This window comes from Capricornis sumatraensis, chromosome 19 (genome assembly GCF_032405125.1).
Source record: "Capricornis sumatraensis isolate serow.1 chromosome 19, serow.2, whole genome shotgun sequence".
In the NCBI taxonomy this organism is placed as follows: domain Eukaryota; kingdom Metazoa; phylum Chordata; class Mammalia; order Artiodactyla; family Bovidae; genus Capricornis; species Capricornis sumatraensis.
The window spans coordinates 51,569,074-51,641,162 of NC_091087.1; the positions used below are offsets into that span (position 1 = coordinate 51,569,074).

General features: G+C 42.2%; 1 protein-coding gene across 2 annotated transcripts; it reads right to left on the reverse strand.

The window, feature by feature from the left end:
* Nucleotides 1-11,722: 11,722 nt before the first annotated feature.
* Nucleotides 11,723-41,196, reverse strand: EGLN3 (egl-9 family hypoxia inducible factor 3). Of its 2 annotated transcripts, none has more exons than XM_068991018.1 (5): nucleotides 40,827-41,196; nucleotides 18,840-18,959; nucleotides 16,814-16,950; nucleotides 14,307-14,380; nucleotides 11,723-13,390 (listed from the first exon to the last, which is right to left on the reverse strand). In XM_068991018.1, exons 1-5 carry the CDS (start codon nucleotides 40,899-40,901, stop codon nucleotides 13,359-13,361), a joined length of 438 nt encoding a protein of 145 aa, XP_068847119.1. In that variant the 5' UTR covers nucleotides 40,902-41,196; the 3' UTR covers nucleotides 11,723-13,358. The 2 variants fall into 2 exon arrangements, with proteins under 2 accessions (XP_068847119.1, XP_068847118.1); XM_068991017.1 differs by having other exon boundaries at nucleotides 40,545-41,196.
* Nucleotides 41,197-72,089: the final 30,893 nt, after the last annotated feature.

A 72,089-nucleotide genomic window follows, 5' to 3' on the forward strand; every position in this document is an offset into this window, starting at 1 on the left:
TCCAACTAGATATGCAGTGCATAAAAGCTACATTTAAACCTAAGGATATTAAAAGATTGAAAATAAAGAAGATTAAAAAAAGAAAGCTCAGATGGCTCCATCAGACAAGACCAATTTTAAACAAGAAGCATTAGCAGAAAGAAGAGTTGTCTCAATAATTTTTCAAAAAGTTCAATTTACAAAGATGAGATTAAATAATACTCAAAATGTTTATGTCAAATAAGAGGGCTTCAATATATAATCCAAAACTGATACAACTACAAGAAGAAATAGAAAAATCTACATTCATAGTGAAAGATTTTAACCTATATCTCTGTTATCGATACACCAAGCAGCCAAAATAGTATTCAAATGAGAGGAGGAAGAAATTGAGACATTCAAGGACCCAAAGTTTAGCAGCCACAAACATCTCCTGAAATACTAAAGGATAACTCTTACTAAAGAAAAAAAAAAAAAAAAGAGTCCAAAAGAGAGACAGAATACAAAAAAACAATGGCAATCAAGAAAGCAATTAAAGAACAAAAAAGAAAAAAATCTCTAAAAGCTCTTTATTCCAGGGAAAAACAATAATTCTAGAAATAATACCTGAGATTAGGAAGGAGGGAGTGAAAGCAAGCAAACATTATTTTGTACAAGAGGAAGTGACAGATTCTGGCTAGAGCATAGAATATTTAGATACACATCAAAAATTTAAGGTTATCTAGTAGAAAAACAGTTTGTTTCTGAACCACTAGGGTAAAAACAAGAACAAAAGCAAACATGCAAGAAATTGATCAAAAATAGGAAAGGAACAAACAAGAAAACAAGAAGCATGGTAAAACATAACATGTCAATCAAACACGTGACAGTAACAGATGGCTTGTGTGAGGGGAAGCAAAGCTATGAGCTACTTACAAGAGACACTCCTAGAATAACAGCAAAAAAAAAAATAATTTGGACATAAAGGGATGGAAAAAACATTAGAAAATGCTAACTAAAAGAAAATGGGTAGGATAATATTAATCTATGGCAAAATAGTGTACAATCACTAAGAGAAAACAATGAGGGATGTTTTTATTTTTTAAAAAATTACAATCCACAGAAATCCCAAGAGTCACAGTTGTCCATTATCCCCAGAATTTCAAAGTACATAAAGCAAAAAATCCTTGTAAAATATTAGAGGAAAATCTATAACCATATTATGTTTAACACCCTTAAAATCCACTCCTATATATTCTGCAGGTTTCTCTTGATAGATTAGCAAAGACTTACAGTCTTTTTAGTGTGTAAGTTGGGTTTTCCCAGATGTTAGTATATCCTGTCCCTGGAACAGAGAATTGACCCTAGTTACAGGCTAATAGTGGGCTCCCCAGGAGGTGTTAGTGGTAAAGAATCTGCCTGCCAATGCAGGAGATGCAGGTTCAGTCCCTGGGTTGGGAAGATCCCCTGGAGGAGGGCATGGCAACCCACTCCAATATTCTTGCCTGGAGAATCTCATGGACAGAGGAGCCTGGCAGCCTGCAGTCCTGGGATTGCAAAGAGTCGAACACGACTGAAGCAACTTGGCAACACGCACAGGCAATAGTAACAAGGGCTGGTTGTGGTGGGTCTTGAGAAGGAACATCCTCTTTCAAGGCATCTGCCCCAGATGAGGTGAGCATGGAGTTTACCAGCAAAGGAAAGCTCGTTTCTTCAGATATCAGAGGACAATATACTTCTACTAGCAAAGGAATCAGGGTGACTTGCAGTTTCAAGAGTGTTAGTTTTATCGGAATATAACCAGCTGTTCCTGTTCCAAGTTCCAGAATCCCGTTCTTTCCCAGTCAATGCCCTAATCTGTAACATAAGATACTTGGCATCACTGTGAATTTAGCAATCATAATTCAACCACCCACACAATTAAATTTTGTATAATCTTTCAGTGATATCAGCCCTCTGGCAACAAGAAAAAATTCTTGTAAGGGCTTAATAGAAGCTCTGTGACATTCTGTAGTCAGACCGTGACTTAAGAGTTGAAGGACCTGAGTGTGTCATTTTCTCTCTAAACGCTCTAGTACCCTCAGCGCAATCCACCCCAAGTCACAATCCTCATCGTCATCATGACCGCCATTAACAGTCCAGCAGTTGTTTGAGATTCCAAGGCATTTGCTTCCATTGACATTGCATCACAGTTAACCACCGGTGAGAGCTTAATTAACTGTGATGCCACTGCATCACCAGCATCCCATTTCCCATGGGCAAGCCGCTGAGCACTGCACTCAAGCCCAGACAAATCCCCAAATACCCTTTGTGTGTATGGCTGGAGAGGGGAGGGGGACATCTATCTACTGGGACCGCTCCTGGTATCAATTCTATCATAGTCAGACTCCAGGCAGAGACAGAAACTACACGGGAATTTGAACATTTGAAACCATATATGTATGCTGAACACGAAGAATTATTTACAGGGAGTACACACTAAAAAAGAAAGAATACCCTAAGGCTGAGGAAGAATAGCCAAGCAAAAAACAAACTTTCCCAGGCTGAGATTCAGATCTCCTTCCACAGGACGAGACTGCAGCCCCACTGGGTGGCAGAGAAACTCGAGATGGCCAGGGCCAGAGCTGGTCCACGGTGGGTGAGCTGAGGCTGGTGGTCAGATATCGCAGGCAGAGCACACGGGCCGGGCGACAGCGATGCAACTGGCTGGAGTGCAAGGACCCCTGAGTGTCCTCCACTTAACGCTGGCAACCCATGGGGCACCCTGCAAACTTCAGGCAACCCTTTCCTCCTGCAGTATCCCTCCAGCACCTCTACTGACAAATTTAGCATTGTTCCAGACAGCAAGGAGTCTGGCTCCATCATCAAGGCAATGAAGGGCAGGATGGAACACAGAGGCAGTTAACAGGTCGCTGTCTAACTTACTCGCTGTCCACCGCAACCCCTTTCCCTTCAGCCAGTGCTACAGCTGCAGAGGCCCTTTACCTGGCCCTCAACCCTCATTCTCAATGGGGCTGAGTCCCGGTAGTGCTGCCTGGGATCTGCTGCGGGAGTTGCCTGTCCATCCTCATGCGCACAGGAAACCAAGGACGCAGCCCAGGGGAAGGCCCAGACATCCGCCATGCACATGCCTCTGAAACCTCCTCCGGCAGGGTTGACCCTAATCCTTCCTTGAGAGTGTGTCAACCACTCGAGTCCACTCTGGGTTGTGCTGTGGTTCGTTTTTGTGGCCCATTTCCCTGGTAGTTACTCCTGAAGGAGTGCCTCCGGCTGGCTCTCTCAAATTCCAAATTCATCAGAAATTTCCCTGTGCCTCCTGAAGGAAGCATTTGTCCTCTGGGCACAGAAACCTCTCTGACAGGAAGAGCCCAGCTCCGCGGGGACAGGAAGCACTGTGGAAGTGGGTTAGAGGGAGTGGAGGTGGGGGTGCAGAGGAGGAAACTGAGGCACACAGAGAGTAGATAACTTACAGAGGCTGTACAGGTAGAAACAGCCGAACTGGGACTCCAAACCAGGCCTGACTCCAAAGTCCATGCTATTTTCACCACACCATATTGCCCCCAGCTGTCTGCCAGGCCGCGGTGAAATACTGGGGATGAATACATGGGCAGACCCCAACCCACCGGTGCTCTCGGCTCCTGAGTCACCTTCAGCTCACAGACACACAAGGCCCGTGGTTAAGCTGGGCTGCTTATAGTACTTGCTGGCCATTTGTGCTGTTTTTTCACCCAAAAAGTAGCACCATTTCCCCAAGAATGTCAAAACCAAGAGGCTCACCTTCGAGCTAGACTCTCCTCTGATCTCAGAGCAGTGTGTTTCCGAGAATGGAAAACACTACAGCAAGGACTAGAAATGGGTCCTGACCTTGGGCAGTTAGACAACCACACGTCCTATCCTGTGGGTAGCAGACACTGCTGAGCCTGGCTCAATTGTGGTGATGGTGGTTTTGCAGGGGGGAAAAAGGCTAAACTGGTGATGAGTGGGGAGAAACCTGAGCTTCTCAGAGAGGATCCACTGACCTTTCAGCATGCCTCCAAGCCCGAATTCTGCTGTTTGTTCAGAAAAGGAGCAACAGCTGTGAAGGACTCAGGGCTTACAGGTGGTTAGGGGTTATTAATGCCACTCCTTCTAGAGGTGGTGGGCGTGGCTAACACAGCCTCCGAAGACCTGTTGATGATGCCCTCCTGGCAGTGCAAGCTAATGGGAGCAGGAGAAACACGTGGCTGGGACCACGGTAAAGGCGAAGTGGCTTGTTTGTTTTAAGTAGAATCTAATAGGAAAAGAAATGGTCGTGCTGTGGCTCTTCTCCTTGAGGATGAAACTTTGTAATAATATGACTTTCCTTTGCCCAGGTCACCTCCAAGACCAGGCTCCTTTGTGAGTTTAGAGACGTGATCTGATTGTCCAGCTCTGTGGGCTAGGACAGGGTCAGCCCTTACTCAACCACGGCTTCCCTCTTACCGATGAGTCAAGTGAGCTGGGAACTTGGCCCACCTCCGGGAACGTGGTAAAATGAGAAGTACCTTCAGCTGTCCACTGAGCAGGATGCTGCTTCTACGCGCCTCCTCCAAGCTCCTGGAGCCTGGCCTCGCCTCCTTCTCCTGTGGTTTCCCCCCAGCTGGTCCTAGTTCTTCCAGCCCCTGCTTTCAGAGCCTGATGAATCTGATTCACAAGTCGGGGCACACGGAAGAGGCCAGTCAACAGCCTACCACAATTGTGGTATATTTTTTTAAAGAATAGAGCTTTCACCTTTCAGTGTCAATTGGAATTACTTCACTTGTCTTTCACAGAACCCGAAAAAGCCCATATGATTGCTATATAATCTGGAGGGGCCTGCCCAGTCTACATGCCCTTCTGAGAAGAACAGCTGGAAGCAGTCTATAGGAACCGAAGGATTCTACCCTGGCTCCCCCAACCATCAACAACGCTAGTGAACACCTGCCCCCAGAGCAATCAATCCAGATTGCTGGTCTGGCCCCACAAGATGAGCTTTGCAAATCATATTCCCTCCTTGGGAACCGGAAAACTGAAAGCAGCTGGAAGGTTCCATAGGTGGGAAGTCATATAGCAGGAAAGCTGTATAGCTAGGGCGTCAAGGAGCTCTTTAGCTGAAAGAGCAGGAGAGAGAAAGAGTTTCCTCACTCCTGGCTGCTCTCATGGCTGCTATGCTAGTCCAGTGAGCCTGCACCGTTCGTGGCCTGCTCTTGGATGCCCATGACATTTCCTCTGGAATTCAGACCCCACCAGAGCGCTACCTGGAGGATGAGCATGGGGGCCCTCAATCAGCAGCAGAGCTTGGAACAAAATCCCGGCCTCCAGACCAAAACTGACAGATCTATCCTCAAAAGCACGGGTGGTCCTGAAAATTCTTGACAGTTATGTGGCTGAGGCCCCACTCGTCAGAAGGAAGGTCTGCCCCATCAGACGCCAGCAGGCGTGGGCTGGTTACCGACTTAAGTCAGGGCAATTGTGGCAGTCGGAGGAAAGCCATGGAGAATGGCTTCATGCCCTTCCCTAAATGAAATGATGCCTTAAAAGCTCACTATAAATTATCAGGCTGGCATAGTTTTCAAATTGCTCCCATCCAGACTTGGTTCTGCAAGCCTCACTCCCTGCTCAATGGGGCCAAAAAAGAGTGGGGTGTGGCCCTTCACAAAGACAAGGGAATTGCCTCTGGTCTGGCACGCAAACCAAGTCCGTAGGTGGAGCTAAAGTAGTCTCCTCAAGTTTGGGTTGCTCTGCATCAACTTGAGTTAGCATGAGTCAGGATGCAGCCAGCAGAGAAAGAAGAAAATCTCTCTCTGAAGCTCTTGGGGGAGATTCTGTAGGTCCCTGTAAATAAAGAAATACGGTTCTGGTGGCTACCTCCTAACTTGTGCTAACTCATGTTCTCTCCATGGTGACTCAGAGGTAGAGTCTGCTTGTAATGCAGGATACTGGAATTCAAGCCCTGCTTCAGGAAGATTCCCCTGGAGCAGGGAATGGCAACCCACCCCAGTATTCTTGCCTGGAGAATCCCATGTACAGAGGAGCCTGGCAAGCTACAGTCCACAGGGTCGAAGAGAGTCAGATTCAACTTAGCAACTCACACACACTGTGTGGTAGCTGGGGTAAGAAGCATAGGCACACAGCCTTCAGTAGAGGAAGAGAACTGCTCCCTGCTTCAGCATTCAGGCTCTCTCAGTGATATCCAAACGTGTTTCCACACCTTCCGGCAACTTTTGTAAAAATAAGTACCCCCTGCATATTTGAAAGTTGATATCTGGTTTTCATCTTAAGCTTAAATCATTGCAAAGAATAAAACTTCCAGTAAATATTGACATTTTAAGTTAAAACTGTCCCATTACTCTCTTCAATGTAAAAATAAAACTAGACTGTGGAACAGCATGACTGGAAGGTGAGATGGGGGAACACTGGGAGTGGAGATCCTCTTTAGGGAGCCAGGATCTGAATGACCCATCATTATAGTGGAGAAGACCACTCTAGGCCGAAGGATCAAGCGCAAAGGCCCTGAGGCAGAGGCAGACTGGACTTGTTTGACAAACAGAAAGTCCTGGTGTAGTGAGAGATAGGCTACGAGGGGGAGATGGCCTGGACCGTGGAGATCTCTTTGTTTTACCCCTCCACACTCTCTAGGTTATGCCCCTCTTTTGAGCCACAGAAGCCTGACCAGACCTGTGGCCTTCTCTCAGTGGGCAGTTGACTGGTGACTTACAGATGTGCGTAGCCCAGGGTGCATTTCAGCAACTCTGATGAGGGAAAAGCCAGAGGTGGGGTGTTAACTACCCAGCTCCCTTCTTGCAGGGTCCCATGGGCTGGCTGGGTTCCTTCAGCGAAGGCCCTAGCTCCCGTCAGGAAGCCGCCCTCTTCTGGTCACTCTTTCCCCCACTTTCCCGCCTGCAAATCTGGAGTCTGGAGCGGCACCACCTGCTTTGGAAGGCTGGGTACTGCGCTCTCTCTTATGGTTTCCCTACTTGCTCCCCACCTTGGTGAAAAGTCTTTTTGTTTAACTCTCCTACAATTATCCTAATTTGTAAGTGTCATCCATTTCCTCCTGGGACCCTGGTTGGTACTCCGTGATTAAGTGGTAGTATTTTATTCGTTGTTTCTTAAATCCTCTGATAAGTCTTCTATCCTGTGAAGCTACATCACAAACCTTTTTTTTTTTTTTTAAGATTTGTTTCTAAGAGCCTATTACAGGGTTATAAGAAAGGCATAGGGACTGTATACACAATGCACGGCAGAGCCAAGAGATGCTTGAGAGACAACCGGTCCATGGAGAACAAACTGCAGTTGGAGGCCATGAAGTTCAAGTCTGGGACAGCATTCCCATGCACAACCCTCTCTGGGGAACACAAACTCCATCGCCCTCCCCAGGTTCAAAACTTCCACTTCCCCCTAGCGTTAGTTGGAAAACTTTTAGCCATAACCATATTTAGTCATATCTGGGGAGGGGTCAGGTCAAAAGTCAAAAAAGAAAAAGAATGTATATATGCTTACGTGGCTAAGGTCACAGTTACAGCTAACATACTTGTCTGGGAAAGCCTGGGCCAGAGGGCTCAGGACAGAAAAACAAACCAAGCCAAATAAAACCTTTCCCTTTGGTTGGGTGGATCCTGGCTGCTTTCATTCATCTCAATCCAAGAATCATCCTGTCAAGTCATGACTTTGTCACACTGTGGGAGCCTTAAGTGGCCGCAAGGCCACCTCGGATTGGCAACTCAGTCCATGTTAATCCCTGCAAGTCACAGCTGTCTAGTTTTCTAAAGCGTGTTTCCTTCCTCAAGATCACATTAATTTACTGACAGAAGGAAATCTACAGACAGCCCAGAAGGAGATAAGAGTGAGAATAGGACCTGGTGCAGAGAGAAGTCTCCCTGCTATTAGAAAATGAGCCAGGTGCCCAGCCCCGAGTGGCAGCTCCAGGATGGGATGGGAGAAACCCTGGTGCCCTACACAGTACCCCAATGTTCTGCTCTTCCCTTCTGAGAAAGCCAGAAAAGGCCAAGAAGTACAGGGGGCCCATGAAAATAAGAAGAAAGGATGTAGAAGTTGGTTAAAAATAAAACTTATCAGATGAGAATTAGGTCCTGAGAATGTTATCTCTTCTCCCGGGAGGATGGAGAAAAAAACTGCAGGAGAACACAGGCCACAGAATGAATAAGCATAAAAATATGAGGAAATGACCCAGCAAACGTGCCAGTCCTGCGGAGGAGGGCTCTCCAGGAGGTGCTGACCTTCCAGGAGAGGTGGTCACCCTCCAGGGATACAGAAGAAACTGGCCAAAGGCCTGATTCTGGTGGCGAGAGACTTTTTAAAAACTGATTGCTTCCTTTCCCCATCCATGCCCCTGCCCCACATGCATCTGTTACCTTTTCAGAAAAATATCGGTGTTTGGAAAACACTCTAGGGCAATTTCTACTTCTCAGCATTTTTATGGCTGGTAACCCTGTCCTCAGTGAATTTTTCAAAATCCAGGTAGTAAATGCTTAAACTGGGTGAGGATGAAGGAAGCTGGCAGCAAGCAGCCAGGCCTTGGCTGCTAGGAACTCACCCCCCCATGCCACCCCCAACCCTTCACCCCCCACCCTACCCCCCATCTTCAACAGCTTTTCTGAGATTTGCCATGAAATTGGGCTGCTCCACAGCTCTTTTCAAAACTGGCCTACCACACACCCACTGAAGTCCCACTACAAATGATACATGAAGTCCCGAATCTTCTTCCTCTACATCCGCCAGGCATTCATCATAAGGGATGTGCCGTTTTTGCTCAAGAAATAGGCACAAAACAAAGACTACCTGTGAAATTAATTTTTAATAACCTAGTGCAAATAATGAATTTCATTCCACAGCTGCTCTTAAAATCTCTATGCAAAACTGTGACAATAAAGTGCAACAGCCATTCCCTATCTGAGATGTGCCTCTAACTTAAAAAAAAGAATCACAAAATGGTCTTTATAAAATTTCTGAAAAATCTCAACACTCAGGAGCACAAGCAGCAACTGCTTCAAGGAAAGCTTTTCTAAGTACAATACTAAGTTTACCAAAGGTCAAACAGACAGGATTCAAGAAAGAAATCTGGAGCTTTTTTCAACCCTCATAGTCTTTCAGGGTATTTAAATAGGCAAAAGAGCTGTGTTTTAAAGAAATGAAAATGACATCCTTCTACAAGCACCTCAAAAAGATTAGCTAAGAGACTATCCAAGAGCTTCGGAGAATTAAAAATGTTTCTGAATTTCCACTCAATGTCACTTAGAGGGAATGTTGAGAATTCCCTACGATGACAGAACCTAGCTTAGCTTCTTCTCTTGATTTCCACATATCAGATAGAGAACTGCCAGTAATAGAACCATGCTGACATCTCAGTCTTACGCCTAAACTGGAAAGTTAGGTGTATTTTTTAAAAAAAGGTTTATTTTCCTCCCCTCAGAGGGTATCAACCTAGGGACATTTGGACGGCAGCCTGGACACTGTCCAAATGTCCCCATGCCCTGCGTGCCCTGTGGTCTGCTGGGAGGCTTCCAAATTGTACCTGGGAAGTTCCAGGCTGTTTTCTCTTCTAGAGGGTCCACACTGCTGAACTCTGCTCTGTGGGGGATGGTATGCCCCACACAGCTCATACCCAGGGTTAGCCTGAGAGACCAATGTTGCCCATACTCCCAACTTCCTCCATGATCCTGGGAGGCGTGCAGTGAAGATTCCATTGCAAAGACAAGGGAGAATTCATCTATGCCGTTGATGTTTTCTGCTCATGTGGTTTCTTCTGAGTAACTGACATTCCTTTAGGATACTGGGCATGAGAACCTTGTTGACAACGTGAGCCTCATGTGAAGCTAGCAAGCAGCAAACATTTAAAGCTTCCTCTCTCCCGACTCCACTCATTCCTGCTCTTTTGTCTGGCATCTCCTCAGCAGGAAGGAGACACCAAAGACAGCAGATCCTGGGAGCTGGAAGCTTTGGGTGCAGTACTCCTTCACCCCATGTTGCGTCATGTCATGTCTTAGTCGCTCGGTCATGTCCTACTCTTTGCAACCCCTGGACTGCAGCCCCTGACAAACCACCCAAATGCTCTGAGACCATTTCCTCATCTGAAAAGGGGAAGAGTTGACAGAGGCTGCAGAGAATAAACGTGTGAGAGCACGGAGCACAGGCCTGGAACCGAGCTACTGGCATACATAGAGTCATCTTACCAGCTGCAGAACATCGTGACTTGGACCTCTCCGATGCTGGCCTTGCAAACGTAAGAAAGATAAGCCATAGTAAGTCCAGCATCTCAAAGGCCCTAACCTATCAACACAGAGAGAGCAATATATTGAAAATCACTTTTGGGCAGGAATAGACTGATCTGAAAGCAGATAGGGCCTTAAATATACACTAGCATATATCATTCAAGAGTTCAACTAGAACCAGCTTCATCGTGAAAAGAGCTGTTTCCACTGTTTTGACAATAGTTTCCAACCACCTCACTGCTAATGCTACTGCTGCCAAGTCACTTCAGTTAACTGGAGTGGGTTGCCATTTCCTTCTCCACCTCACTAACCAGTACTATTTTCATGCCATTCAAAAGATTCAAGACTGAAGCTAAGTCAATTTTGTATTATTTTTATTTAAAATAACTTTACCAAGAACATTCCTTGGGCTTGTCCTCACAGTTAATCAAATATAAAAGTATCTGTCATGTCCCAACCTCTATTTTATACAAACTGCTGACTCAGCATGGCACCTCCCATCACTGCTCCCTAAATCACAGGAAATTTCAAGACCGAGGGACCCAAAGAAATTAGGATGACCCAGCCTCTAAAAATCCTGAGTCATGTAAAGAAGAAAAACAAAATCATATCTGAGTAGGTAATTCATGATTCAGATAGCCCAACAGCTAATTGGTATTAACTACTCTACTGAAGATCTATTTAATGCACTTAGGTAAGACTTTTTATTTCCATGAAATTGGATCTTTGGTCCAAAATTTAATCTCCTGCCAAGGACTCTGCACTATGTAGGTGACGTAACATGTCATTGCCAGGAATATAAAGAAATTGATCTGATTATTTGCTAAATAATGTTTCTTCATCAGGGCTAAGTCCTCCTCTAAGTGTGCTGTCAAAGAGAGGAGCAAAAAGCAGTCACTATTAGTTGTATCTTCCAGGACTCCAATTCAGCCATGAAAAAAATCAGTGCACTAAAAATTGATTTGATATATATATTATTAGGTTATAGGACCTTTGTCCGGAAGGAATAAGCAAGGCCTACGAGGTCTGATCTTTTGTAAGTAAAAATATTAACTAAAATGAAAGATATAAGACATAGCATTGGAATGATATGGTATTCCTTCAAAATATCATCATTATCATTCTCATGACATTAATAATCATGGAAGAAAACTTATCTACCATTACAGGGAACATAAAATTCCTAATAAACAGCTTTGTTTCTTTTTCTCTTGCTTAAGTTTTTCAAAACTGTTCTGAAGGAGGAATGTAGTCTGTCCTGTCTAAAGCTATTCTTACATTACTCCCATGGTCCCTGGACCCAGAAGGACAGAATCCTCCTCAGTCTTCAGATGCACTGTGGTCAATGACCTCTTCAAACAGGTAAACAGATAAGAGAGGACACTATGACCAAAGCTTTCTATAACCTTTAGCCTAAATTTACACATCAACAACAAGAGAAAGGTGTGTGTGCACAAAAATGCTAGTGAGCCCTTCCTGCCCAAGATGGAGGAAATGAATCAAACCATTAAAAGGCTAAGGCAGGAGAATGAGTTTATTCAACAAGTATTTACTGAGCCCTTACTATATGCCAAGCACTATTTTATGTGCTAGGAATACATTCCATTGATTAAAAAATACAAAATCCCTGTCTTCATTGTGCTTACACTCTAGAGGAAGGATACCAGACAATGAACATAATAAATAATTTACATAGTAAGTTAGAAGGTAATGAGTACTACAGGGGAAAAAAAAATAGAGCAATTGTGAGAATGAAGACAATTCTTATTTGGAAAATTTCCCAAACTGGACACGCACAAAAATATGCTTTTTCCTTGGAAAGTCTATGTACCTGTCAGTGAGAAAAGAAAATATTTCTGGCCCCTTAATGTTCATGGGATTTTCAAGCAAGAAATTACAGGGGTTTTAAAAATATGAAAGTGGAATTGAAAATTAAGCAGAGTAACTTTCATAAAAGAGGAGCTCCATACAGAATTTGTGAGGCATTGGAATCTGTGTTTACTGCTGGAGAATTTCCCACAATTCTAGCAAATTCTATGATTCTGGCCACACTGCCAACCACAGAAGATCTGGAGAGTCAAGTGTCGAAGAGGCTTACCAGGGTCAGAAAATGTGGAAGAACTCAAGTAGCTTTCCAGGATTTTTTGTTTTATTTTCCATTACCTTTTTTAGAATACAGCCTAGTTTTTGTGATTTTCTTGTTTCATTAGAGAAGAGTGAGGTCACTAAAAATGAAAAGTGAAAAACAGGAATGCCTACATTTCCAACTCCATCTCCAATCTCAAATTGTTTAAAATGCACACGTTTATTGTATATCAGCAGACCCAGGTTTTTTGACACCATTATCAGAGGTTGTTGGCTCTGAACTACCAGGAAGATTTTTTTCCCCCTTTGATTTAAATTCAAATTGTATTTCAACAAAGCAACCAAAATAATTAGTGAATTAGGTTCTCTATGTAAGAAGTGAAAATAGAAAATAAATGGTGTCATCTTTGATCAGAAAGTTGTATTTCAGCAAGATGGGGCAGAGGCAGCAAGTCCAGGTTACAGGACCAGGAAAAGGGAGTGTCCACCCACAGGATACTTAGAAATTGATTACTAAAACAGCAGCCTGTTCTAGAGGTAATAATGTCATTAGGTTGTGATAATTCTCCAGAAACCCCAATAGCCCAGGATCAGGAACATCTGGAAATTGTTCAGATGACACACATTTGTTTCCTGTGTTAAGGCTTCAGTGATGCCTCTCCGTGGCACCGGTCACCATTTTCTTTCTTTGCAAACCTCCTCCTTTCAAATTAGAAAGTGTACATAAAGTGCAAGTAAGACTCAGTCCCTCGCCCGTGCTTTCAGGTTCTTGCTTTGATAGCCAGGATTACCAAATCTAACAATTAAACCGCTGGCCAACTAGGTTGTCTGCAGGTATTTCTGGAGTTAGCAAATGAGTTCATCTGGCAAAAAGTGTCTGAAGGTAGGTGCAGTCTTGGCAAGAAAACACAAAGTACCATACACGAGACAGGGATCTGAGTGATGCAAGCAGTGGGGGGCGGGGGGGGGGGAGGGTTCCTTGTCACCGAGTCACTGAAGAAGAGGCCTTCTTTGGATCTCAACTCTTAAAGCAAATTCAGAAACTGTTACTAAAAGTGAATGAGGCCAGCGGATTTCAGAGCAGGGTCAGTCCTCAGTAAGGGCAGGTTCAGTCTTCCCTGGGTTAGGAACAGAAAAGAAAACAGAGGTTAAGGAGCCAGATCTGATGAACCTCATGTCACAAACGTCACCCCTAAAACCTCTAGCAAATGCTTCCCATCTCATAGAACAAAGCTGAACAAAGGACCTCCTGATGTATTTTCTTTGGTATTTGCTAGGGAGACTGTTCAAATAGGTCATGATGTTACATGACCTATTACATGATGTTACATTCAATAGGTCATGTAACATTACATGATGTTACATACATGTTTACTGTAGGATTTCTTAGGTTAATTTTTCTTGATTAATATGCCCATAAACACAGTTACTCTTCAAGAAAGAGATATTGTACGTAACAATTCCCACACTTGGGGACCAGGAATTTACCTTCTCACAAACTATTCATAACATGTCTTTCAATATAATGTATTTTGGGAAAATATGCCTTATAATACTGGTTGGAGGGGACAGGAAAGACATTAAGTCATATTCAGTTTATATTACATGAGCCTGGTTTTTATACTGAAAGTCACATTCCTATACCAATATAATAAATGAACCATGGTGGTTGGGTTCCATTGCATTTCCTTTGTTATTACAAAGCCAAAACCATGGGCAAAATTTAATGTTATATTTGATGGGTGAATATTAATGATCAAAAGTTAACCATATCCCATCTATTACAAACTGTCCCACAGTCAGTGGGCATTCACCAGGGACGTTCTTTGCATTTTTTTTTCTGTTTTTTTCAGCAGAGCTAAGGCCAGGGTTTCAGAACTAAGTCCGTCATGATGTCATTTATATGTATGTGTGTGTGTGTGTATAGATAGATGGCTGAGACTGAACAGAGTACATTAGCATATACATAAAAAACTTAAATAAAAATAATGGATTGACTTGAGCAAAAGTCACAGAAAATTATCAAACACATACTAGTTAAATTCCTGAATTTCTTTTTGGCTTCTGCCCTTTCTTCAGCATCAAAGTACCAAACAGTCATGGCGTATCTGTGAAAGGTAAGAAGATATTAGAAAAGAGGTTTAAAAATATGACCAAAAATAAAAATACTATAAATTTCACATAACAGACATTTGTAAAGCCAACATTTAAAAATTTTCCTACTATCAGAAGTCCATCCCAATTTTAATTTAAAATAAACGTCTCTGGTTTCAAGTCTATTTAAATGTAATAAAACATGTAAGGAATTCCAAGTATGCACCACCCATTATCCTGGGCGCTGGGAATTGAAACTGTCCTGTGAATACAGCAGCCTCTTTCTCAAGGAGCTCAGGCTCTAGCAGGGAGGGGAAAGGCAATTGAACAAATAATACAACAGGTCCAGATGAACTACACAAGAAAGGGCTGGAAGCGAATCATTCAGCGAATCATTCAGCTAAAGCCTGAGGGACCTAAGCTGGTGGGGAGAACACAGAGATGAGGAGTGAAGCTTTTGAAGAATAACTTATCGAATGACAGGACGTTAAAATTCTTGACTTTTGTCTTTAGTTTTGGATGCTGAGGCAAAGAAGCAATGGGATATTGGTACCGACACGTTTTCTACTATGTCCCATTTATGGGCTAGACTATACAGGAGTAATTTTATGTATGAGTTTCCAAAAAGTTTTGTTTCATTTTTAGTAGTAGTTACTGGAATTTCTATAGGACTTGGATTTTTCCAAAGGCTTTCCGTCAACATGTGGTGTTAAGGTTTCCCCTGTGACCCTAGTCATAGAGGAACTGGGGAGGAGCAAGGAAATTCTGCACAAATGACAAGGACCGATTACTGTACCCCATTAATAAGCCACAAACAGGCTTTGGTGGGAGAAGTAGTTATCTGTTCTCCTAGGGCACATCCCAGTTTGACATTTCATAGGCAACTCTGTGTGGGGCTAAAATCTGTCACTTCTGGAGGGGGACACATAAACCTTGAACACTTAACACCTGTGACTTTAATTTAATTAGTCTTGTTAAGGTTTAGTCATTATCTTTTCCACCCAACCTCTCTCCTCCCTGCCCCCAACTGTTATTCCCAATTTAAGCTGCACCCCACAGCGCTCCAGTACCACATGGTTTACAGCTTTGGCCATAAAACAGATGCAAATGAGATAGAATCTGAAATTAAGATATATCAAGAGTTTCTGGGCATCCCGGGTGGCACAGCAGTAAAGAATCCACCTGCCAGTGCAGAAGATGTAAGAGATGCAGGTTCAATCCCTGGAGGATCTCCTGGAGAAGGAAATGGCAACCTACTCCAGTACTCTTGCCTGGAAAATTCCACGGACAGAGGATCCTGGAGGGCTACAGTTCATGAGGTGGCATGCTGCTGCTGCTGCTAAGTCGCTTCAGTCATGTCCGACTCTGTGCGACCCCAAAGACGGCAGCCCACCAGGCTCCCCCGTCCCTGGGATTCTCCAGGCAAGAACACTGGAGTAGGTTGCCATTTCCTTCTCCAATGCATGATAGTGAAAAGTGAAAGTGAAGTTGCTCAGTCATGTCCGACTCTTAGTGACCCCATGGACTGTAGCCTACCAGGCTCCTCTGTCCATGGGAGTTTCCAGGCAAGAGTACTGGAGTGGGGTGCCATTGCTTGGACATAAATGAGTTGGACATAGTTGGACATAAATGACTAAGCACACACACACAAGAATTTCTATATTAATAGTAAACAATACTAAATTGTTCTGTTACTCTGAAAAATCTTCCTGTGCGTGATCTAAAGAAAGGAGTCTGAAAAATCCAATTGTTGGGACATGTTGGGTACAGTAAACCCAATCCAATTTTAAGCTAAGAAAAGGGGGAAAAGGAAAAGAAGTCAGAACAAATTCCTCTTTCTTCTTTTAAAAATTAATTTATTTTTTAATTGAAGGATAATTGCTTTACAGAATTTTGTTGTTTTCTATCAAACCTCAACATGAATCAGCCATAGGGATAAATATATCCCCTCCCTTTTGAACCTCCTTTTAAATTTTATTAGAGCATAGCTGATTTACAATGCTGTGTTACAAATTCTTCTTTCTATTCTCAAGGTTTTTTCTCTGCTTGTAACTGGCAGCTTGTAAACTCATCCAGAGTTAACCAGATAGGATTTCTGACATGTGGCAGCCAACATTCTCTAGGCATAGTTCAACATTAGGCTTTTTTTTTAAGGGAGGGTGGTGAGCAAGAAAGAAGAGAAGAGAAAAAAGGGCTCTGGGAAATTTGGAATCTGAGACTCTCACTTAATGGAAAACGACTTGTTAATAGTTGAAACCAACGTTAGACTTTATACGTTAAAGAAGCCACAGTTTCTCCTTTAATTTTTATTGACTTCGAACAGGTTTGCTCTCTGCTTAGGGGGATGGTTGGTCTTTTGTCTGTAAACAACACACATTTGAGAATTTTCTGGGAACTGGGGTTGGTCCAAGAAGCTTCTCAAGAGCAGTCGTGGCCCTGGCTGTTACCTGGTCGCATAGGAGGGCTGGACTTCATGTGGGTTCCTGCGGTCTGACCAGAAGAACAACAGTCTGTCAAAAATGGGCTCCACGTCCGCTATGAATGATTTCCCTTCTGGAAATATTCGCAGGACCCCACCATGTCGCTGAGGGCCACAAAGAAGATAGATTACTTCCTAGCCTCACACACAGTTCATTAACAATGATACTTCAGTCTCATCTAGAAACAAAGCTATCTTCCAACTGCCACTGCTAGCATATATTATTCCCAAATTTTAACTCCAGTGCCATCCTGTGTATTAAATGTTATCTTAAACTTGACTAGACATACTGAAGTCATACTGAACGAAGTCTTCTCACCCCCACAATCTCAAAGCCCATGGACACAAAGTAGAGTTCTACTAGGTCAGTTATACAGACTTGCCAATATCTGACTGTTTGACCCATAACCTCCTCCCCGCCCTAGCCATTTCATGTAATTCAATCTAATATTAACAGCTCCAGAGGGCAGTGACCACATATAACCTCCCCTTCAATTAGAATTTACAGTTTTCTTTTGAGTTCCCCATCTCCTATCTGATTTCATCAGTTGGAAGTTACACGCTCTTTTTTTTCTGAATGCTCAGACCACCTTATCTGTATCTCTCATGACATATACCACTCACTCTACCCCTCGAATTATATTTTTTTACATGTACATCCAATCTGTCCTACTAGAATAATCCTGTCAAGGTAGAATTCTGGTCTTATATGTTGATGGTTCCCCACAGCATGATGCCTGGCACTAGCAGGCACTCAAAAAATTTTTGAATGATTTCAAACTTTGTGATTTATCATCACTGATCTGACAACTTGACTCTCTTGCCTATAACACTACCTTTCAAGATTTTAAAGGATAACTAAGGAATATATTTCAGTCATGTTATCAAATAGGGAACTGACACAAACCTTGTCACTAATTCACTGGTTTCCCAGGTTTACTTTTTCTGACCCCAGATAAAATATCCTTGCTTTATGACAGCTAGTATCTGGCCTAATGAATAGGAAATGGAGATGCAGAAGGTTCAAAAGCCAGATAAGCTTGAAAAGTTCTCCAACTTCTCAGACTCCTAAATCATCCTTAACTTTTAAAAAACATACAAATTCCAGACAAATGTCTGTGAGCATGGCACCAGACTTTATATCTCTATCTATATATATGTTCAAAAATATGAAAATAAGCTACAAAACCTTTGGCATTCACAATCACAGTAAACCATGGCAAGAGGCCACCAAGGAGACATTTCACCCAGAGAGAAGACTGTGTGGGAAACGTCACTTGGGGATGTTTTAACATCCTACGGTTCTATTTTTGTGAAATTCTCTCAGCGTTGCTCCTGGCAGGGAAAAGTATATATCTTATTCCACAATGAGAATCAAGAATCCTATCTGCTCTGGATTAGACTAAAAACACTGATCCCAATTTTTTAAAAAATAAAGTACCTTCTCCTCATCAATCATCAAATTATAACCTATAACCTAATAAAAGCTCTACTCACCCACCTCCATCAAATTAACTTTACATCTATTATTTTCATCTCATCAACTTTAATACTAAAACCATAGCAGGAAAAAAGGATAATACGAAATAGAAAAGATTCTTCAGTGGGAATTATGAACTCCAAACTCTCCTCTGCTGCTGCTGCTGCTGCTGCTAAGTCGCTTCAGTCGTGTCCGACTCTGTGCGACCCCATAGACGGCAGCCCACCAGGCTCCCCCATCCCTGGGATTCTCCAGGCAAGAACACTGCAGTGGGTTACTCGCATTTCCTTCTCCAATGCATGAAAGTGAAAAGTGAAAGGGAAGTCGCTCAGTCATGTCCGACTCCTAGCGACCCCAGGGACTGCAGCCCACCAGGCTCCTCCACCCATGGGATTTTCCAGGCAAGAGTACTGGAGTGGGGTGCCACTGCCTTCTCCAAAACTCTCCTCTAAGTCATCTGAATTCTTTTCCTGTGGTTTCTCAGCCCTCCCTCTACTCGCATTATTCCAAGTACCTTGGCATCCCAGTTCTTATTCAGATAGTAGATGCAGGTGATACAGCGGCCGTCACCGTTGGGGTTGTCCACATGTCGAACATAGCCTGTTCCATTTCCTGGGTAGCAAGCCACCATTGCCTACAGAGAAATCCAAAGGAAGCTGGTTACCAAAGCTGAGCCAAGCATCTCCCACCAGTGAAGACCTGAATAACATAGCCTCCTCAGCCGCTATGGGACACAGGTATCTGCTGGCCTCTTCAGTTTGTGTACAGTGCATAAATTTGGACTCTTCAGCATATGACATTAACAACCAAGTTATATCTTACTGTTCAGCCCAGTGGAAAGCAGTTCAACAATAATCGCACAATTCTAGAACATTTTAGACAGCATCTATGCTGTCATTAGAATGTCCTGCCCCTCTTAAATCTTTCTTTTTGAAAAGGCAGGTTCTGGGTTCCACCCTAGACCCAGAAGATCAGAATCACTAGGTTTAGAGATTATGCCTTACTAGCAAATGCCCCAGAATCACTGAATCAATCACTATCTTAGATCAATGGCTAAGATACTTGCATTTACAAAGACACAGGAACCAATCACGAAGGAGGAAAAGGTTAGGCCTGCTCAATAAAATGCTCAGGACAAGAAAAAATAGGGAAGGGCCAATGGAAACCGTGGCCCAACTTGCCAGCATGTGACGCTCAGTCGTGTCCGATTCTTTGCGACCCCATGGACTGTAGCCTACCAGGCTCCTCAGTCCATAGAATTTTTCAGGCAAGAGTACTGGAGTGGGTTGCCATTTCCTTCTCCAGGGGATCTTCCCGAACCAGGGAACGAACCTGGGTCTCCCGCATGGCAGGCAGACGCTTTACCATCTGAGCCACCAGGGAAGCATAAATGACAGTCAAATCCAGTTCAGAGAAGAAAACCCACAGACATCTTAATGCATTTTTCAAAGCTTGTCTTTTTCCTATTGAGAATTATCAAATTAAATGATTCTCTTCCTTTTGCCCAAACACTACCTGTATCATTCAAGTGGAGAAATAGAGAAAGAAGCCAAACTAAAAATCCTACTAAAAATTAGTATTAGGGAATTACTATGAAGAAAGTAACAAACCTCTAAATGTTCCCTGGAAAATTTATAGGAAGGGATAGAAAAAATTAGACAAAGTGTAAAAAGCCAGTTATTTTCACAGGAGACTGCCTTGTTTCTAAAATATCTTCATAGGGATGAGATACTCGCAGGGAAGATATTGGTAACATAAGATGAGAAAAGGGGTATGTTTCCTTTTTGTTTGCTGATGTATTCTTAAGTGCCTAGAACAGTTCCTAAAACATGGAACCTATCTGTTTAAATTTTACTTTGGAGGGGTGGACACACACCACAGTGCTTGTAGGATCTTAGTTCCCTGACCAGGGGTTAAACCTGTACCCTTGGCAGTGAGAGCTCAGAATGCTAACCACTGGACCATCAGAGAATTCCCTTTTTCTGATTTGCTTTTGTTTTAAAATTTGATAAGTAAATGAATGATTAGTAGGCAGGTCTTCCCGCTAAAGAGTAAGTTTATTTTCTACCTAGATCAGTAGGGATTTTGTCATTTTAAAAGCACATCTTCAAACATACATGTAGCAATTCAGTTCACAATTTCCTTCACAAATGGAAAGACTGTTTCATTGGTGAAATACCAGTCAAGTAGAGCCCACACTAAGGCACTAGTGGCTCAAGAATTAGCTTCAGTGCCGTGAGTGCCAAGTCACTCCCAGTGGTAACATGAACACACGAACGAGGCATGTACCTAAAAGGCCTCACACACACTGCATACTAGAACAAAAATAAGGCTGAAGAGTAACTCAGTTTTACAGTGATCTTAAGACTTAAATTACCATATCTCTCCAACTCTGTATCCCCATGCAGCTAGCAATCCCCATATCCTATCTTTGAATGTCAATGCAATGCCATCTTAAAGCTAAAGTTAGACTGTTAGCTTGAACATCTTTCAGAGATGGAATTCTGAGGTTACTGCAATTGAGATTTAACAAATGATACCACCAAGCAAAGGATGGCTTGGGGAAAAGTGATTGGTAGCAGATAGAAATGATGGGCCTAGCTAGGGAAGAGATGAATGAAGTCGACTATAATGACTAGGGAATTACCCATCCCTGGAAGCAGCTATTAGGATTATAAGAGCCACCACTGAGCCAATAATGAACGTCACTTAAGCCACAAATAATTAGAGGCTAGATTCCCTACCAACTCAGCCTCTCCCCACTGTGAAGCTCTGAAAAGAAGAAAAAGTACTCCATCAATGCTACATAATCTTATGTTCTTAAACAGCTCTACTCTAAGGAAAAGGTCAGTGGTCTGGATGCCTGCCATCTAATTCACCCTGCAACTAATTATGTGATTCCAGGCTTGGTGTCTTTCCTTTAAAGGGCTTAGGTTACCTGGCCTCTGATGGTCCAAGAAGGTCTTGCACTCTATCTAGGCATCACCCCTACAAGCAGCAACAGAGTTCTTTGGGGCATTAGGAAGCGCTTATCTGCCTCAGGACTCAGCTTAGATTAAAAACTGAAAAAAAAAAAAAAAAGATACAAACTCACAAAAGTACCTCCTTTATGAATTGCTGCATCTATAAAACATACCCAGAGTGAAGGAGCTGGCACATTCCAGGGGATTTATTTTTAGAACAAAACTCCTAATGTCAGCAAAGTATCTGATTGATTAAGGGAGAGAAACAGAATTTTTCTGGCCAGAGTGAATCTTCACCTTCTCTTTTGGTTCCTGAAACCATAGCATCAACTTCAAAACAATGGAAGGAAATCACTGTGAGCCTCAGTGGCCCTGTTGAAACCACACAGGCCAGTTTTATCAGTGTTTTCTGGACAAGAGCCACACGAGATGGGTCTTGGCTTGGGCACATTCCCAATATTTGTTGGGTTCTGACATAGTCCAAAACCACAGAGGCTAAGGATGCACTGAGAAGCAAGGCTCACTTCAATAACAAGCCACACGTTTCTGTGCCAAATCGTGCACGGGGCAGAAACAAACCCCGGAAACTGATCAGGTCAACGGAGCTGCTATCCAAACCTCATCAAGCAGGGAAGGGCTTTAGACTGGACAGAGGAGAACGCTCCAGAACAATAAGAACATCACCAGAGTATTTCAGGATCAAGTGACGAATGTGCTGCGCAGTTAACACTGAAACCCATCAGCAGGAAGTTTCACTTATCACTGACTTTTTACTCATCAAAACTTCTGGACTAGATTAATACTTGAAATTTATAAAAGTTTAATAAGGTGTTAGTGTGACCAGCACTACACATACAATTTAGTCCTATAGTTCTAGCCTTGGATGTGCTGATAAGTCCACATCCCTTTATGCATTCACCATCCCTTCCTCTGGCCCCACTGCGCACTCCTCCACCCACTCCCTATCCCCACTTCATCCCCAGAAGCCTCTCTACAACTTTTAACAGAAGAAAATGAGTGGAGAGGGGTGAACCCCTCCCAGGCTTCCAGACTGGCTCCAGACCAGAGACAGGCGCTCTGGATACCTAGGCGGCCACATTCCAGCAGGAAATGTGTAACGATGCTTTGAAAATGTACACAGATGTAGAACTTTAACAGCCAAACCCAAGTAACAAAATATGCTCCCCAAATGCTGCAGGTGGAAGAGAAAACAGGGTTTCTGTTAAGAGCGCTTACTAAGTCGGCTTTGTGAAAAGCCATATCTCATCCATCCCAAAGGTAAAGTTGAAAAAGGAAAGTGCAGGATTTCCATCCCAGCGCCTAAACAGAATGCTCTTAATTGAAACCAACCACAGCTCCGTATACACCACTTCAAAAAACTGGTGTTGGCAACCTCCACTGTCCATTTAGCAATGAGGATCATTTTAGATCCACAGGTCGGAAAGGGACACATCTGTCCCATCCTCTCTTCCACTCAGACTCACCACTTCATTAAAAACAGTCAGCAACATAGATTTTCTACAGAAATGTACTATATATATATATATATATATATATGTATATATATCATGACTTCAGCATCAGTCACTAGTATGACTTGATCTTAAGGTAGAGAGTGAAGTTTTATAGAAATTTTAACTTAGCACATTAAAACAGTAATCATCTCATTTTACTTGCCAAGTTGATAATAAATATGAATCCATTTTGAAAAATTTGCTAAAAAGAGCATAACTTTGAAGCTGCCAGGTTGAATAACTTTAAACTGGTATTTTGGTCTACTGCCAAATACTAAGCCCCTCCAACTGTGAAACAGAAATGCCAGCCAATCTTGGTAAAGATTTGTTTTGAATTATGGAAGGTCCCTAAGCAGAACATACCTTTAATAAAATGCAACCTAAATACAGAATAACCTGTATCTAACCTGTTCACATCTCAGTTTTCTCATCTGTAGAATGGGTTTATGAGGACTGAAGGTGTAAAACACTCAGTGTAAGGCCTGGCACATACCAAACACTGCCTTGTTGGTATTGTGTCCAACTCTTTCCGATCCCATTAACTGCAGCATGCCAGGCTTCCCTGTCCTTCACATTTCCTGGAGTTTGCTCATACTCATGTCCATTGAGTCGGTGATACCATCCACCCATCTCATCCTCTGTCATCGCCTTATCCTTCTGCCTTCATCTTTTCCAACATCAGGGTCTTTTCCAATGAGTCATATCAGGTGGCCAAAGTAATGCAGCTTCAGCTTCAGCATCAGTCCTTCCAATGAAGGATCAGCTTCAGCATCAGTCCAACCAATATTCAGGGTTGATTTCCTTTAGGATTGACTGGCTTGATCTCCTTACTGTCCAGGGGACTCTCAAGAGCCTCCTTCAGCACCACAGTTCAAAAGCATCAGTTCTTTGGCACTCAGCCTTTTTTTTTTTTTTACTGTCCAGCTCTCACATCCATATGTGACTACTGGAAAAACCATAACTTTGACTATATGGACCTTTGTAGGCAAAGAAATGTCTCTGTTTTTTTAACAGTCTGTCTAAGTGTGTCATTGCTTTTCTTCCAAGGAGCAGGCATCTTTTAATTTCATGGCTGCAGTCACCATCCACGTGATTGTGAAGACCAAGAAAATAAAGTCTGTCACAGCTTAATGTCAGCTATTTTTAAAATATGCACTGATGATGTGCACGTTTGTGTTCCCCTCAACTGGGGCTTCAGAATGTCTCCGCTCAGGGAATCTGATCCTACCTAAGTGTTTTGCAGCTTCAAAAGCAGGGCTGAGAAACTCACATAGCCTGTGGGATTTGCAAGTAACAAAATATTGAAGGGTTCCCTGGTAGCTCAGCTGGTAAAGAGTTTGACTGCAATGCAGGAGACCCCAGTTTGACTCCTGAGTCAGGAAGATACCCTGGAGAAGGGATAGGTTACCCACTCCAGTATTCTTGGGCTTCCCTGGTGGCTTAGATGGTAAAGAATCTGCCTGCAACGCGAGAGACTTGGGTTTGATCCCTGGGATGGGAAGATCCGCTGTAGGAGAGCATGGCAACCCACTCCAATGTTCTTGCCTGGAGAATCCCATGGACATAGGAGCCTGGCAGGCTATATTTATGGGGTCACAAAGAGTCAAGACACCACTGAGCGACTTTAACTTACTTAAGATATTGAAGCCAATCAGGTATATATGTGTCAGAACTCTGAAATGTGAGCTATGCTACCTACAACTAGGGAATTTTCTATCCTTGGCAATGAGAGGCAGACATTAAAAATCTTCAGGTTTTAGGAGGGTAGCAGGTAACTGAACCAGATTTGTATATAAACTGTCCTGAATATTTTTAACCCTAATTGTTAAATCAGAGCCACAAAAAAACAAAAAACAAACAAAAAAAAACAGGCTGGATTTTGAGATCACTGTCTATGGCCCAGGAACTGTCTGTGACACTTCCTTAGCTACACAGGGGAGCTTTCCCTGTCTCTCTTTACCAGGCTCAGCTATATCCTTCACTGCCATCCACACTGCACAGGCCTTCACCAAACCTCTCTCCCCTCAAGTCCTTCCACCACATCTGCTCCAGACACAGCAAAGGGGACCCAGGATCCTTCCTCACTATACCATAAGACACCGACCACACAGAATGTTAGATGAGTAAAGACTTGAGAAAAAATACACAAGACCATGCGCCTTGTTTAGCTTGGAAAAACAGCCAAGCAATCAGAGTGGAGAATGTAATAGATGAAGTTTACTGGCTAGAAATGGGTCCAATTTATATTACATAATCAAATATCATATGATATCACTTATACATGGAATCTTAAAAATGAATGATACAAATGAATTTATCTACTAAACAGAACTCACAGACCCAGAAAACAAAACTTATCGTTACCAAAGGGGAAGGGAGGGGGATAAATTAACAGTTTGGGATTAAAATATACACAGTACTACATATAAAATAGATAACCAACAAGGACCTACTTCATAGCACAGGAAACTGTACTCAATATCTTGTAATAAACTATAATAGAAAAGAATCTTAAAAATAATATATGTGTGTGTGTAGATATGTATGTATAACTGGATCATGCTGCTGCACACCCAAAATTCATGATATTATGAACTAACTATATTTAAAGAACAGTAAACAATATATATTACCTAAATCACTTAAATTCATACAATATTCACAAGGCATGTTTACAAAATAATTGCAACTACACAAAGCCTTCTCCAAGAGTTTCAAGAAAATGTCACTAAACAGTTCACATTGCTGCCAGTTTTAGAAAAAAGTCAGCTCTCAATGTGTTGCTGAACAGAAGCAGAAAAAGTGCTTTAGAGTCTTTATATTCATTCTAGCTTCAGAAAAAAGTATACAAACTGTCACTAGATATCTTGGCATCTTGCTTGTTAGCTATCTGGTTAGTTAAGAGCAAGTCTAGCTATTTCCTTTCTCCTACTGCCCAAGTTAAAGACTGATGTAAGGGAATGAAGAAGAAATAATGGGGAAAATGCTCTTGGTGGGCAACAACAAGAGCTGGATCCAGCTACCACGTTCCCCTTCCCAGAATTTCAGCATCTGACCATGCTGACCATGTTCAGAAAATTCAGAACATCAGGCAGTCAATATCCAAGAGGCAAGTAATCCTCCCAACAAACCCCAAGTTATTCTCACAAATATCTTCTACTAATTCTGTTTCTACACTGAGAACGTCTGCCTTCCTCACGCGCCTTATATCTGCACTAAAAATTCTTCTCCCTGAACCCACATGCCCAGAACTGTGCTACATATAACCTTACCCCCAATTTAGAACAATTGTTATGCCCCATACCTAAATTTTGTTGAAATGCAGGAGCTCCAGTAATTCTGAAAATGAAAAATCAGAAGTTATAAGCCATTCTCTGTGGCTCTGGTGAACTGGGCCTGCTGGTTCCTTCCTATCAGGCAAGAGCAGCCTGCCTAGAAAGGCAGGGAATTTACCATATTCACTTGAAAACCTGTCCTCAGGTAGACCTTTTTCATCAGCGTCCCTCTTTATTACGAACTTGGTCCTAACTTTGGGATCATTCGACAAACCATCAGCAACTTCAACAAACCATCAGCAACTATCAAGACTCTGAAACCTTCTCAGTTCTCTTAGCTCAGTGATAATAGCTCCTTCAGATTCTTACATTCAAGAGCTGGCTCCCACCCCACCCTCAGAAATATGCATATATATACACACACAGAAGCATGCCTAAGATTACAGAGGAGTCACAGGCCTGTAAGGTCTGACTGAACTAGATCAAAATTCTCTTGAGGGGATCCTGCACTTCGTGCATGAACCTGAGTGAATCACCCTGAACTTGAGGGAATCACCCTTCCCCCAGGAGCCACTGAAACTCTCAGAGACCAGGAATTTAAGAGACTATTGTCACTCCGTTTTGAATTGTGCTTAATTCCTCTCCTTGGAGGGGATTCAAGCAGAGCCCTGCAATTAAGCACAGTAAACAGGCCCGGGAACATCGGCACAGCAATACAGGCTGTTTGGGTTTGGGAAGGCAGCCCTTCCCGCGGAGGCCTGGCTCCGGGCCAGCAGGGTGACGGCTGAGTGACAGGGCTACGTGCGCTGCGTGAGGGTGGCAGCCAGCCCACACCCGAGCACAGAACCGGCACGGGAGCGCCCTCCCCCATCCCCACCCGAGTCACCAGAGAAATGTTCTCAGTAAGGGCTTCCTTGCAATTATGAAATCCCCGAAAGTCAGCCAGGCCCTGGGTTAAGGCCATTTAACCCTCTCCATTCCGAGACCTTTCCCCAAAATCCTAACAACTGTTATTTCCTGAAGACCCATGTAGCCAAGGAGCACTTGAGGGTGGCAATTTACACAGATTCTCTCATTTAATCTCCAGGTTAAGGGGAAGGTGAACTAGTGGCCATCTGTCCTGAGTCACCCTGCCCACAAGTTTTCAGTAGAAGTCGTTAACCCTGGAAGCTATCATAGGGATCTAGAAGTTATCCCAGTCCTACAGAAAAACAAATTCATGAGTAATCCTTAAGGCAGTATGGGTGTAGGAACTCCCCCATTTAACTTCCTTTGATGTGAGAAACAGACTTATCAGTAAATAAAACTTTACATGTGGCTTTCTAAAGGCTTTGAGCTGAAGAGGAAAAAAAAAAAAAGATTATGACCACAGGAATGTCAGAGAATTAAGTATGGTTGGCTTTAAATTTTCATCTGGAATGAATCCTAAAACACTTGAGGGAATCCATGATAACTTAAATACAGTTGGTAAGACAAGATTTTATTGAGTAATATACAAAAATATATAGTTACCAATCAAAACATGTCAAGAAAAATGCCTTGAAGCAATGTTCTTAAGAGAAACAGGAAACACTTTATTTGCAATTCCCAGTGAATTTGAAGAGACTTGGGATAGTCTAACTATGTTGGAAAAAGTCAAGTTAAAGAACTTTCTAGGAAACCAGATCTTATATTCACATTTGAATTTCAGCACTTGGAAATAGATCTGCTGAATGAAAGGAATGACACACAGCAAGTCCGAACCAGAATTCATGTAACTCAGGAGGCGCTTTTATTTACTGAACAAACATTTGTACGTGCCTGACACTGTTCTATGTGCTTCACAAATACTACCTCATTTGCTATTCATAGTAACTGCATAAGGTGGGGACCATTATCACCTCCGTTTTACAGATGAGGAACTGAGGCACAAGGAGTTTAAGTAACTGGCTTTTCGGAACCCAGTTAGAGAATGACGTCATGCTTTACCAGCGCAGCTTATCTAATGTCTAATATTAACCGATTCACCTCATTTTTGAGAGAACTAAGATCTTCAGTTCTTCTTGAGGTATCTACTTACTCTCACCCTTGCCTGTCACCCTTTGCTTAATGACAGAAAATCATAAAATGCAAAAGAAAGAAAAATGAGTGTGCTCAGTGTTAAGTCTGTGAACCAAAATCTCCAGGGCAAAGGTGAGAAAGCGGGGACTCGGGATTTGGTCGGGGGGGCGGGGGGGGGGGCTGTATTTCAACAAAAGCAAAGAGCAAAGGAAACACTCAATCCTGCAGCAAAACATTAGTGGTCTTTGATGGGTTATTCACACTGCAGAGCTCAATCCCGCTTAAACTGTAGCCCTATATCTGCTTGGGATGCAGGTGGTCAACAACCATCAGTCTCAGTCCCTAGTCCCACCCCAAGGTCTGCGGGAGGAAGTCAGTCTCTCCAGGATCTTGCTTTTTAGCTCAGGTCAACACCAGCAGTCCATGGGGTCGCAAAGAGTCGGACACAACTGAGCGACTTCCCTTCCCATTCCCTTCCCAACACCAGCTAAGGTCTTCAGACTATTTCAAAGTCAGAAAGTAAACGATCAATCAAGAAAAAACTTTAAAGGAAATACAAAGTGTATTTTCCCTTGGGAAGACAAAGGGCAACACTTAGTAAACTCTCAGGAAACCAAGGGATGAGACAAAATTTCCTTCCTGGGGTGTAAAGCTTATTCAGGAGAGGCTTGACTACCACTACACAATTAATCAGAATTCACCGTACAGAATTTTCTAATATCATATTAATTAGAACACACTGGATATAGACCCTCTGTGGCTTTCAACAGGGGTGAGATCCAGAGGACCACTCAGATGGGTGGAAAATAAAAGGCTCTTCTGAGTGAAATGTATAAAGTACTCTGGTGAGCAGCAAGGGGGCTAGAAATAAAGGAGTGCCTGACTCTGAGTCTAGGGGGCAGTGATGGTTAATTTAATCGTCCCCAAGTCCCTTCACATGCTGTAGTCTATGGGGTCGCAAAGAGTTGGACATGACTTAGCAACTGAACAACAACAGCAATGTCCCTTCAAGATGGGGCTCCAAAAAAAGCTCCATTTTACAAATGTGGAAACTGAGAGAGACAAAAAGTAACTTGCAGGATGTTATAGAACTAAACATGGTCTTCCCACCACTAAACCGTGCTTCAGAAATATCAGGAAAAGGCTGATCACTGAAAACATGTGCCATTATTTCCAGAGTGACCACGAGTGAAATTGTCTTCCTTCAATTCCAAGATAACACAACAAAGGATTCTCAGAGGATACTCGTTACTTACCAAATATGGGCTCACACTGCATTACTGAGAACTCAAAGCCCTGCATGCAGAAAAGGCAAGTGCCAGCTACTCTCAGATTTCTAATGAGTCAGACCTTTGATTCCAATCAAGTTGGATTCCTTTCCAGGTTTCCCCTCCCTTAGAATCCCATGCCTCCTCAGCCATCTTACCCCAGAGGGTCAGACGACATAACCTTAGGCTTCTGTGTGGTGTTCAGTTAGCGCATGATAGATGCTCAATACAGAGAGAATGAGAATGAGACTGCTCTTTTCCAGTTTGTTCCCAAATTATTATGATTCTTTCTTGCTCTCCTTCATGCCTTCAGCTCGCACTCCTTGCTGGTCTGGAGGATACAGATAGGGGAGCAGTACTGTGCACATACTGATATTAACGAAGATGCTCCCCTTCATTCAACATAACAGGAGAGACTCAGCTCCAAATTCCACCCCAATCCTCATTCTGAAAGCTTAACTTTATTGGAACAAATAACAGATAAATCATAGGTGTGGGGTGTGTGTGTACTTAACATGTTAAAGTGCTTTTCTCAAAAATTTCCCAAATGAACCAAAAACACTTGTACTTTTTTAGTTTTCACTGTGAATAAGTTCAGATTGAATCAACTGATGGAACTGATTTTCTCACCAATGGAGAAATACAGAAAAATAGAACAACATCCCCATTTAGCCTCCTCATATTTATTTCACTCAGTGGTTCTCCAGCTTCAGCCTGTATGAGAAATGCCTGGAGGATTGTGAGTTTCTGTTTCACTAGGTTTGGGGAGAAGCTCAAGACTACGCATTTCCAATAGGTTTCTGGGTGAGGCTGCTGCTGCTGCTCCAACAACCACACTTTGAGAAATCATGGCTATTTTGTGACAAACCAAGAGTTTCTGTGCAGTGATTCAGCCTAAATGATAAAAAGTCAAGGGGAATTAGAATTAGTCAACTGCACTAGTTAACTCACAAGCTGGAATCAAGATTGTTGGGAGAAATATGAACAACCTCAGATATGCTGATGATACCGCTCTATGGGCAGAAAGTGAAGAGGAACTAAAAAGACTCTTGATGAAGGTAAAAGAGGAGAGTGGAAAAGCTGGCTTAAAACTTAACATTCAAAAAACTAATATTATGGTATCCAGTCGCATCACTTCACAGCAAATAGATGGGGGAAAAGTAGAAACTGTGTCGGATTTCATTTTCTTGGGCTCCAAAATCACCATGGACAGTGATTAAAAGACGCTTGCTCCTTGGATGAAAAGCTATGACAAATCTACACAGTGTATTAAAAAGCAGAGACATCATTTTGCCAAAAAAAGGTCTATATAGTCAAAGCTATGGTTTTTCCAGTAGTCACATATGGATATGGGAGTTGGACTATAAAGAAAGCTGAGCGCCGAAAAATTGATGCTTTTGAACTGTGGTTTTGGAGAAGATTCTTGAGAGTCCCTTGGACTGCAAGGATATCAAACCAGTCAATCCTAAACGACATCAGCCCCGAATATTCATTAGAAGGACTGATGCTGAAGCTGAAACTCCAATACTTTGGCCACCTGATGTGAAGAGCTGACTCATTGGAAAAGACCCCGATGCTGGGAGAGGAGAAGGGAGTGACAGAGAATGAGATGGTTGGATGGCTTCATTGACTCAGCGGACATGAGTGTGAGCAAACTCAGGGAGATAGTAAAGGACAGGGAAGCCAGGCGTGCTGCAGTTCATGGGGTCGCAAAGAGTGGGACGCGACTTAGCTGAACAACAAACAACAACTAGTTAACTCAGACAACAGGAGGTGATGGGTAGAGCAGGAAGTAAGAGGAATTCCTACAGGGCAGCTTCCGGCACAGGCTTTGCAGCATGATTCTTGAAATTAGCAGGAAACATTCCAACTGCAACTCTGTAGCATTGCTGAGGATTACTGTCATGTCAGCATTGAGGTGTGACTGCTGATAGAGTCAGATCTCTTCTTCAGGAATGCAATCAGAGGCACTGAAAATACTTACCTGCTCTCTCAAATGAAATCTTAGTCTCAGTTTTCATTTAATGCCTTATCATCTGGATGTAGATATTTATTATTGTACCCATGTTATAGATGAGGAAAGTGAGGCTCAGAGAACTGAACATGGTGAAACAATATAAAATGTCCATTCCAGTGCCTAGTAAGGTGCTGACTAAAATTAAGTTCAAATATAAAAATAAAAATTGACTTCCTTCCTAGAGAAGTGGAAATTGAGGTCCTGAGAGGCTAATTGTAAGGGACTGAGTGAGGACCAGAAGCTGGGGTTCTAGTCTCGTGGTCCCAGGCTTCTCTGAGTCTGACCACTAAGTACAAGCTGCCAGAATCTGAGTGCGACTTGGTACTTTCTAGGGCAAAGCATAGACTTTCAGAACTGAGAAAAAAAAACTTGCAAAGCCAAAGTCTCTCCTGTTAGCTGGTCCCTCACAGCCTGTTAATGTAATAAAATAGTTAAACCCTTTAGCATCAGATTAGGAACCAAGTTGAAAATCTTTCCTTTTGCCTAACAAAATATTTATTAACTTTTCTTTTTGATACTCTGACATCCTTAAAATCGAAGTTCCTTTTAAAGACGAAATTAAGTCAACAGTAAAGGACTGTGGGGAGGCACTAAAAGTATATATCAAGCTTAAAAGTCTCTGCCGTCAAAGAATTTATAAGTAAATGAGGGGCAGGGTAAGCAGCCAAAGAAATAAGCCTACTGGGGCGGCCCAGGTTGAGCCACCCACAGAGTTCTAGGGGGCAGGAGGGAACTTCGTGGAAAGGCACTAAGATGGATTTTGAGGACAAGACAATGGGGATGCCTGGTTTGCCTGGCAAATCAGTTTCTAGCACTTCAGGGATCCGGAGGGAAGGAAGGCTGTCAGTGGGAGATTAAATGCAGAAAGGTCAGATGGGGTCAGAAGCGGAGAAACTTAAATAGCATGCTAAGTTCACAGCGTAAATGGTGGACAATGAGGAGAAAGCACTCTTGGGTTTTTTAAATTTTTTTTTTGTTGAGCATGGAGACTGCATGATTAGTGTTTGGTTGTACATTACTTAACACTCTAGCAAAACACTTAAAAATAGCTTACAAGAAGGACAAGAACCAAAGGTAGGGGATTTCTGGTTAAAGTAGGTGTCTTTAAAAGACTTCCCTCCTCAAGGATTTCTACAATACTATGAAAGACAAACTTTAGTTTTGTTTTTTTTTTAAAGACAAAACTTAAGTATCTACAGTGAGCCTTCAAAAGCTAAAACAGCACAAAATAGCCAGATTTTAACCAAAACTACTACATGTTCCTGACTGAACCTTCAGTGTTTAAAACAGTTTTGTTTATCTACTCCAAAACAATCCAATTAACTAGCAAAACAATATCAGTAGGAAAGTCATCCAAAAAAAAAAGATTGCCAACTTTGTGTTGGGTATTGAGATTTCTGAGTAATAGTCCCTCAGGTTTGACTAGACAGATGAGTAGAACTGGGAGGGGATGTGGAGGGAACGTGGAGGGAGGGGCATGGGAAGAATGTTCTCTGTGTCTTGAGAACACAAGCAAACTCCCCGCAAGTGTCCAGACTGTTTCAAGCAGTATAGTACATCTTTACTATTCCCAAGCAATGCTCAAAAAGAAGAGTATTAAGTTGAATACTTCAAAACAATTTCAACCTGCCCTAAGAAAACCAAAAATAGATGTCACTGACACCTGGAATCAAATTTTTCAATTTGTCTTCTTCCCACTGGCAAATAATCAAGACTGCTCTCATATTCTTTGAATCTTTGTATTTGGGGATTATTTCTATATGGTAATAGCATTTGAATTTCATTTGGAAACAAAAATAAGAGTTGAAATGAGATAGGTACATTTACTCCAGAATTTGAGAAACTGTGATCATTGCATCCCCTAAAGAATGAAAAATTGATTTGACTAAAAATAAAACTACCGTATGACCCGGCAATTCCCATCCTGGGTATATGTCCAAAGAAAATGAAAACACTAATTTAAAAAGATACATTAACCTCAATGTGTATAGCAGCATTATTTACAACAGCCAAAATATGGAAGCAACCCAAGGGTCTATCGACAGATGAATGGATACAGACGATGTGGTACACATACACAATGGAATACCACTCAGCAATAAAACACGGTGAAGTTCTGCCATTTGCAGCAACATGGATGGAATTGGAGGGCATTGTGCTAAGTGAGATAAATCAGATGGAAAAAGACAAATACCGTATGATATCACTTGTATGTGGGATCTGAAAAGTACAACAAATGAAGAAATATAACTAAAAAGAAGTAGATTTATGAGCCCAAACTGCTCGTGAGATCAAACTCACTAGTGGTCACTAGTGAGGAGGAGGGGGAGACCATACAGGTGAGAGAGTGGCAGGTACAAGCTCTGGTTGTAAGACAGGCTCAAGGATGTATTGTACAACAAAGGGAATGTAGCCAATATTTTATAGTAACTGTAAATGGAAAGTAACCTTTAAAAATCTTATAAAGATAAAACGTTAAAATTAAATTGGTTTGACTTAAGGAGGTATTAACATTGTACTGAACCTGGAGGACACTCAGTAAGTTGGAACAAAATGAATCCAGAACAAGATCTGAAAGCTTGCAGTCAACAACTGCAAACTCATGTATCGGTAAGGCTGGGGTTGGGTGGGGCAGGGGGTAAAAAATATGACACTCTGTCACTACCAGCTCACCGAAAACAAGAATAGGAACTTGCCCACAAATCAATACCAAAAGATGATACAAAATTAAGGTAAGAGCCACATTAGTTTAAGATGAAAATAATCAAGGGAAAGACGGTACAAATCCTATGTAAAATGAACCAAGCTAACTAATCTTGCTTGGCAAACAGACACACAGCTCTGAATCTGAGCCAAAATAACGGCTCCTGGCAATCTACCAAAGTCGAATTCATTAGTCTGGCATCATAAAATGATTTGTCTGTCGAATTTACAATTCTAGTGTCTCTGGATTCAGCTACCCACTGGGCACCCCCTGCAGTTGCCCAGCAGAATACATCTGAACTATCATTACTGTCAGAACATGCACATTTGACAAACACTAGAGAAAAATGGCACTCGTTTCTTAGAGCAATATTAGTTAACGGCCACAAAGTACTGCTATAAAGGACCTAGCAAGTCTAGACCTATAATAATTAATGAAGAATTAATAACCTTCTCTGTTGTGTTAACCTGCAAGCTGCTCCTTGGTGTTCAACAGACACAGGTCAAATTGTCATTTAATTTACTGGAGGCCACAAAGGTGAGTCAAAAGCAGAGGTCTTGCCAAACTGAGCAAACATGGGCCGCAGGTGAGGTGTTCTCTGAACTTTAACCTCCAATGCCAGGATGCTGGGGTGCTCGGAGATGCCTCTCCAATGTGCTCTGCTCCTTATGGGTTAAACTCCATCCCCAATTTTAAGCTCATCAGAGAGGTCTCCCAGACACGGAGCATTTTCAGGATAGAGTTGTAATAATATGCATCTGAATAATACCCGAAATTTTTCTAGCCAGAGTCTAGAATCAGGAAGGAAGTGAAGTCGCTCAGTCGTGTCCTATTCTTTGTGACCCCATGGACTGTAGTTTGTCAGCTTCCTCTGTCCATGGGATTTTGCAGGCAAGAATCCTAGAGTGGGTTGCCATTTCCTTCACCAGGGGATGTTCCCGACCTAAGGATTCAACCTGGGTCTCCCGTACTGCAGGCAGATTCTTTACCGTCTGAGCTACCAGGGAAGCCCAGAATCAGGAAAGAATTTACAAATTTTGCTTGAGCTGAGTAAGGTCAGAAAGGGAAATAGTTCATGACATCCAAAAGTTGAATGCACAGACAGGCTACATAATTCCCACCTAAGTGTTATTCACTCAGTCGTGTCCAACTCTTTGCAACCCCATGGACTGTAGCCCGCCAGGCTCCTCTGTGTATGGAATTTCCCAGGCAAGAATACTGGAGTGGGTTGCCATTTCCTCCTCCAGGGGATCTTCCCAGATCAGGAATAAAACCCATATCTTCTGCATTGGCAGGTTGGTTCTTTACCACTGAGCCAGCTAGTCTCCTTCTGATACCTCCCTAGGTGCAAAAAACTTTATCATTAAAATCCTAATAGTTTTGGTCACTTCATGTTTAGTAAATAGAGAAACTGGAGAAAGCTCAAAGAAGAGAAACAAAAATGACCCATCAGTATAAAAGTGGCCTGTTAAAACAGAAAAAGAGACCGCAAAGTTGGTAACAACTATTTTACGCCACTCATCTTTCAGCGTACTTCTTTAGGTGCTTTTATCATCCTTTTCCATCTCCTTTCTCCCATCCACATACAGATGGAATGCAGTGTAAGACATTTAATGATTTGTGAATGAATAAATTAAACTGATACCTCCTGATTTCCCGCTTCACTGCAAGCACACAAGGGTGTGGTGGCCAGTGGCCCAAAACTGAACAATAGAAATAATAAAGGAAACACACACACACACCTTCTTTTCTGTGTCCCCAAGTGTCATTCAATGAAATACACAAAGAACTCTATGAAAACTCACCCTGTGGAGAAACTTGCTTCACTAAGGTTGTATTCAGTAAATTATTTTCTTCCTCCAAGAGCTAAGTGACTTTCAAATACAAAACCTTTTATAAGAATCCTCACATCCTTATAGAAAGATGTTCCCATGCTTTACAATTTCCTGCCTCCTTCCCCTGAAATACCTCATTGACAGATAAATTTTTAAGATTTTAGTTGCAGAGACACCACATATTATGTCTAGGCCCCAAACCCTGTACTCTAAGAACTGCACCTCTTACAGGCCCTGGTAACCTGTATTTGTTATGTATGATTCCACATGCCCCCCACCCCCAACCATCCCCACCCAAGGCTGATGGATACTCTGAGCCACAATGAGACCATAGTATTTTTTCTCAGGAAATGAAAAGGGTTCCTAGAATGTTAGTCATGTCTCTGTTGAAATCAAACTGAGGCTGAAATGAGCATTATGAGGCAGCCATCTTGAGCCAACTGCATAGGAAATCAGTAAAAGCTGGATGGAAGGTAGAGACGGCAAGAAATAGCATGCAAGCAGAGAAGCAAATGCGAAGGCCATAGAGCGCCAGAAACAAGAACTAACACACCTGCTTTCAGGCATGTTAAGGACTTTCTGGTTCTCAGTTCATGGCTCCAGGCTTCTGTGAACCCCAACCGCATTTCCTGCACTTGGGTCCTGAGAGAGATTCTATTCTTTGAAATTCATTATCCCAGGTTTGCTTAAGGCAATTTGCAACCATGATGAGCTCCATTGAGTCATGAATATTCCTGACATCACAGAAGGAAGGGCCAAAACTGTCACTGCTCTAGCAGTGAAGGAACAAACCCACCATTTGTTATATATTTTTTGTTATCCACAACTTATGGTTGTTTCATCATTTCTCTGTACAGTTTCCAGGGGAGGACTAACCTGTTGATTCATAATACAAATCCCATAACCCCATCATCCAGAGCTACTCCAGTCGGGGACCCTAACAACCAACTTTGTTAATAAATGCGTTTCCTGCAAATAACAGTAGGAAAACATTAGCACGGCATTCCATTCTCTTCTTCAAATGTACTTAACAGACCCACTTCAATATTTGAGTTTTTTTTCTTTTTTAAGCTGGAGAATTGATCAAGTGTAAGCCAGAGGGTCTTACAACTCAAAAGTACAAGTGAATGTAAGCTCTAGTGGGGCAGGCATGATGCCTGTCCACTTTTGTCTCCCTATCCCAGCAAAATTCCCCATGCTGAGGGAAAGAAAGGAGGGCATGTAGCCTCTTAGGAGCCTAAGAGTCAAAAGTAAACTCTAGGCTCAAACAGAACTGGGTCAGAATCCCAAATCTCCTCTTTTAACATTTATGAAGGCTCAGAATTGTGCTAAGAATTTTATGTTCATTATCTTATTTCATGCTTCTTCACCAATCTCCCCACCCCTCAAGCTGTAAGGTAGTATCTTTCACTTTACACTTGGTGAAAACTGAAACTTACCTACGGCTACAAGGTTAGTCAAGGTTAAGTTCAAATCCCTAACCCCTGTGACAAACCGCATTCACTGCTGACTTCATCACCTTGGGTAGATGATTTAATCACTCAGTTTGCCAAAGATTATGGTTCTGAAGACTAAGTCAGACAGATAGTGTCTGAAGAGTGCTTAGCACAGTGCCAGATGGAACCAACTGCTCATTAAAAGGTAGCTATTATTATTAGAGTTATTAACTAGTGAGTCTACAGTGAGATACTTCAAACGGAAGGACTCTGGGTTCTATAAACTACAGGCCATCTGGAAAACAGCCACATCCAACATCTAGGCAGCTAAAGCAAGAGAAGCAAATTAGAACCAATATTTATCTTGGATATGGTCAAAATTATCCAAAAGGGAGTAACAGATAAGAAATCTTTTCATAGCCTGAAAGCAATGATAGTACTTGAAGTTAGGGGGCACCATACTGCTGTGTATCGTGGAATCGTCTTCCCTGGAGAGTCTTCAGCACCCCTGGGTTTTTTTCTAACAAAGCAGAGGTAGATAAATTTTGATCAGTAACAACTTTTGTGGCAGGGAGGGGAAAGAACCCTTTAATATTTCTTTCCATACGCTTCCACAATTTCAATTTTAGGACTAGCATATATTCCTATTCTATTTCCAATGCTTCTAGTAATTCTTTCATCGAGATAAAAAGCATTATTACACTGTTCAATGACCTTTAAAAGTTCAGGGGAAAAAGTGCTTAATCAGGATTGATTAAGCAAAACACAAATAAATTTCAAGTACCTAAAAAACAACTGGTCTGAAATACGTAAATGTATCTATTGGCACTTGAAAATCGGTGATGGGAGCTCATTACACTAGCCTCTCTACACATATACGTTTGAAAATTTCTGTAATAAAAATTACAAATAAATGTTTAAAATAAATGTACAAATTCTTCTTTTTAAAATTTTAATTTTTACTGAAAACCTGCTTTGAGGATGGAGCAGGAAACTGGTCTGTATCACTACCCTGGGAAGCAGTAGAGTAAGGCATTCAGTTGAGGGAAGAGAAATAAATAAGGTTAAATTAGGTAGAACTACTATAAATCATGTAAAAATGAAATGTGTTTCTACAATGCTTCAATAATGAACTCCAGGTAAAAGAATGAGGGGCCACAAGACATTACTAAGGAGACTTCTTTATACAAACAAACTAAACTTTTTTTTTTTTCTAGTATAATAATGGTTTGCTCAAGCGTGGTTTACATTTGGTTCTAGCTGGCCAGGGAATGAATATCCCAGTTTAAAGGTGATTATTCTAAAGAGCAGAAATAAAGAACTTTGTGCCAAACAGCTAAAGGAAAGCTGAAAATCAAAGTATGGATAGAGGTCTCTTCATTGGCCAAAAGATGAATTTTCTCTTTTCAATTCAGTCACCTTCTGAAAGGGTTAACTGAAGTTTTGTTATACCCAGATGATAATCCATAATCGAAGAATCATATCTAGAGGTCTTTTTTGTCTCCCTTACTCAGAGGTACACAATGCTTTTCATCCAATCTGTGGAGTTAAATTCTAACTTAAAACCCTACAACTGTCATCTGTTAAGTCAAATCTCCAATAAAAACAAAAAATTTAACTTTTAAATATGTTGGTGACCTCTTTCTATCAATTAATTCTGATCTCTTGCTGAGCAAATTCCATTTCTATAATGCTGAGAGTGAATTTCATAACAACAAAATTTGAAAGAAACTTTGAAAACCTGAAGAGAAGCCATCTGCTGTTTCAGGTTGAAGCCACAAGCACCTCTACAGCACTGAGGCTAGCCAGACCCCTCCCCCATCCGAAAGGCACAGTCATTTACAAAACAAGTGCGGAAACAAAACTAATCAAGACAAATGGTTCTCTAGTCCATCACCAAAATGATGGGACAGGAGTAAAGAGACACTTTACTGTAAATGTTCTGCAGAGACCAGCTAACTGAGCTTTCCCTCAACCAAAGGTTAGAAAGCAGCATTTCCTTCTAAGATTTACTTTATTTGCATTCTATTAAAAATAGTGTTTTCAGATAGTCTAACCATGTCCTCCTGGCTGGAAAGGTAACTGCAGTCTCTCCCTTGTTCTACTTGATCAATCCAACCCCTTCCTTTCTATGCACTTTCAGTCTTCACTATTTGTCCTTTATAAAAAGTGTTCCTTTCAGCTTATGGGACAAATGAGACAACGGTGTGTTTTATTAATATCGCAGGAGCAATCTTAAATTGAAGAATACTACACGCAGTGTCACAGAGTGGTACATAGGTGAATGCTCACCTTCCTTCTCACAGAAGTATGTTGTGCCTCACTGTGTTAAAGTAAAACTTCTCTACAGCTCTAAGTGCCCCTTGACGGGGTCTACAATAAAAGGAGTATAAATCACTCTCAGAGCTACCCTGGAAAACTGGCTGGATTATCATTTGTAGAAAACACTTGAGTAGCTGGACTATCCCAGCATAATGTACATGCACCAACATTATGGTACTCCACGTTCCCGTAGTTCTGCCAATCTACCTGTTAACGTTTCCAAGAAAAATTACCACCTAAGGAGTGACTGCTGGGATGTGAACAAAAACATGGTTTCTTTCCAGAGGTACTTCACTACCCTCTCCTGATCACTCAACTGGTTGGTTGAGTGGATTTCCCCAGTAATTGACAGGAAGGGTAAGTGGTGGCGGGGGCTCAGCACCAGGAGAGAATTTTCACATCAACTGGATGATCAAACAATGCCAACAAGCCAAGGGCAGCACTCAAAAGTGAGGATGAGCCTTACTCTTTCACAGATCAAATTCTCCTCACACCTGCCAGATTCCACAAACCAAATGCCACACTGTGAAATCACACTGTCTCTAGAATTCTCTAAACGCGCTTTTGTTGTAATCCCCTCTGAATACAATGAAGGTCTGAAGGGCACTATTAAGTGACTTGAAAGCAGACATTTAAGATCATGAGTTCGAGTGTATCTCAAATCATACATAAGGTTTCTAATAACCCAAGGAAACGTGAGGGGAGGGGTAGGGGGCAGGCGGACTTCTTGCTTGTTTAAAAACTAAGTTCGATTGCAGCCCTGCCAAGGCGACATACAACAGACTCTGAACGCTCCCGGTCTCCTCGGGCTTGCAGCAGCGGCTGGGCGCCCGCGCGCGTCCTACCTTGGACCTTTCCTTGACGTAGTATTTGCCCAGCCGGCTCCCGCAGTACAAGACCAGCCTATCGATGAGGGACAGGAGGTAATTGATGGCCTCACAGCCTTCCTCGTTGCCCCCGATCCACGTGATCTGATCACCCCGCAGGTGCCGCTTGGAGACGCCGGCGCGGGGCCCGGCCAGCTGGCCGTCCCGCAGGGCCCCGTTGCAGTGCAGCTGCTTCACGCGCTCCAGGACGCAGTCGCCCACCACCTCGCCCAGGAAGTTATCCAGGTAGCAGAAGCCGACCTCGTGCAGACAGGGCACGATGTACTCCAGGGCGATTTTCTCTAGATCCAGCCTCATGATATGTCCTAAGGGCATCCCGCCCGCAAAGCCGAGCTTGGGGACCCCCAGCGTGCAGAGAGCGACCTGCGTGTGCGCCCAGCCGAGACGCGGGGAGCGTGGCCCGGAGTTCAGCTACCTGCGGCGGCCACGGTCCCCAAGCCACCGCGGCGCCAGGGAGAGGGGAAAGTTGCCCGCAACTCTGGGGAGGAGGGATCCCGTTTAGAGACCAGCGGAAGTTGTGCGGACCTCGGCGACTCAGCACCAGACTGGCCCAGCGAAGCGTCGGAGGGCCCCTTTTAGAAATGTGGAGCCACCACTGGTGCAGCGGCGGCGGCCCCAGGCGGGGAGAAGCTGAGGTCCAGCCCCTGAGCCGGCCGACTCCAAGCGTCACGGGCCCCGCCCAGGCTCCGCCCCGGGACCGCCCCCGGGACAGCCCTTCTCCCCAGTCCATCTCCCGGCCGGGTTTACCCCTCGCTCTAGGAGCCGGGCAAGCCCGGCGCCAGCCTCGCTTGTTTGTGACCAGGAGGGGAGCTGGAGAACAGACGGCAGTTTAAGAATGCTATCGATTTGCCCCGTTTTGCTTAAAATCCCATAACAAACTTGAAAACCTGGATCCCAACTCTGAAAATGTAAATGGGATTAACAGCAGTTTGCTGCCACATTCTAGACCGGTCACTTCCTAGACTTTTGAATAAAATAATAAACCCAGAAACAAATATTTTAGCAATGATCTCGTTCTAGCTTCTTGGTACTTTATTCTCCTTTCCTCAGCTGTTTGACCCAGGCCGGGAGGTTCAAGACTTTGAGAGACTGGGAGGAATCCAATTTTAATTAAAATTAACAAGCATCTCCAGACTGCTATGTTCAAGGCCTCGGTGCTCAATGAAGGGAGGGTGTGAACAATGAAGAAATACTGGGTCATATTTTATACTGAAAATATTGTATTTTGCTCTGCTGAATGTTTTGATCAATGTATCTTTCAAGCTTCTTACTAAAATATGATGTTCTGAAAGTCTGCCTTCAAAATTCACCACATGCTCATTCATGTAACAGCCAACATAGGTATGTCCTCTAAGACTTTTTAGTTATCCAAAGGTAAGCTGATTACTTCGGAGAAGGCAATGGCACCCCACTCCAGTACTCTTGCCTGGAAAATCCCATGGACAGAGGAGCCTGGTAGGCTGCAGTCCATGAGATCGCTAAAAGTCAGACTCGACTGAGCGACTTCACTTTCACTTTTCACTTTCATGCACTGGAGAAGGAAATGGCAACCCACTCCAGTGTTCTTGCCTGGAGAATCCCAGGGACAGAGAAGCCTGGTGGGAGGCCATCTATGGGGTGAAGCGACTTAGCAGAAGCAGCAGCAGCAAGCTGATTACTTAATGGATTTTTAAAATTCTCTTTCCTACTGAACATCAGAGAACAGACTCAAGAGAAAAAGATTCATAAATTGCATGCAAAGCCATTTCTTTATTTTAAATTTTACATCAGTTTGCACTTGGGTTCTTCATTGAAATTGAACAAAAGAATGTACAGTTCTCACATTAAACTGCAAGTTACAATAAATTTGTTGTTGTTGTTTAGTTACTAAGTCACATCCAACTCTGCAACCCCGTGGACTGTAGCCCACCAGGCTCCTCTGTCCATGGGATTTCCCAGGCAAGAACACTGGAGTGGATTGCCATTTCCTTCTCCAGGGTATCTTCCCAATCTAGAAATCGAGCAACACCCCACCCTCCCTTACCACTGAGCCACCAGGGAAGTCCTACCATACCTGTAAAACCTGTACATTCTTCTTCTCTCTCTCTTTTTTTTCTTTCCACAAATGTTAACTGCATTTTTATCTTTTATTCAGTTTATTTAAACTGAAAAAGAAAAAACAGTTCACTCATAAAAATAAAAGTACAATGAACATTTGTGAAAAAAAAATTGTACAGGTATTACAGGTATTGTTTATTTTGTATACAATCTCATATAGATTTTACACTTTTATTCTCCTGCCCACAGCCCTCTCTCTTCTTCTTCTGAGAGGAGAAATGGAGCGAAGTGTGGGTCAGGAACAAAGAGCAGATTAGGAAAGGGATGCTGCTGCTACTGATGGAAAGGAACAGACAGAAATACGTGGTCAGGTAAGAACTGAAGAATGTTCAAGAGGAGCAGTCAGTGAGAACCCCAGTGAAACTCCTACTTGTATAGGGAGGAGGATCTTTACCAGGGCAGCACTAAGCTGGCACTGTTGGTATGACCTTCCAGCAGGAGGTGCACCAACTGAGGTAATGGCTTGATTGGCCAGCCTCGAGGAGCTGCTGTCTAAATTCCCACAGCAGCTCCTGGATGACAAGAGCCCATCATTCTTGGACCTCCAGCACCTAGCACATAGTAGGGGCCTAACAAGTAGGTATTGGGAAACTGGTGTCTCACCCTGAGCCATGGCAACCTCCACATGGGCTTTGGGCACGTCTGGGCTGGTTGGAAACTGGCCCTATTTGCATGATAAACAGAGATGCCTCCCCAGGGAGAAATCACTAGGAGAGTATCAGGCAGAGCAGCCTGGCCCAGAGCAAAACCCCAGGGGCCAGTGAAGGAAGGGGCAGTTAGGCATTCTGCAGGATACTCGTCTCCTGGCTTCGCCTCTCTATCCAGCCATGGAGGACGGTCAGTTCTGGGAGCAGGAGACCTAAAGAGAAACCTGGGGCTGCTCATTTGCAGCAGGGACTAACATGAAGATGCAATACCAAGAGAGGAAGGCCCTTTCCTCCAGTGTGCTTAAACCCTGCCTAACCAGGATACCTGGGGCCCTCCAGTGAGCTCCTTCAGGGGCATTATGGATAACAAGTGATCAAAAGAAGAGTAGTCTGAGGCTGCCTGAACATGGGCCCTGGTAAGCAGTGGCTGGAGGTTTTTTGCAGCTTTGGGGATTGTTGTAGCCTCAGAAGTAGGTATATTTGAATTTGAAGCATGGTGTGGGGGATGGGGAGGGGAATAACAGATTTGGTAGCTGGCTGAAAATTTGCTACCTGAAATTTCTTTGAAGATATACCTGACACTTCTAGGAATAATTTGGGAATTTACAGAGGACCAGAAAACCACAGGAGAAGGTAGAGGACATGGTGGTCAGTGAAATACAGAAAAATACATCCGCACCTCCCAGAATCAACTTGTTAACCTGGGGCTTTAAATCCCGGCACTGGTTAAGTTCAGCTCACCATTCAAATCGTATATCTGTAATTTTAGAATGAATTTGTAACTAGTCCAGCTGTAATTAAAACAGCCCATGAGCAAGTTCTAGTGACTAAAATCTTTAAGTTGTTCTAGATCACTTTGGTTGCAAAGCGAAGGCAGTTTAGAAAGGTATTCAATCCCTTGCCCCCATTCCTACTTGGCAAGGGCACCTATCAATCAATCAAAGGCCTCCTAATCAACTTGGGGCTGCCGGCACTGCATTTGGCAGAGGAGCCTGAGATACTGTGACTGGCAAAAAGCACAGTGTGTGATTACGAGGGGTGCAGACAGCCTGGAGCCGTGCGCGGGCTCAGAGGAGTCTGAACATCAGAGTGGCAAACACCAAGATAATGGCTAAAGTGCATTTGTTTTACTTATTTGTCCATTAATTTGTGCCATTATCATCATAAATATTAAAATACTTTTCCTATTAATAACTAAAACAAATTAATTTCCCTGTAATTTAATTTCAACAATGTGGTCTTCCAGTATATATTTGCACCACAGAGGCAGGTATTTTTCAAGCATGTAGATGAGAGAGGGTAAAAGAAGGAAGTTGAATTTCTTGGCTTTGGAATTTGAACTGGAAGGGATCTGAATGGTCCAACTTCATTTTCCAACCAAAGTGGAAACCAGGGTCCAGCGGGCCTGGACATTAAGGGACTCTCCTAAGGAAGGAATCTCTGGTCAGTGGAAGAGGAAGCCTGGAATGTTTCTGTGCTCTCAACTACAAGAGAGCACTCTCTCCTATTTTATTTATGTATGAATGTGGGATTTGTTTTTTTGCAGAGGAGAGGGGATTAGGTAAAATTCACCAAAAATAGTGTACAATTCATTGGCATTTAGTATATTCACAATATTATGCAATCACCACCTCTCTAATTCCAAAACACTTTCAGCACTCCAAAAGAAAACCTTGTATCCATTAAGCAATTACTCCCTGATTCCCTAGTGCCTGACAACAACCAATCTGCTTTTAGAATTTCTATGAATTCACCTTTTCTGGATATTCCCTACAAGTGGAATCACAAGATATGTGGCCTTGTATGTCTGGCTGCTTTCACTTAATATGTTTTCCAAATCCATCTATGTTGTACCATGGATCATTCCATTGTATGAATATATAATAGTTATCTATCATAAACTGATGGGCATTGGGTTTTTTTTCACCTTTTGGTTATTGTGAGCAACGCTGTTATAAACATGTGTGTGTAAGTATCTGAGTACTTGCTTTCAATTTTGGGGGGCATATACCTAGGAGTGGAATTGCTGGGTCATATGGGGCTTTCCTGGACAGTAAAGAATCTGCCTGTAATGCAGAAGACCTGGGTTCCATCCCTGAGTTGGGAAGATTTCCTAGAGAAGGGAATGGCTACCCATTCTAGCATTCTTGCCAGGAGAATCCCATGGACAGAGGAGTCTGGCGGGCTACAGTCCAACGGGTGGCAAAGAATTGGATATGACTGAGCGACTAACACTTTCTTCCCCACTGTCACGGTAATTCTACATTTAACTCTTTTGTGAAACTGCCATACTGTTTTTCACAGCAGCTGTGCCATTTTACATTTCTGCTGATACTTTGGGAGGGTTCCATCACATCTTTTTTTTATTTCTGATGAAAACCATCTACATTTCTTTCACTCCTTCAACATCTTACTGTGCCAGAGTTTCCCTCCCTCCAAGATGGTATCTGAATATTCTTTTCCATGTTTTGCCATGCCATATCATCAAGAGGTTTATCTTGATTAAACTGAAAGGATTTAATGTGGGCAAGGATGATTTTATTTATTGATTTATCAAACACTTTTTAACATCATACTCCAGGCACTGTACCAAAAGTGTTACAAATAGTATTTCTATCAATTCTTCTAACACTGCCAAGGAATTATTATGTTTGCCACTGTGAAGATGACAAAGATGAGGCACAGAGAGGCTAAGGAGCTTGTCCAAGACCACACAATGAGATATATAACAATGCCAGACAAAACCCAAGTGATTCCAAATGTGATAAGATCAGGGGTGGGGTGGGGGGTGGTTATTTTGAGCCACTTGCTTGACATAGCAATGTTTTTGTCCTTTGTTGTTCAGTTGCTAAGTCACATCCAACTCTTTCATGCCCCCTTGGACTGTAGCACACCAGGCTCCTCTATAAGTACTCTTTTTTGTTGTAAGTCTTAATTACAGCATTTTCACCTGCAATGACAATTTTAACTCTTGGTTTCCTTACTGATACTTGTAGAGGAAGATAAGCAAAAAGCTTACCTTGAATTATTTAGCCAACTACACTGAGAGGAATCTTCCAAGCTACAAATTAGGCTTTGCTCCTTGCATGAGTGCTAAGTCACTTTAGTCGTGTCCAACTCTGTGCAACCCTATGGACTGCAGCCTGCCAGGCTCCTCTGTCCATGGGATTCTCCAGATAAGAATGCTGGAGTTGGTTGCCTTGCCCTCCTCCAGGGGGTCTTCCCGACCCAGGGATCGAACCTATGTCTCTTACATCTAATCTGCATTGGCAGGTGGGTTCTTTCCAACTAGCACCACCTGGGAAGTCCTTGTTCCATTCCATTTATAGCCCAGTGTTTCCAAGAATCCCATATAAATTCAGTGATGTACAGTCTGCTGAGAGTAGTGATAGGAAATGAGCCACACCTCAGTCCACTGCATTGTGGGACTCACCCCTCAGGACACAGGATGTACATTTCCTTTAAATGGAGCTGGTGAAATAAGAAGAGAGTGCCTGAAGGGAACATGTGCTTGAACTCACTGCTATGAATTGAGTTGAGAAAGAGATGCATCTGATTATGTCCCATTCCCTGTGGAGTCCAGCCATCCTGCTCGTTTCCAGGTCTAAGGGGATGGCAAAGAAAGCAACTTTCTATATTGGTTCTTGATAATTTTTATGCATATGGACAAGTTTAAGCCTCTCTCATTTGCTCTTTGATAATTCTGCAGGTTCTGGGAAGTGCAATGTATTCGGAATATTCATTAGTATTTTCCAATTCAACTCTTGTTTAAGTTAAAAATGTCTAAAAAGCATTTGCTCTGGCTAAAAACATGGCATCAATCATAAAAATACAGCAGTGTGAAATTTATATTAGCATGGAATATTTTAAAGAATTTAACTTTACTTAATTTTATAAAGCTTTTCCAAAGGTTCTTCCATTCATTAGAATTTCACATCGTAATGTGTTGTATTTAAAATAAACCTATTTTAGAATGGGCTTCCCTGGTGGCTCAGAGGTAAAGATCTGCCTGCCAGTGCAAGAGACATGTGTTCGATCCCTCAGTCAGGAAGATCCCTGGAGAAGGGAAGGGCAACCCACTCTAGTATTCTTGCTTGGAGGATTTCATGGACAGAGGAGCCTGGTGGGCTACAGTCCATGGGGCCACACAGAGAATAGTTTTTCATTCACAGGCAAGTTGTGAAGATTTACACACAGTTCCCATAGGCTCACACCCAGTTTCCCCACTGACATCAGATAGTAGTATGGTACCTTTGTCACAATTTATGGTCTATATTGAGACATTGTTATTAACCAAAGTCCTTTTCATGTTCAGATTGCTTCTGTTTTTACCGCATGGCCTTTTTCTTCTCCAGGATGCTGCTGAAATTATACAGTAGTTGAAACTAGTTCAGAGTGATTTCAGGAAAGTATATATGCCAGATTTATCTTCTCAGTTCTTTAGCACCTGCAGAAACTTCCAGTTTCCCCAGGGTAGGAAGGAATGGGTACCTACAGAAGATGGCTTCCTCCCATCTTGGGTTGGCCCACTGTCGAGCCCGTTGCAGTGGCTGAGGTTTCGTGGCACAATCGGGAGGCCTCCCTGTACAGCCAGGAGTCTTGGGGGTTCAGGAGGCTAATCCCCTGCTCTGTTCTGACCTGGCAGTGGGAGGAGGGAGCATTAAAATGCTCAATGTCCTGGGGTTCCCTGGTAAAACATATTTACCCTCCCCAGCTTCAGAGGTGAACCTGATTGATCTAAGGCAGGTCTCAGACATAAGTAATCCACCAGAACCAGCGACAAACTTGTTCAAATACAAACTTTTGGCCCTCTAGAGTTTCAAATTCAGTAGGCATGAGTGAGGCCCATGAATCTGCGTCTCTGACAGGTCCCAGGAGCTGTTTCTGCTAGTCGGTCGGGGTGAGGGTATATGCGTCACACTTTGAGGCCCTTTCCTAAGCCAGTCAGTTCACGGCATTACCCTGGTGACTGCTAGTCTAGGGGTGGGCAGGTGACCTAACCCAGTGGTTCTCTGCTCTGGCAGTCCATTAGAATCAGCTGGGAGCTTCCAAAAATGACCTCCAGCTGGGCCCCACCCCCGACTAATTAACATTTCTAGTGAAAAGGCCTAGGTATTGCAGTTTCAAAGATAAAATAGCGAATAAATAATATATTATCATCGTCAATTAATAAATAAGTGACACAGCACTCTTGGTGATTTTAACTTGTGGCAGTACTGAGAACCACTGATCTGCTTGAAAGCAATTCATATTCCTTTCAGGGAATATGAAGGGAGGGATCTCATTTTCTTGCTGAACATGGGAAAGGAAACAGTCAGCTCCGTGGCCTCTGACAGCCGTCTCGTCACCATGAAGGCAGCCAGGCTCAGGAGGAAGCCAACAACAGAGGAAGGCAGAATACAGTGTGGAAAGAATTTGGGACCTTGGTGACATCCCAGAGCAGTTTATCTTACTATTCCGGGAGTCTGTCCTACCTCTGGACTTCCAGTTATTTGAGATAAGGCATTTCCTCATTTCTAAAGCCAACTTAAAGTCATGGTTTTCAGCTACTCGCTGTCAAAAAGATACCACCAGAGAAATGGTCACCTTGTAGTCATAGTAAATAGTGCACACTTTTTTTTACTTACTTTAGGCCGCGCTAGGTCTTCACTGGTGAATGGGCTTTTCTCTAGTGGCGCTGAGTGGGGGCTACTCTCTAGTTGGTGTGCGGGCTTCTCAGTTGCAGAGCGCAGGCTCTAAGGTACTCGGGCTTCAGTAGTTGCAGCCTCTGGGTTGTGGAGCCCAGACTCAGCCGTTGCAGCACACAGGCTTAGTTGTTCTGTGGCAGGTAGGATCTTCCCAGAGCTGGGATCGAATGTACTAGTTCCCTGACCAGGGATTGAACCTGGGCTCCCTGTGTTGGGAGTGTTGAAAGCGCTGAGTCTTAGCCACTGGGCCACCGGGGAAGTCCTAAAAAATATATATATTTTTAAAATATAGATTGTTTTTCCTACTTAAAACAAATCTTTAGTTCTTCCATGTGCTGGTCACTGGCTTGTGGGTATTAAGTACAGTCCCTGCCATCCTGTGTGCTGGTCAGCTGGAGGTGGCTGGGATCCTGTAAATGGCATCTCCCCGACTCCCTTGCCAGCTGGCCCAGTTAAATGCTGCCAGTGGGAAACACTGGTGGGAAACCAGATGAAATGAGGGAAGGAGAGACTCTCCATTTTTAAAAAAGCTTCTGACAGTGGCTGCCAGTGGCCTTCAGTAGTTCCAGCAATAGCATCCCTGGTTGGGACAGCAGCCAGTGCCAATAGCATCAGCAGCTTTCTGCAGTGTTAGATGCCAGATACTCCTGGGCTCTGAAAACATTGCCATCTCTCTGTTTCGTCTTCAGCCTTTGGAGTGGTCCAAGGCTTCTCTCAGATGCTTATCTCTAGGTTACCACATCCTCCTCTTTGGTTGCTCCAACCTTTCCACACTTCTGCAACTCATTCCTTAGGTTAAATTCCCTCCACATGAAATACCTAGAATGGTTTCTGTTTTCCCAGCTGGACACCGACTGATATGTGTAATCTCAGTTCCCACACTGGATTCACAACACCACCTCTTAATTTGACTGCCAAGTTGTAATTCAAAATCCTCTTCTCCCTGTCTCACCGCCACAACTGGTCCAGACTGCCATCATTTCCCAAGTGGATTATTGCAACAGCCTTCTCTTGGGGCTTCCACTTGCCACTTGCCCCACATCAATCCATTCTCTACACAGAAACTGGAGCAATTTTCTTTCCTAAATAAGGTGGCATCACTCTGCTTTGTAAAAATCTCTGCACTTAAAATCCAAACTCATTAACATGGCCCAAGAACCAGTTCACTGGTCCTCATCTTCTTCACCCACCATGATCCAGTCACACAACTGTTTTTGCTATTCTTGAAACAAGCCAAGCTCTCTTTCCTACCTTAGTAACGCTGTAGTATCTTCACCTTGGAATACACTTTTCCCTACCCTCCAGAAAGGAAGCTTCTCATCACTTCCTCCATGAAATTTCTTCCAAAAGGCCTTCTTTATCACCCAAACAAGAGGAGGCATTGCCCATCTCAGCTTCCTGTTTATTTCCTTTTTGGTGCCTATCAAAACTTGACTTTTTTTATTTGAATCTGTTTTACATCTGTTCCTCCCAGGAGTCTGAGGGCAGGAATGGATTCACCACAGCAACCCTAAGTGCCCAAAACAATGCCTGACACAGTCAGATATTCACCATACCCTGAATGAATGCACTGCATACTTAACTGTTTCTATATTCATGCACAGAACTCAAGGAAATCTGATTTTCCCAACATATGTGGTTATATTTGTACATATATGTATATACATATATAGCCACATATATTTAAACCTAACTTCATTGCTTTTTGTGACTGGAATCTTTCCTGTCAGGCTGGTTTACTCCCCACCTTCCTCAAAATTTCTCCAAACTCTCCCAGCAGCAGCAGGTGTTTGACAACTGGCAAAAAAGAGACAAATTGAAAGTGAATACCCAGGCAATTTATAGAAGATAAGAACTGTTCAGAGGCTTCTTGCCTCTAGAACACTGATAGGCTTTGAGAATGATCTGGGAATTCCCGGTGGCATATTGCCATCTTCCCATTAAACATGAGGTGAATAGTAGCTGTGTGGCATGTCCCATCAGAGGCCAGAAGAGCCAGGGAGAGAAAACAACTCTGGAGTTAGGATGGCTGGTCCCAGCATCTGAGGGGTGCCTCAAGGGCCGAGGTAACTAGACTGATGAGGACAGGGAGATGGACGAGACGGATGGAGGCACCTGGACATCAGCTGCAGGGATCAGTCTTCAACGGACGGTGCAAGTGGTTCTGAAGTCATGAGGAGGAGTTAGGGTGCATGTGGGAAGGGTTGCACAGCACTGGGGACTTGCCGCTGAACATCTCAAAGCAGTGAGCATATCAGAATTAGCTGGGGAACTTTTTTTTTCATTGAAATATACTTGATTTACAATGCTGCCTTAGCAAAGTGATTCGGACATATATCTATATCTATCTATTCTTTTTCAGATTCTTTGCATTATACATTATTACAAAATCTTGCATATAGTTCCCCTGTGCTATACAGTAGATCCTCGTTTTTATTTATTTTTTATATAGTAGACTCCTGTGGAACTCTTTCACACTCTCAACCTTGATCCATGCCCACGTTATTGAAACATATTAATGTTGGTTCCTCACTCATGTCTGACTCTTTGCAACCCCCATGGACTGTACTCTGTCAGGCTCCTCTGTCCATGGAATTCTCCAGGCAAGAATACTGGAGTGGGTAGTCATTCCCTTCTCCAGGGGATCTTCCTGACCCAGGGATCAAACCTGGGTCTCCTGCAATGCAGACAGATTCCCCAGTCAGTCAGTCAGTCAGTCAGTCAATTCAGTTGCTCAGTCATGTCTGACTCTTTGCGACCCCATGAATTGCAGCACTCCAGGCCTCCCTGTCCATCCCAACCCTATATCCCTCCATATCCCTCGCCTGCTCGCATCACCATGGACCAAACCTCTGTCACTGCAGGAATGTGTCTTGTCTCCTCAGTGAATTGCAGGCGGAATACCCTGGTTTTGTTAGGCCTGAAGCTGATACAGTTCTAGGGGCCCTCTCTAAGAAAAACTAAATTAAAAATATCTGCAAGCCAATACAAAATACACTCAATGCACCCCAGTGCCACAGATCTGCCTCTTTCTTGTTAATAACCACATATTATTTCATTGTATGAAGAATGCACTGTAATTGATTTATCCTTTTCCCAACTGATTGATCCATAGGTATTTCCAGCCTCTTGCTGTTACGTGCAGCACTGTCATGAGTACCTTTGTACTATCTGTGGAGCAAATTACTAGGAGTAAAAATCACTGGGTGAAAGGTTTGCACATGTGTAATTTTTATAAATACTATCAAGTTACCCTCTATAAAAATTGTTCCAGTTTACACTCTTACCAGCAGGATATGAGGGTTACTGTTTGCATAATTGGAGTACAAAAGTATCTCTTTCACTCTTTTTTTTTAACCAAAGGTGAGTTTGAGTACTTTTTTACATGTTTGAGCAACAGATGTGGGTGGCTTGCTTGGTGAACTGTTCATATCTTTTGCCCATTTTTTTTTTTTTTTTCACATTAGACCAATAGCCCTGTTGATTTTTTTAGGAACAGCCCTTATATTTTCAGGAAATCAGTCATATCATAGCTAATATGCAAATACTTTCCCAGGTTTTTCCTACTTTTGACTTGGCTTATGGGTGCTTTGTCATCAGAGGTGTTTTTTCTTTTTCAGTGTCATCAAATTTAGCCTCCCAAGAGGGAGCTATGCTAGCTATTCTGGTAGGGAAGGCTACTCTAGCAAGGTGGCACTTGAGCTGAAACCTAACTTTCATGCAGAGAGCAGGAGAGAGCGCCCTGGTCAGGAGGCTCTCAGGCAGGAACGTGCTTGGTGTATTAGCAATGAAAGGAGTCCCAGCAAACTGAGCTGAAGAAGCAAATAGCACACAATGAAGTTCAAGAATAAGACAGGCCCAGACAGTGATGGCTGTGAAGGCCAGGGAAGGAAGTGTGGCTTAGCTTTAGGGCCCAGATGGGAACTGAAACCAATAGAAAAAAATGATAGGAAGGCAATTTAAAATTCTACATTATTAGATGAACATTCTAATAATTATCACTGTCCACCATGGAATTGGCTCCAGAAATATTTATGGGTGAGTTTCCTGTCCCTGGAATTTTTCAGGCATAAGTGTCACACACCTAGATGCAAACACTCTAGAGGAAATTAAGTCTTAGATGGGAGTTTGACTAGGTGACATTCATCGTATAAACCCTTGCTTTATTTTTTTAAATTAACATATTTATTTTAGTTGGAGGCTAATTACTTTAAAATATTATGGTGCTTTTTGTCATACATTGACGTGAATCAGCCACGGGTATGTGTGGTCTCCCATCCCGAACCCCCTCCCCCCTCCCTCCCCATCCCATCCCTCTGGGTTGTCCCAGTGCACGGGCTTTGAGTGTCCTGTTTCACACATCGAACCTGGGCTGGTCATGTTTCACATATGGTGATATACACGTTTCAGTGCCTTACTGTCAAATCATCCCACCCTCGCCTTCTCCCACAGAGTCCAAAAATCTGTTCTTTTAATCTGTGTCTCTTTTGCTGTCTCGCATATAGGGTCGTCATCACCATCTTTCCAAATTCCATATATATGCGTTAATATACTGTATTGGTGGTTTTTTTTCTGACTTCTTTTGACTTTTCTCATGACTTCTCTCTCTTCCTGCTTTCTTAAATCTCCCTTCCTTCCTTCCTTCCTTCCTTCTTTCCTCCCTTTTTCTTCGTTTCTTCCTTTCTCTTTCTCCTTTTCTTCTTTCTTTTCTCTTTTACTTCCTTTCCTTCCTCCCTTCTTTCTTTCCATTATCTTCTCCCAGGTGACAGTACTGCCAATAGTTTATTCTTGGCTCCACTGGTAGCATTAAAGGCCACAGTAACAAATAACTTTCTATTTCCAGTGACACCTGTTTATAGTTATGCCTCATGCACCTACTGGAACTCTCTCTGACCCAGGAGCCCCTGAGGACAAGAAACACATCTTTTCCTCCTGTATTGTATCCTGGTGCAGAGACAGGGACCTGCTTGGTGCTCAATAAACAGGGGATGTTGCTATGCCTTCATAGGCTAAGTCTGCAAAATGACTAAGTGCAGATTGTATAATTTCCTCCTGATGGTTGAGTTCTGTGAACAAGGAGGACAAAGATAGGCTTGAGAAGTCAAGGCATGAAACAGATTTAAGAGCCTTCCCTATGAGCGAGGTAAAGCCACACTTATGGATGGGATCGCTAAGTCAGAATGCCAGGGAGAAGGTATGGCAGGGTAGGAAAAGAGAGAAGACACCCCTGAGATTTCTAGCCTGGGAACACCTTAAAAGTTTTAGGCAGACGATGTCATATAACACCAGATTTGGAGAGAGGCCAGGATAGGAGGTAACACTGGGATGAGAAGGAACAAAAGAAAAAGAGGGCGGAGCAGGCTGTTCTCAGAACCTGGCACCAGAACTGAGGCAACCCACTGGTGGCCATACAGGAAGAAGGCTCAGAGGCGTTAATACCAGGCCAGTGCCTCCGCTAAGAAGACCAGAAACCACTAAGGCCTTTACATATTTTGCTTTGTTTAATTTCACAGCCACTCTGCAAATTACAAATTATTCTTCTTGTTTTATAGTTGTGGAAACTGAGGTTCAGAAAAGTGACTTCCCCCAAGTCACATAGTTAGTGAGTGATGGAGCTGGGATTTATGCCCAGTTTGATTACCAGGTCTCACTCCTTCCAAACCATCAAAATAAAAGTGAGTTTCACCTACTACTGCAAGCCATTGGCTAGACAGCCCAAGAAGAGTCCAGCAGGTCTCCAAGTGAGGGTAGGAGGTGCCCTCTGGCAGGGGGAGCTGGGTTGGCAGATGTGCTCTGCTCTTGGGAAAAGGAAAAGAAGAATGCAGTTACCACAAGGTTCTCAGCTTCTCTCTACAACCAGGTCAACAATATGTTCATTCTAGAGCCGTGTTTAATCCAAATAACAGCTTACTGTTTCCTCAAAGGAAGACAGCAACATGCTTCATTTAGAGCCACTGCTTTCTTTCCAATTTCTTATTCCCCTGGCGTCACATTTTCTCAAAACATCTCTCATCCATACACAGCAACCAATGCAAATTTAGAATTGGGATCCTACACAGAGGGAGAACACCCACTAGCAAAATAACCCCCCAAATCCTTTTTTATTACATGGATTTAGTTGGAGATGGAAGTGGTCCTGCTTCCAAGAGACTGTAGTACAATTAGGCACACTGGCATAAAGCATCCTAAATTATATGATTTACTAGTAACTTACTTTATAAAATCTAGTTTAGCCTGGTCATAAGACAATTGCCTCATGTATAAAATTACCTAAAATTTAGTACATTTTTTGAGTCGTTCCAATTTTTTTAGCTCACAATTATTATTATCTGTCCTTTGACACTGATTTTAATAATAGACAGTTCACTGAACCAAGGTGTTTGGAACTTTGGTGGTACAGGTCCTTTCAATGAGCCTTGCTACTTGGTTAAGGAATGTGTGATATCTCATGCAAACAGGTTTCCTTAAGACAAACCACTCTTGAAAACAAGTTAGAAGTTTTTGTCTTTAATTTCTGTTTTAGACATGTTATAAACATGCAAATTTATTTCCCAGTTGATTCAATCTGCCATCTCTAAATCTTTAGGGAGAATTACAGAAATGGAGATAAAGTCTTGGTAATTTATTCAATTTTATCACTTCTACTGATCCCATAAAAAGACTCCATCTGTCAAATTATACTTTAAAAAAAACACACACAAAAATCCTTTTATAATTTTCTTTATATGGGTATGTTGAAAACGAGTAGTTTAAGTATCTGTGTCATGAAAACTATTGACGTTCCAATAAAATCTGTTCTTTCTAAATTATCTGTTCTTTAGCCTGTTTTGAGAGGAAACTTCAGCTTCTATCATTTGTTTATAATTTGCTTGTGCAGCTTGGGATTTATTGCTTTGGGTGAATATATTATGGCATGTTTGGGAAGCATAGAATAAAATATTCTTGTGTTAACACATTCTGTGATTTGGATGCCAATCTATAATCAGTACATCTTTCTTTTTAAAATTTCTGCTGCCTTGGTTTTATTGAAAGCACAAATAGTGAGCATTAAAAAAAAGAGAGAGAAACCTAGCTGAATCCCACCTTTTACCATATATTTTAAACCTTGCTTCTGTAATCACAGGCTGTGTGCATACCAATGTACCTGAACATCTGAGCCCCATTAGAGAAACACCCCAACACCACTGGCAGGAATTTTCTGATTTCTAATCTCAACCATACCTTCCTTGTATTAATCTTTGGTCAGCTTTCTCATCCTCTCAATGACTGTTCCAGAGCTTCACTTTTCTCTTAAGGCCCCACCTAGGACTGTCAGACAAAATACAGAATACCCAATTAAAATGGAATTCCAAATTCTCTTCCTCCCCCTCGTAGCCAGCTCTGTCTCACGGTAAATCTGAAGTCATTAGTAGGAACTCCCTCAACTTCCTGTCATCTCCTCTTTGGACTCACCTACTTTAAGACACACCTTCACCTCTCTCTTTCCCTTGAATTTCTCTTGATTGCTATTCAAGATCACCCTCCTGGGAATTCCCTGGTGGTCCAGTGGTTTAGGACTCAGTGCCTCTCTTTCTGGGGGTCCAGGTTCAATCCCTGGTTGCAGAACTAAGATCCTACAAGCTGCACAACACAAGCAACAACAACAAAAATGACCACTCTCCTTCCCCAGCCATCTCCCATCTCCCCATCTCCAATGCGAGGGGTCCTGACCCTAAAGAGCTGAGCCAGCAGCTGTCCTACAGGACGAAGGCATCTTACAGAGCTCAGCACTGGATGTTTAATGTGTTTAATGGAGAAGCAGGTTTGAAATTCTGAGGGCCAGAAGCTAGTCTGGCTGAACTGTATATATAGCTCATATAGAAAAGAAATCTGATGGTTTCTCTATGTTCAACAACAACCTTAAGCACTTACATGGCATTATCAATAATGTCTGTGATGCTGGAAAAAAACTTTCTGAACTATCAATTTTTGAAAGTTTAAACTATACTAGAGGAAAGAGTGAATTATCTTTCTATTTATTCTATGGAAAATGATTATTACAAAACCATTGTCACATTCAGTTCAGTTCAGTCACTCAGTTGTGTCCGACTCTTTGTGACCCCACGGACTGCAGCACACCAGGCCTCCCTGTCCATCACCAACTCCCGGAGTGTACTTAAACTCATGTCCGTTGAGTCAGTGATGCCATCCAACCTTCTCATCCTCTATCGTCCCCTTCTCTTCCCGCCTTCAATCTTCCCCAGCATCAGGATCTTTTCCAGTGAGTTAGTTCTTTGCATCAGGTGGCCAAAGTACTCGAGTTTCAACTTCAGCATCAATCCTTCCAATGAATATTCAGGAGTGATTAAAACCTATTATATCAAAAATTTAGAGGAAACGTATTCTAGAGGTATTTAAAAGAATTTTTTAAATTATATGACTTTCTAGATTTTGTGATATCTGTGATATTTAACAATATTGTAATTGTCAATTCTTTTCTCATTCTAAATAAATATTTGTTCTTGTAACTTATTTTGTATTTATAACTTCATACTTCCTACAAAATTTACGATTTTGTAAAGATGGTCCCCACTATTCTGTGGACTTCAAGCTTCCATCTCAACCTGGATCCATCCCTGTGCGGAGGAGCCCCAGATGAGGAAGTGTAACTGAGTCATGATCAGTCAAGGTGAAAAATTCACAGAGTCCACAGGTGGGAAAAGGAACAGACAAAAGATGTAGAAAATCCCTTGAGAGAAAAAAGCAGCAAACCTGATAAATTCCAGAAAGGAAAGGCAGCCAGAAATTGCCTTTGCCAGTTCTTGACACATTCCTGGAGTTCTCCCTGACAAGCCAGGGTCAGTTTGAGAGAAATGTCTCCTCTTCCTTGAATCAGCCTTCAAGTCACATTCTTCAGAACTCCTTCCCTCCTTGCCTGGTCTCATCTATTCCCATGTGTCTAATCAACATCTAGAATCTAATGGCTGTCAACTTTCTATCTCTCAGTCTCGCCTCTCTCAAGCTTCATTCTCACAAGGAACTCTTCTGAGCATGTTCCCAGCTCACAGAGGCCCCCTTGAGCTCCCGTTTTGAGCAGTGTGTTCCTGATTTCTGGCCGTAGTCAGTTGGGTCATGACAGTCATCTGACCCAAGCTGGGCCAGTCAGAATCTCCTTTTCTAACAGTTGGGAGAAAGACAGCTAAAGAGTCATTGACTTTCCTTCTCCAGAGAGCTGGTGAAAAGGGTAGGGGCAAGCCTCTCTCATAGCAGAGGACCAGGAGAGCAGCACGCAGGGAAAGAAAGAGCTGATGCTCAAGAAGATGCAGAGAGCATCCCTAGTGAGAGCGGTTGCCCAGCTTTCTAGGTCTTTGTGTCAAGAACCCCAGGACGCCATTGACAAGACACCTCCGTATTCCCATAACACATTTCCCATTTTAGCTTCAGAGTGTGAACTGATTTCTGATACTTTAACAGGAAAGCTATTTATAACTAGCTGTTACGTTAGAGCTGTTACAGCCTCTAGGTCATTCCACAAACTCAGATTAATCAACTCAAATGCATTAACAAAGAGAATTCTACTTTCTAAACAGAGGAAATCTTGTAGGACTCATTTCAGGATACTTGCAAATTTTTTTTCTAGGTAGAATTTTTGAAGATCACTTCAATATGATTTGAGAAAACTTTACTGTTAAATATCATATCAGCTTTACTATAGTCATTTGGATCACAGGCCAGCTGTTTCCTTGTAGACATATAACTTCATGTAAATTGGATTTCCCTATAGGAGAGTAAGCTTATTCCAACTTCTCTAGAGTGGTAGAATGAGCTTCAAATTAGTAAAAAATTATCCTTGTGAGTTTGACCAATAATAATCATAGGGAATTTTTTTAATAGGATATAATATATGGAATATATGCAAAAAAGCCTTTATTTGAATTTTTAAAGAACTGCCATAACCTCACAATGCAATAACATGGTATTGTTTTGATCACCATCATTTTTCAAAATGACAGCACAAGTACATCTTAAAGAACTTAAGAATGTGCAGGAAAACAGACTTCCATAAGCGTAAAATGTGTAGTAAAATTGTTACTCTCAAAAATTTTCAGGGAAGAGAAACATTTAAAATATTTGTTACAAGATGTCTATGCTAGAATAGTTAATTGCAGCATTGTCTACAAAATGGAAACAATCTCAATGTCCAAAAACAGGATGTTGGTTAAGTTATAGGATTCTATATAGCTATTAAAAATGATGATGCAGGTTTACAATTGTAACGGAAGGGACAAGTGCCAATTAGATGGAACCACATCTCTGGTGTAAAGTGTCAGCCAGGAGGTACCACTGCACCAAGTTCATAAATTGGCTGAAGATTCTTTCAGATGTTCCTGACTTTCCCAGCCCTTTGGTTCTCAGGCATCTGCCCCCATTATTGTTTGAGTCAGTTTTCTGTCTATGTAGGCACATTCCAAAGTTTAAATGCATGTTTTTTTACTCTTGGCCAGAAATTTAGAAGATGCCATGAACTCATTTTAAACTTGTATAAATATATGAAAGAGAAAAAAAAAAAAAGGAAGATTTTTTTCTAATCTCACTTTTTAAAAAATTGAAGTATAGTTGATTTACAATATTGTGTTGGTTTCTGGCACAAAGCAAAGTGTCAATCCCATGTTTGTAACATAAGTATGAAAATACATAAATTCTGTGTGAATCTGAAAATTCAAATGATGATTGTCAAAATATAAATGGCAATGCTTTTCTTTGGGTGATGGAAATATGGGTGAATTATTTGAATTTCTATACTTTTGTGTTATCTCACTTTGTCTTGTCTTTCACAATGCATACATGTTATCTTCATATTTAGAACCAATAGTAGTAGTGTTTTCATTTTGAAAAATCTCTTTACATCAGAATGGTAGAATCAAAGAATTTTGATGTAGAAGGGACAGTAGAGGCTTCCCTAGTCTAACTCTCACTGGTACCCACTCCTACCACCACTGCTGGGATCTTTTCTGGAGGTTTCTAACAGCCAATGATCCACTTCCTCTGTTTAGAAAGGGAATAGAATTTAGAGAAAGATGGACCCCTTTGGGGCACTAGGGTATGGTGAGATTCAAAGAACATGGCTGTATTCTCATGCCAAAGTGTTCTACATGAGGCAGGGAGAATACCATGTGTTCTTCCTAAAAGGAGTAGGGAGAAGTTTACAGAGAAAAGTCAGGAGAGAGGGCACTTGAAAAGATGGAGAGAGGTTGGGACCACCAGCACCATCTTGAGAGGGGCTCGCCGGAGGTCCTTCCACTTAGTACACCATGGGACCCTTTATTGGGTTATTTTCCTGTGATGTCAACAGCTCCTTCTTTGTCTCTTCTGTTTTGCCTTCTCTCACTCTAATTTGTTTGTGAAAATCAAAGAGTGAGTTATGCATCTGAATTGACATGCTGCAAAACAGACAGCAGAACTGAAAGCAGGCATAGAGAGTCAGCAATAACCATGAGAAAGGAACTCAGTGAACTCTTGGGCACGCCTTGGGACATGAACCTGGTGGGAATGGAGAGACGAGGACAAGTCAACCTCACTCCACAGGCAGAGCCTCTGAGACATCTGGGTCACAGGAGGCTTGATTTCTCAGCTCTCTTTCTGCCTCCTAGCAACTCAAAAAATCTGCTCCTGTATGTCACATTCCTTTGCTCCTACTCTGTACCAAGGCAGAGTCAGTTTGATCCGTGTTCCAAATTAAAGATAAAGGAAAGATAATACCCTTGAAATATTAAACCAAAGTAATTTTCATTTCTCATAAGTGATGTTGTCCTACGACCCCTCACTCATTGAATCTATGGGTTTGAGTACTTCTGGGAAAGGATGAATATTCAACTAGAACAAAGTCATTACTCAGCTTAGATCGTCAAACCAAACTTCTTAAGTGCACAGCAAGATAATTCCAGGTTTTATTAAGAGGAAAAAAGATCTTACCTAAATTCTAAAACTTGCCTTTTTCAACACCTATGTAAAAGCAAAGCTGGGGGTCTGAGCACAGAGCTTTACTGGTAAGCTGTGGTCTTTACACTGGCCTGTGTGTACCCCTGGAGTGGGGGGCCATGGAGACTAAGGGAAGAATTTTAAGGGAACAGTTTTGGAAACTGTCAACTTCCAAGTGACTTCTTTCCTAAAATGAACCTGCCTTTAGAATTGGCAGATTAACCTGCCTTTTCAAATTGCTCTCTTCCTTTACAAAAGAAAATCATACCTTTCACCATCTAGAATCCTAAAATAGTTTATTGCCTCAGGATGCAAAACTCTCTAGGCCACCAAATGACTGGACAGTTGGAGAATGCATGCCCCAAAGGAAAGTTCTTTGAGAGTAGCGTCAGGTGAGTTCACAGTAAAATCCTGAGGGTCACTGAGTCTTATTTCATCCAGACTGAAGAGTCACAGACAGCTCACTGCCTCATCTATTTGCATCTATGTATTAGAATTCAGAAGTGATATGGTTGCCATGAGGATGTCTACTGAAACACTGACTTAAATTGAGAAATAAAATCAAGACTTGTTCTGACAGAAAGTATGGATTATCTGGCTTATTGGCTAGACAACAAAAACTGATTTTGCCAGTTAGGTTCTGCATGAATGTCTTCCAGATAGTAAATGAGAAAAATCTAATGTTCTAAGGTTTTGACATAAAAGTACATTTTAGAGCATGTAAGTAAAATACACCAGAGATTACATCTTTTGCCATTATCAAACTTACAATAAAAGAAATTTAGATATCAAGCTAAAAATGTTCAAGTTTCTCAGAACTCTTTTGAAAGTATTAGAGGGAAAAGTTTGCTAAAAGCCAGTGTAGAGTGGCAGGATAGGATGGACAAGCACTTTGGGTTAGACAAAAACGTAAAGGAAGGAAAGAAGTGGTGAGTTCAGGAGGTCAGATGTTAAAGTGAGGTAAAGGGTAAGAGGTCAGCTGTGAATGTGGGAGGTCCCCTCCACCCCTACCCTGGGGTAGACATACAGATCCAAGAGCCAATGGATATAGGAAGAACTAGGAGTGAGCAGATAAATTTGGGAGAATCCAGTGTTCTCCAGAAAATAGTAGGTCAGGAAGTTATCAAGCATCTTAGCCCCACAATAACATGAAATAACCACTGGGTTGTTAAAATGGTGGCAAAATACTGTTAGGCTGAGATCTCTCTGAAAGACCATCAAACTGCACTCCCTGCAGTGGCTGTGTGGTGTGGAAGAAGCTCCCACGGTTGCACACAACCCATAACAGATGTACAAAGACTGTGTGTGCTTAGTTACTCTGTCGTGTCCAACTCTTTTCAACTCCATGAACTGTATGTAGCCTGTCAGGTTCCTCTGTCCATGGGGATTCTCCAAGCAAGAATATTGGAGTGTGTTGCCATACTCTTACCAGGGGATCTTCCCAACCTGGGGATCCAACTCAGGTCTCCTGAATTGTAGGCAGATTCTTTATCAGCTGAGCTACCAGGGAACTGGAGGTCAGGAATGGCCTGGTTTTTGGGGGGAAGATGGCAGAAGTCCCCAGGTACAGTCCTCTCTTCCGCTAGCCCCTTCCTGTGTCCTGATGTCATCTAGGGAGAAGGAAGGAGACCCATACTGAAGGAAACCCTGCGGGGGATGGTTTTAAACCAGTCACAGGACACGCATCCTGCATTTATGAGTCAATAATTCAGACAAGCAATTGTTTTTTCATCAGAGTAAGACACAGAGCCATTGAGTCTAGAGCCTGATGGAGCTTAAAAAGATTACTTGGCCCTCTGCTCTCATTTGATAATAGGGAAGCTGCAGCCCAGGGTGATGAAGGGAGCTATGTCTGGGTGTCCACATCAGAAGTGGTAGTTCTCATGGTTCACCTTAAGACAGGGTCTTTGTAGTTGATTTTTTGGTACTAGCCTTCTAACACTTTCCAGAACACGGATTCTCCCCACTGGGCTTTGGTCCTCTGCAATGTGCCCAGAAGACCTTTAGGTTGACCCCTTGGGGATATCCAGGAACACTTGACATTTTATACTAGTTAACCACACATGAAGAGAACAACATGAAACAAACTTCAGAAGGATTGGTGTCAGGACTTATGAAAACACTTTACAACAGCACTGCCCAATGGAAGCTTTGGCAACACTGGAAATGTTCTTACCAGCACCACCCAGTACTATGGCCACTGGCTCTGAGGCTACTGAGCACTAGAAATGTGGCTAGTGAGAGTGAGGAACTACATTTTAAATTGTATTTAATCTTAATTACTCTTAATTTATATTTAAGAAATCACAAGTGGCTAATGGATACAGTACTAGACTGCACAGCTTTATAACACTCATAAAAATAAGGTACCTTTTCTTTTTCATCACAATTATCAGGAAATTGGTTGAAACAAGTCATTTTTGGTCTATATAACAATGTTTTCTTCAGATCTATTATCCCCAATTCATGAAAAGATAGTCTTTTACATTGTGCCAAAACAGTAGTCATTCTCTGGAAGACCAAGCACAGTTCTCTGAATCCTTAAGGGTAAGAATTCATCTTAGTCTCTGGACCAACACTTACTGGTATCTTTATTTCTTTAGTTTTTCTTTACTTGGTGCATCTGTGAGTAAATGAATAATTTCAAACTTTCAAAGTTACAGTTTCATAGTCACATTGTCAACTTTACTAGGTTTAACTTCTCAGTAATTTGCCCCTAATTTCCCTTCCTTTCCGAATGACACGAGGTCTTTGAAAGTGTTAGTCGCTCAGTCGTATCTGATCCTCTGCAAACCCGTGGACTCTAGCCTGCCTCTGTCCGTGGGATTCTCCAGGCAAGAATATTGGAATGGGTTGCCATTCCCTTCTCCAGATGATCTTCCCAACCCAGGGATCAAACCTGGGTCTCCTGCATTGCAGGCAGATTCTTTTACCTTTTGAGCCACCAGCTATATTATATATCTCTGTGTAACAAATTATTCTAGCACTTAGCAGCTTTAAACATCAACGTTTTCATTACTACACAGTTTCTAGAGGTTGAGAACCAGGACACAGCTTAGTGGTGTCCCCTGGCTCAGAGCGTCTCATGAAGATGCAATCGAGGTGTGAACTGGGACTCTAGACACCTCAAGGCTCAACTGGGAGAGGATCTGCTTCCAGGCTCTCTCCTGTGGAGCCTGACAGGCCTCAGATCCCACTGATGGTCGACTAGAAGTATCAGTTCTTTGTCATGTAGGCCTTTTTATGGAGCTACTCAGAAGCTGGCATCTGCCTAGTGGCTGCCCTTGGTTCCTTACCACATGGGGTCCCTTCACAGAGCCTCTCCCAACATGACACTTGCTTCATCAGAGAGAAAGCAAGGAAAGCCAGAGAGAGAATATGAGCAAGCAATCAGTCTTTAGTAATCTAATCTAAGAAATGACATCCCTTCACTGTTGCTGTATTTTTTTTTTTTTCTTTTTTGTTAGAAGCAAGTCCTTAGGAGCAGGGGAGAGGATTAGACAAGGGGTATATACCAGAAGGTAGAAATCACTGAGAATCATTTGAGAAGCTGCCCTCCACAACTGCTTTAAAGAGAGCTCTTTTCCTAGCTAATCTATCTTGTATCTTAGCTTCAAGGTCAGCTCTACCCAGAGTAAGAATGTGGGTGAGTCCAATGTCACCCAACTAGAAAGTAGAAGAACTAGAATCCAAGTCTCCTAAGTTTCTGATTAGTCTTCTGTTTTCCGTTGTAGATGATACTTAGTTAGGACTCCAGCAAACACACATAGATGCCAAGCAAAATCATTTTGACTTTAAGAAACAGGTAATAGCAAGAGAGTGCTATGACAGAGGTGATTTTAAAGAAAGATTAGTGAGAAGAGTCAAAAGAATCTTGAAAAGGAAGAATAAAGCTGGAGGTCTCACATTGCCTGATTTCAAGTTATATTATTAATACAAAGTTGTAGTAAGCAAAACACAATAACAGACACAAAGATCCTAGGTACTAGCATAATAACAGACACATAGATCAGTGGAGGTGACTCAGACAGTAAAGAATCTGCCTGCAAAGCAGGAGAACCAGGTCAATGGAACAAATTTGGGAGCCCAGATACTAACTCCCTAACATATGGACAATTAATCTATGACAAAGGAGTAAAGGATATACAATGGAGAAAGGACAATTTCTTCAATAAACGGTGTTGGGAAAACTGGACAGCTACATGTAAAAGAACAAACATTTAACTCGTAATGGATGAAAGATTTGAATGTAGGACCTGAAGACATAAAATTCCTAGAAGAAAACATGGGCAGTAAGAAAATGTCAGCCTTAGTGATGTTTCTGTGGATCTGATTCCCAAGGCAAGGGAAACAAAGGCAAAAATAAACATTAAAGTATATCATTCATGTTGATATATGGCAAAACCAATACAATATTGTAAAGTAATTAACCTCCAGTTTAAAAAAAAAAACAACCCGGGGGTGGTGGTGGGAATTACATCAAACTAAAAGGAGAAGGCAATGGCACCCCACTCCAGTACTCTTGCCTGGAAAATCCCATGGATGGAGGAGCCTGGTGGGCTGCAGTCCATGAGGTTGCTAAGAGTCGGACACGACTGAGCGACTTCACTTTCACTTTTCACTTTCATGCATTGGAGAAGGCAATGGCAACCCACTCCAGTGTTCTTGCCTGGAGAATCCCAGGGATGGAGGAGCCTGGTGGGCTGCCATCTATGGGGTCGCACAGAGTCGGACACGACTGAAGTGACTTAGCAGCAGCAGCAAAAAGCCTCTGCACAGTGAAGAAAACCATCACCAAAAGGAAAAGATAACCTACTGAATGGAAGAAGACATTTACAAATCGTGTATTCATTGAGGGGTTAATATCCAATATATATAAAGAGCTCATACAACTCAGTAACAAAAACCAAACAACTCAATTAAAAAACAGGCAGAGACTCTGAATAGACATTTTTCAAAAGAAGACATACAGATGTCCAATAGACACATGGAAAGAGCCTCAATATCATTGCTCAACAGGAAAATGGTCATTTCCATTGGTTATTTGCATCAAACCACAATGAGATACCACTTCACACCTGTCAGAATGGCTATTATAAAAAAAGCAAATAACAAGTGTTGGCATGGATGTGCACTCTTGCTGGGAAGGTGAATTGGTATAGCCACCATGGAAAGCTGTAGGGATGTTCCCCAAAAAATTAAAAATAGAACTACCATATGATCCAGCAGCTTTCCTCCTGTGTATTTATCTGAAGAAAAGGGAAACACTAATTTGAAAAGACATACGCACCCTGATGTTCACTGCCACATTATTTACAATAGCCAAGATATTAAAACAACCTAAATACCCACTGATAGATGAATGGATAAAGAAGATAAATAGAAAAGAAAAGAATATTACTCAGTCATTAAAAATAAAGGGACATCTTGCCATTTGTGACAATATAGACGGATTTTGAGGGTACTATGGTAAGTGAAATAAGTCAAACGGGGAAAGATAAACACTGTATGAGTTCACTTATGTGGGAATGCAGAAAAGTAAAGTAAATGAACAAACAGAAGTAAACAGAAACAGTCATGGAGAACAAACAGGTGGTTGCCCTAGGGCGGGGAGAGGAGAGAAACAGGTGGGGGAGATTAAGAGGCAAATTTTCAGTTATAAGTCACAGGGATATATTATATAGCTTAAGGGATATGGCCATTAATGCCATAATAATTTTTTACGAGGACAGATGGTTACCAGACAATGTGGTGATCATTTCACAGTGTATTTAAATGTGGAATCACATTTAATGTGTACACATTTAAATGTAGACCTGAAACTAATATAATAATGTACCTAAGGTATTTTTCAATAAAAAAAGGAAAGATTAGTGTGATGAGTGTAAAATAGATTGCAGAAGGAAAGACTGTAAGTTACAATAATTACTATTTATTTACAGTTGGTGATGTTAATGGTCTACAGTTTTATACTTTGTTATTGTGAAAACACTCCATGTGTTTTCATAAGTCCTAATAAGATACGCTTTGAAAGAATTATTTAGGCCAAAAATATATCAAGTAAAATACTACATTAGATCTATCACCAAATTTTATAACAAACGTTTTCACATGTGTACATTGTTATTTCCAGTGAATTTTCTGAGATACTATTTTCTAAGATAATATTTTCTAAGAGAGGAAACTCCTGGGAAAGTCAGGACTTGAAAACTGAGAAGAAATTGTAGTCAATAAAAAGTATTGCCCTGTTAAGCCTTCACCTCCAGCTATGACAACATACACATTTGCATTTAAATGAATAGTATGGGGTGGCAAAGTCCATCAGTATCCATCAATATTCCCTCTTGCCTTCTTCTTTCAGTAGTCAATTTTGGGCTGGGCACACAGCCTAGTTAAGACTAATTTCAGCCTCTGGAACAGTTAGATGCACCATTAAGACTAAGTTCGGCCCAATGGGATATGAGTGGTAATGACGTAAGTCATTCCTAGTTGTGTCCTTAATGGGAAAGGTATGTGCTCCCCTCCCTCCACTGTATTCCTCCCCTCCGAGTATTTGGTATGCAGATGTGATGACAGGAGCTGGGAGTAGTCAGAGATGAACGCTCCCATAACAGCCTTGGATCGTCTACCTTTGGAAATTTCCATGATCAAGTTCTTTCTTGCGTAAGCCACTAAGCTTTGAAGTCCCTGTATTAGAACAGTTTATACTACAACTTAGCCAATGCAAGAGCATTCTCATTTTCCCTTTAACTTGGTTCTCTACCCAAAGAAATAACAGACAGGTGCCTAGGCAATAGTGATAAAGAAAAGGGATGTTATCAGTCCATATTAACTTATTTTCATCATCTCCTATTACCTGTGAAGCTGCCAGAATCCTTATGTGCCAGGAGTTAGACAAGCTTTGCTAATGAACCAAGGATGATTTTAAGTTTCCTTCTCTCAAGTTTGACCAGGTTCAAGGACTAAGATCCATTCAGCTTTGTGCTGATAAATTTAACCACAGACTGTCTAGGGGATAACAAGCCATGATTAGTAAGGTTTACCGATTTCCATGGTATTCCCACCATGGCCGACTTCAGGCTAGCAATATGACATCACTAAACGTAAAGTCCAGAAGAAAAGTTGACAATTGTACAATTGAACCTTGCAAGCTAAAACTGGCCAGTTTCAGAACTTTGGGATCTATCCATCTATGACCCCAGCCTGAGACTGCTTCTGATTTCCTTTCCTGGTTACACTCTGAAGAAGGATGCTACACTTACAGTGATGTGCAGCGGAAACAGTAAAAACAATGTTGGGGCGGCTCTGAGGATCTCTGAACTGTAGCTGGGGCCTCTCCTTCATCAGATCTATGATGCTCCTGCAGTAACGCTTCATCCTTTTGGTTCGAGGCAGTGGTCGGCAAACATAAGTTCACACTGGAAACATAGGGGAGTTCTAGAAACCAGCAATGCCTGGGCTCCAGCCTCAGAGATTCTGATTCAACTGATCTGGATTGGGAACATTAAAAGCAGATGATTTTAACCAGCAGCCACGGTTGAGAACCACTGGTTTAAAGTAACTGACCTCTTATGTATATGACATAGGGTTAGTATTATTTTTACTTTTCACATAAAGAGGAAAAGTCAACTTACATGACTCACAAAAAGGGAAGAAGTCAAAGGTGAGGCCAGGGCCATGTCCTTAGTGAAGGGAAGGCTGAGGAGAAGAGGTCTGTGTTCTGCCTCCTAGTAGGTCCTGGAAAGAACCTTAAACACTACTTTTCTGAACGCTTAAAAAAAAAACTAGTGAGCCTTCCTTTTTAGTTAGGAATTTAAGTAAGCACAGGAAATGCTGAAATCCTAGGAAATTGTCATAAATCATTTAATCAACTCTTCCGTGTTTTGAATCTATACAAACTGGTATTAGTTGTGAAACCTCATTCAGTTTCTTTCCATCTGTTTTAGATTTGCATTTATTCTTCGAGGCATATGAGACATTTATTCCAAAATCAGCAATTAGGTCATATATGTTTTGACCATTAACATCTGAAGTTGAGATTAGAATTTTATAGATTGATAAAATAGCTAGTTTAGTAGTGAGTCATTTTCGCACAGTACTATTTTAGTCAATAATCCATTTAAGTCTGTATATAAACACATAGATGATACAACTGAGACAATGAAGATGTGCTGAGTCCAGCAAATGGTCACTGGAGGGGCAGCACAAGATGGAGAATGAACACAGAGGAAGGAAGCTTGAGCTCTAAGCTGGATGTGGCTCAAGCTTGATGCAATTTCCTAATCCATCAACATGAAGACAGGGTGAATTTAGCTCTTCACCTTTAATATTTTGATAAGGCATCCTGAGACTGAAACCATCAATGGTGTCAGTGAACCAAATAGGTTTGAAGAAACAAGAGGGTTCTTTTCCCCCAAGTTTCACAGACATTGACAAACTCTGAGAATGAAATGTATATTGCCAGAGTCTTTTTTTTTTTCTGAGTTTATTTTCCTTTTAAATCATATGTTGCAAATATATTTTATCTCGAGATCACCAAGTTCCATTAAACACAGTCTAAAAGATAAAGGAAATCGTGACCTTCCTGCTCTTCCACCTCCTTAGGTTTGGATGACTGTGCTTTTCTCTTTAGGTCATGTGACACCACGGCATGAACTGACAAGTAATTAACTGCTTTAGAAGTTACTCCAGCATATACTTTGAAGCAGAAGCAATTCTATCCTTAATAGTTGCCTGGCAGATTGATTCTTCCTTCTGGCTCTTAAAGCTCGATGTAGTAATTGCCCCAGAATTTAAAAATTATCTGGGGAATTCCTTGTTTCACATTTAGGGTACAAATAGCTAGTGACATTCTATAACGTGTTTGTGAAGGGATGGAGAATCACTGTATGGATAAGAAAGCGGTCTCTTTTTACTATAAAGACCTGAAAAACCCTTACTTGACCAGACTGTAGAAGTGAGTTTCAAAATTAGTAAATTGCTAACGTGTCCGAATATGTGTTTGTCAAGAGCTGTCTCTACAGGACGCATCTTCTCAGAGTGAATGCTCTCACACTCAGGCACTCTGGGTATGGATTTGCCTCCTCTAATGTTGGTTTTGATGGTGCTGTTAACTGTTTGCAAAACAGCGTCATGACAAGCCTCTTTCAGAGTAATAATTTGGCTTATAAATTATTCACTTATTTTCTTGATCAAAAGATTGTCCTTTTACACTGCTCTCCTACCCCTCCCTTTTATGCTTATCTTCATTTGATCATCAGACCATGTTCTACACGCTAAATTGCTAAATTCCCTGAGGTTGAAGTGGGGGGCAGGTTCCAGGTCCTCTTCCCATTTCTTCTATCTTCTCTAACTTTATATAGTCTCATGCTGCACTTGACATACAAAGAAACCCTCAATGAATAGTCTGTGAATGATCATGATAGCTGTGTGTAGTTTACGCTGGTTATTTACACTCTGTCCCTTCTAAGAAACTGGGGATGGTTCAATTGGGATTTTCCACTATTACCATTTTCTCATCAATGAATATAAACCCTTGAATTCTCAAGGCGGGTTCAGTATCTTCCTGGCTTGAAATAACTGAAAGTCATTGAACTAAGTTATTCTCAGACCAGAGACGTATCACCAGTTTGGGGGTAATTAAAGGAATCAGTTAGAAAAGAACGTATTATTAACTTATAGAAAAAGAAAATAGGAAACTTAGACCTTGCTCTCAGGTTGGCTGCAGTTTGTCTGGAGGAGATGAGAGGAATGCGAGAGAGAACACATGAGGCTTTCGGTTGCTCAGTCCTCAGAGACTATATAAGTTAGAGGAGAATGATTCCTGAGGATTGGTTATGAGTGAAGGCATTAGGTGTGAAGCGAATTAAGTCAGGTGCTAGGAAAACAAGTTTCGGAAAGGCAGGAGGGAGAAGGCAGGCTTTTCCAGTGAGATGTCAACAGGGACACACGCACTGAAAGAATAACCAGTGTGGTCCACGAAGCGGACAACCATAGGAATTACACAAACTCGACAGGGAGGGCTCCAGTGATGGCAGACCTTTAAAGCTACATTGAGGGGCTTGTGGTTAATGTGATAGAAAATAAGGAGCTACTGAGGAATTTGACCTGAGGAGTGACATTACAGGTGCTTCCCTGGTGGCTCAGTGGTCAAGAATCCACCTGCCAATGCAGGAGATGCAAGTTCGACCCCTGGGCTGGGAAGATCCCTTGGAGAAGGGAAATGGCAACCCATTGCAGGAGTCTTGCCTGGGAAATCCCATGGACAGAGGAGCCTGGGGGGCTACAGTCCATGGGGTCGCCAAAGAGTCAGAAATGACTTAGCGACTAAACAACAACAACAAAAAGTGACATTACAAAATGATGTTTTCAGACTCTATTTCTGCAGAGATACACAGGGTGAAGACTAGCAACAGGGCAGCTGAAATGGCTTAGCAGGAAGGTAAAACGGGACATTCTGGCTACAGTGGGGGCTGTGGGAACAGAGGCCAGGTATATTTTGAAAGAAAATACAACCTATCTTGGTGTCTGGCTAGATGGAGGATGGAGGAAGTCAAAGGTAAATTTGCAGGTGGGTAGATGAGAAGGGAGGGGGCTCCATGACAGAACCAGGGGAGTCAGAGGAGGAACTGTTTTTTAACAATTTGAAATGACAGTTAGCAGGGTAAGGAGGTAACACTGCAGGAGGCAACAGAAGGAGGAGACTTGTTTCAAAACCTGAGTCTGAGTCATTTAACTTCACTAACAAGAACAGTCCCTGACTCACATGGCTATGAAGCTGATTAACCATGGTAAGACTGTGAAAGTGTTCTGTGAAGCACTATCCAATGTATCCAAAGTATGCCTTTGGCATTTTATTCTATGTGAGTCTCCTTCCCAGCTGCATGTGATACTGAGGAGGATGTAAAGCTTCTGCTCATGAATTTCACTTCAGTATGTTTTTATATCACTTCTGGTGGGAGACTGGTTGGGAGGCCTGAGCAGTGAAATGGGTAAGAAACTGTAATGAGGATCTAGTCCAGGGTACTTGATGGCATAGGATGAACCAAGCAGACTTAGACACTTTTTAGGGGGAAGAGATGACAGAACTTATCAACTGGATGTGGGAAATGAGT

Excerpts from the sequence above, each read along its gene's own strand:
- EGLN3 (XM_068991017.1), bottom strand. The coding sequence starts at position 40,901 with ATGCCCTTAGGACATATCATGAGGCTGGATCTAGAGAAAATCGCCCTG. Across the intron at positions 14,381-16,813 it reads CAGCCCTCCTATGCGACCAG|ATACGCCATGACTGTTTGGT; the intron begins GTAACAGCCAGG and ends TACCTTTCACAG. Across the intron at positions 13,391-14,306 it reads GAAATTCAGGAATTTAACTA|GGAAGACTGAACCTGCCCTT; the intron begins GTATGTGTTTGA and ends TTCCTAACCCAG.